Below are 72089 nucleotides of genomic sequence, written 5' to 3'. Positions count from 1 at the left end.
CGTTGGACTCGGGCCACTACATGCTTCAGTGCTCGGTGAATATTATTTGACATTTGTAAAACCGGCAATGCGACTCCGATTGGGGCGGTACCCCGAAAGTAAATTTCATAGATCCGTTGGACTCGGGCTACTGCATGCTTCAGTGCTCGGTGAATATTATTTGACATTTGTAAAACCTGCAATGCGATTCCGATTGGGGCGGTATCCCGAAAGTAAATTTCATAGATCCGTTGGACTCGGGCCACTACATGCTTCAGTCCTCGGTGGTTATTTGACATTTGTAAAACCTGCAATGCGATTCCGATTGGGGCGATCGCTTCGAGCTGCTCGAAGCGATAGGACGTGTTTTTCGGAGCTCCGCCAGCTCGAGCGCTTGTACACGACCCGCATTGCCGCATTGGTTCGATCTGCCCCGCAGCCTCGCTCCGAGCTGCGAGGCCTATCTTTTTTACAGGCGCTCCTGCCTTTTACCTGCCTGCGTAGCTGCCTCGGCCTTCGGCTGTGGTCGCGGACGGCGCCGCGACTCCCGCTTGCGGGCCTGCGGACCCGCGGGCGGTATTTTCAGCCGCATTTTGCGGCTCCGAACATCTGCGACTTTGTTCCGGGGGCGGCCCTGCTTCGGCCGCCAACATCCTGCGACCGCCTGCCAGCGCTTCGGCCACAGGGTAGGACCGCTACTTCTATCGCGCTACGCGGGTTCTCGGACCTCGTCCGCGACCTGCGCGGATCGGCACGGTCCCTCCCGCCCGCTTTTTGCGGGCTAGGGACATAGCCTCGCTTGCCCTAGCGAGGCTTAGGGCTCGGTCCAGTCCTGCCCTTGTGGTGGCCGGGTAGGCGGTCCCCCGCGACCGCTCCCATGCCAACCACGAGGTCCTCGAGGTCGGCGTCGCCCACCGGGCCGCCTCAGCAACCGGCGGCGCCAACATCGAGCTCGCCGGATGCCCGCCGGGTGATTGCCTCTGGCTCCGGCGCTGCCGAGGCACACCCGCTGTCCCCCGACTCCGGCTCTGGCCGCTCTGCGCCCGCTCCCGGTGGCGGCCAAACGCCGCGGTCTCCATTCTCGGATGGGGGCGACGCGACCGTGGCGGCTGTGCCGGACTCGGATCTGGCCCGTTCGAGGTCCCCATCAACTGAGGGGACCGCTTCTGCGGTTTCTGCCGCCCCTACGGGGCGACATCCCGATCAACCAGTCGCAGGGCCGGCGACTGATCTTGCGACGACCCCTCCGGCGACGGGGTCCGTTCCTGCGATGCCTGAGCCCATGCGCGCGCCCGATGCGGATGTCCCGCTGTGTGCTGACCCGGGGCGAGACCGGGCTCGGGTCAACCTTAACTTTGCGGCAATGCCGCCATTTGCGGATGTAACCAAACAACAAGAAAAGATCACAGCGTTCCTGGCGGCGCCCGAGAACAAGATCGGCGTCAACGCTCGCCAGGCCCTCGCCCAGATGATAAATGTAATCATACTCCGATGCGCGGAGTACCACTCCCTGGCATCGGACGCGAGGGCTCGCGCGGAAGTGCTCCGCGAAATGTGGAGCACCGAAAGAAAAGACGCGGTGGATGCACGAGCCAGGGCTACATCTGCGGAGGTCCGGCTACAGACGAGCCTCACGTCTCCGCCGGCTCATCACCATCCAGCAACGTTCGCACAGGTCGTCGCCTCCTCCTCCGGGCTCCCAGCGGGACCCAATCAGCCACCTCCGCCTGCGGTTCGGCAAGTACAGGGCCACTTGGCATTTCTTACACCAACCAACCCCGACGCAGTCACACCCGCGCAAGTTGTCCAAACTCTAAAAGCTAACATAAACCCAGAAGACGCGGGCATCGGCCCTGTACAAATTCGGACTAATTCAAACGGGGTAACCATTGTGGCACCAGACAGAACAAGTATTGAAAACCTTCAGGCAGCGGTTAGGGCAAACGCCGTAACCTCAAACGCGTTTAGCGTACGGATAGCGGAGAGGCGACGACCTCATATTCGCGTATGGGGCGTAGACCCAGACGTAGCAGACGACTCGCTCATAGCAAATATAGCCAGCAAAAACCCCGACTTAGAACTAGACCAGTCCGCTGCAGCTCGGCGGTACACATTTAAGGCGCGAGATGGAACAAAAACTCACGTCATCTCGGTGTCGCCCAGCGATTTCAAAAAAATCATGGCAAGGGGGCGTTTGAACATCGGCTGGTCCTCGGCGCAGGTGGCCGAGGACCTGCACGTCCCTATGTGCACATACTGCGCACAGTATGGCTATTCAAGACGGAACTGCCGGGCGGCATCGGACGCTACTCGCGCCGTATGCACGCGCTGTGCGGGTGACCACACTGCGGCTTCCTGCACGCAGACGGCGGCAGACGCGCCGGTCGCGTGCGCGGTTTGCAGGCGTGCAGGACGGCAGGGTCCGCCGCACAGGGCCGGGGACAAGACCTGCCCTGTACTATTAGAAAGAGTGGTTCGGATGCGCCACCGAACCGATTATGGCCCGCCGTAGCTGCAGTGGTCTGGGACTGGGCGGGAGGGAGACCGAGCATACAGGCTTCTTAACTGACGTACACTGTACGTCATCACGACAGAATGCTTCTGCTCTACATCTTTCATTAGCCCGCTTAAAGAGCTTAGATACCCTAATTCACAGTAACTCATTCTTTCTGTTAAAATTGTTATGCTTTATTAATTTCCAACTTCCTATATTGCAACACTTAGCTCTCCCGCTTTTTTCTCACATTGCTCGGTCGTCCCTCTCGCCCACACCCCTGATCAACCACGCACGCGGACGGCGCTTTGAAAATACTGTCAAATCAGAAACATTAACAAATAACAAGACAGTTAAGACGTGGAGCGTAGGTTTTTTTTTTTTTTTTTTTTTTCCTACGCATCGCCACTATCGATGTTTCGTTCCCTCTCGTATTACATTGGCATTCTTGCAGATCTATTCTCCATTTTATTCCAAATTTCCAATAGGCTTCTAACTTCTTAAAATGACATCTTAATTAGCTTTCTCAATCATTCAGGCCAACTTGGACCACTGCAAAAATGCCACTACAGCATTGGTAGATAGAATTAAAGAAGCAAATTTTGATTTCGCTTTAATTTCAGATCCCTATACGAGAGCGAACGAAATACCGAACATTCCACACAACTGGACAGTTTTCAAGGCGCCGTCCAATCCTCGCACGGCGATAATCATCTGCACCACTCGATTTGACATATTTCCATTGTTCACCTCATCACGCGTCACATCCATTTCTTGCTCATTAGCAACGGCATCGTTCACACTTATATCAGCATACGCACCACCACACTACCCCATGACACCTACACTCGACGATATACGTCAAACACTCATACACACGGAGGACACACCAGCAGTCGTCGTTGGTGATTTCAATGCCAAACACACTGCTTGGGGACCGGAACTCTGCGATGCGCGGGGAGCGGAGTTCCTCGGCTTCGCTATGGGTTCCGGTATTATAATCCTAAACGATCCGTCATCTCCTCCAACCTACACAACAAGTTACACAAACAGTTGGATAGATATCTCATTAGCTACACCATCACTCGCTAGGGCAGGTTACACATGGACAGTGACAGATAACATAACATTTTCGGAACACAAACACATAGAAATACGGTTTGGGTCACCTACGCAAACAAACGTCCGCAGACTTACATACAGGGGCACTACACGTTTACTAAATTCACTCTCTTCATCAGGTTACATGGATGCCGTTGCTAAAGCTCATTTGACTTCACCGGCAGCATTAGATTTAATTCTTCAAAAATTTCAATACCTATTCGACTACTTTAGGAAACGAAATCAAACAAGAACCCGTCCGACTTCTCGACTTCAATTCAATAATTCGAACCAATGGTGGACGACCGAGCTGACTATCGAGCGCTCCAGGGTGCGCGCCATGCGTAGGCGCTATCAAAGAGCTACTGAAATTTTAATTAGAAAATACTACGGTGACATTTACCACACCGCATTGGCTGCATATCGTTCAAAAGTTTCGGAAGCCCGAGACTCATATTTAAGAGAATTGGCAAGACAGTCAATCAGATCAGGTGTCTTCGGGCGTCCGTACAAAATTGCGTTCCAAAAGCTTTCTGCACCCGTTTTGTTAACATCAGTGGAGCGGCCGGATGGAACAATGACGTCCTCTGTGCTGGAAACAGCACAGACGCTTTTAGATAGTCAGGTCGCGTCCGACACAAACGAAATCGATACGGATGCCCACAGGGCGATGCGTCAATTTGCGGCGTCCCCGTCTCTAGGAGGGCCCGACGATGTGCCGTTCACCGCTGACGAGGTGGACATGGCGGTGTCCCGCGTCAAGTTGGGGACGGCGTCGGGTCTTGACGGAATGACGCCTCGCATAGTACGCGAACTCTGGGGGCGTCATCCTAATTTTTACCTCTTTATTTTCAATGCGTCCTTGAAACTGGGTCACTTCCCAGTGGCCTGGCGGAAGGGGCGCATCATATTTTTGCCCAAGCCAGGTCGGCCTCCGGAGATGCCCACTTCATACAGGCCAATAGTCATGAATTCGACATTCGGCAAAGTGTTAGAGCGTTTATTATACGCCAGACTATACCACTTTCTATCGCGACGCAAATTACTCCAATCGAACCAATTCGGCTTTACAAGACAACGCGGAGCCGTCCAGGCTTTACACGCGTTAGTTTCCAAATTACGAGAAATGCGGAACAACGGCCTCCACGCACTGCTCATATCCATTGATTTCCGGGGAGCGTTTGACAGCGTCTGGCATCCTCTGGTTCTGAGTTCGCTCGGTAACTGGGGTTGCCCGAGAAGTCTCTGTGCACTGCTCCGGTCATTTCTATCTGACCGAGAGGTGGTTTTCCGCTCCCAAGCGGGAGACGCGGTAGCGCGTCCCACCTTAGGCAGCCCACAGGGTTCTCCGCTGTCACCTCTCCTGTGGAATATAGTGGTGAGTGGATTGCTCGAGCTCACGATGCCAGAGGGTGTGTCGGTGCAGGCTTATGCGGATGACGTTGTCATCCTGGTGCCTGCATCCGGCAGAAAGGAGCTGACGGATCTGGCGGAGAATGCTCTCGGTAGAGTGGCGACATGGGCGGAGAAAGCTAGAGTTACCATCTCAAGGGAGAAAACGGTGTGCGTCCTTATTTCGCCCCCAAGGAGTGAAATGGGACGCACACTACCCACCGTGCGGCTCGGCGGAGTTCGCCTTCAGTTCAGGCCCTCCGTCAGAATCCTCGGTGTAGTTTTCGACCGCACTCTATCTTTCATACCCCATGGCGACCTGCTCAAGGAGAAAGCCGAGATGCTTGCCGCGCGCCTCAGCACCTTCATGCGGCTCAGCGGCACACCGGCACCGTCGCAGCGTAGAGCCTTATACAATCAGGTCGTCCTTCCGTCTCTCGCATATGCCTCACCCGTTTGGTGGACGGAGACAGCCCATTCGGGACTGCGTGCTCGGCTGCTTTCAGTGCAGCGCGCCCCGTTGCTGGCGTTGACGGGAGCGTATTCTACCACGAGCACAAGGGCATTACAAATTTTGCTGCATGCGCCGCCACTCGCGCTGGACCTCGAACGGTTCAAGGCAGAGTTCGCGCTCTTCACGCAGCGATTGGATGTCACTTTTGGTCATAAAACATACCGCGCATCGGAAGTGGCGAAACCGTTTGACGATACGCTCATACACCCGGCGGAGGTAGTTTCATTTGCGCACGTTCGTCTGGACAGGGATGGCGCGGAGGCAATGGCGCTGTCACCCGTCTACCATGTTTACACGGACGGTGCATATACCTCCGTCTCTGCCGGGGCGGCCTACATCGTCATGTCACCAGCAGGCCGCGTAACATCAGTCGGCCGCTTCAGACTAGAAGGAGCAACTGGTGCATACGCCGTAGAGCAGATAGCGTTTGAGGAATGTCTCCGCTATATACAGGGATTGCAAGGGTCGACGCCTGTGTACATCTGCACAGACTCTTTGTCGACTCTTTCTGCCCTAGCCGCAACTAAAACAGTTAATTTCAAAATCTTTGATATCAAGCAATTGCTTAAATCCATAATCATACGAAGGCCGATTAAATTATTTCACGTACCTGCACATGCAGGAGTCTTGGGCAACGAGCTCGCAGACATAGTCGCGTCTCGAGCGCATATGTCGAGCCGGACCAGATTGGCATTAGCATCTAAATTTGTGGTGCGTGCTGATTTCCGTCGGGTTGTTGTCGCGAGATGTGCCACATGGTGGCGAAATAACAACGAAGGCGCGGGAATCTTTGATTTTGTTCCCGATGCAACAAAAATACCCATCTCGTTCCCTCCTGTGAAGTCAATCATCCATCTTGTCACCGGTCATGGCCGATTCCCTCATTATTTGCATCGTTTCGGCCTTTCACCATCATCAAACTGCCCCTGCGGTGCATCAGAAGGCACTGTTACACATTACCTCACCTCATGCTCACTCACATCATTACATCGTCACAATTTAAACCCGCCAGCTCCGCAATCTTACGACGCCTTTATTTGGCGTAATTGGCTAGACAATAAAAAGAACTGTGCGTGGTTGATTAGGCTAGTTAATTTTATAAGCAATTCTTTACCAAATTACAAACGACCAAATTTAAGTGGAGATTAGACCTCAAAATTAGTTGTCGCAAAATTTGAGACGTCGGTTGGGGCCACTCAGGCCCAACGAGGTGGGCACAATCCTGTGCTCGCCCTAAACCAACGCATCGAATTTGCGACCATTTTGTGTATATACTGTAGATAATTTTTGTAAATAGTGTGTATATACTGTACATAACTTCTGTATATACTCTGTCATCACTCTTTTTACCAGCACTTTCACACACCATTCAATTCTTAATTTAATCTTCCAAAATCCTTTCGAACACCACTATTCCTTCTTGTTTCCTATTGCTGTTTGCTGTTTGTTGCTGTCTTTTGCTTTTCCGCTTTTCCTCTTTCCAGACTCATCATGGCCGTCTTCTACTAATCTCCTGATCTGCCTGACCTGTCGTGCAAATCATTTCCTTGTCTTTTGCATATTTATTTTCCTAACCTTTTTGTATAAATAAATTGGTTGTGGTGTTTTTTTTTTGTGTGTGTGTGTGTCTGTGCTTTCTTGTTAATGTTATGTTAATATGTTAATATGTATATACACGTGTCCCTGGGCACATTTATTGTCTATTATTCAAAGAAAATTCAAATAAAACAGCTCTGCGAGGATAGCCCACCCTCTGTGCTCGTTGAGCCCTTAGGATGCAGATGTGTTACCGTGCCCACTTTTTATTTTTCCTATTGGCTTTTTCCACCAAATTAAACACTTTGGCCGACTGGGCCCTATTCATTTATTTTTGATTGGTTTAAGCCTGATATAGCTTAGCTGGTGCAGGCATTTTCTCATTCCGCTTTATTTTTGAATTTATTTTCCAACATTGTCAGGAATGAGACTTTGGATTGGGGCGGTACCCCGAAAGTAAATTTCATAGATCCGTTGGACTCGGGCCACTACATGTTTCAGTGCTCGGTGAATATTATTTTACATTTGTAAAACCTGCAATGCGATTCCGATTGGGGCGGTACCCCGAAAGTAAATTTCATAGATCCGTTGGACTCGGGCCACTCCATGCTTCAGTGCTCACTGAATATTATTTGACATTTGTAAAACCGGCAATGCGACTCCGATTGGGGCGGTACCCCGAAAGTAAATTTCATAGATCCGTTGGACTCGGGCCACTGCATACTTCAGTCCTCGGTGGTTATGATTTGACATTTGTGAAACCTGCAATGCGACTCCGATTGGGGCGGTACCCCGAAAGTAAATTTCATAGATCCGTTGGACTCGGGCCACTGCATGCTTCAGTCCTCGGTGGTTATGATTTGACATTTGTAAAACCGGCAATGCGACTCCGATTGGGGCGGTACCCCGAAAGTAAATTTCATAGATCCGTTGGACTCGGGCCACTGCATGCTTCAGTCCTCGGTGGTTATGATTTGATATTTGTGAAACCTGCAATGCGACTCCGATTGGGGCGGTACCCCGAAAGTAAATTTCATAGATCCGTTGGACTCGGGCCACTGCATGCTTCAGTCCTCGGTGGTTATGATTTGACATTTGTAAAACCTGCAATGCGACTCCGATTGGGGCGGTACCCCGACAGTAAATTTCATAGATCCGTTGGACTCCGGCCACTGCATGCTTCAGTGCTCGGTGAATATTATTTGACATTTGTAAAACCGGCAATGCGACTCCGATTGGGGCGGTACCCCGAAATTAAATTTCATATATCCGTTGGACTCCGGCCACTGCATGCTTCAGTGCTCGGTGAATATTATTTGACATTTGTAAAACCGGCAATGCGACTCCGATTGGGGCAGTACCCCGAAAGTAAATTTCATAGATCCGTTGGACTCGGGCCACTGCATGCTTCAGTCCTCGGTGGTTATGATTTGACATTTGTAAAACCTGCAATGCGACTCCGATTGGGGCGGTACCCCGAAAGTAAATTTCATAGATCCGTTGGACTGGGGCCACTGCATGCTTCAGTGCTCGGTGAATATTATTTGACATTTGTAAAACCGGCAATGCGACTCCGATTGGGGCAGTACCCCGAAAGTAAATTTCATAGATCCGTTGGACTCGGGCCACTGCATGCTTCAGTCCTCGGTGGTTATGATTTGACATTTGTAAAACCTGCAATGCGACTCCGATTGGGGCAGTACCCCGAAAGTAAATTTCATAGATCCGTTGGACTCGGGCCACTGCATGCTTCAGTCCTCGGTGGTTATTATTTGACATTTGTAAAACCTGCAATGCGACTCCGATTGGGGCAGTACCCCGAAATTAAATTTCATATATCCGTTGGACTCCGGCCACTGCATGCTTCAGTGCTCGGTGAATATTATTTGACATTTGTAAAACCGGCAATGCGACTCCGATTGGGGCAGTACCCCGAAAGTAAATTTCATAGATCCGTTGGACTCGGGCCACTGCATGCTTCAGTGCTCGGTGAATATTATTTGACATTTGTAAAACCTGCAATGCGACTCCGATTGGGGCGGTACCCCGAAAGTAAATTTCATAGATCCGTTGGACTCGGGCCACTGCATGCTTCAGTCCTCGGTGGTTATGATTTGACATTTGTAAAACCTGCAATGCGACTCCGATTGGGGCAGTACCCCGAAAGTAAATTTCATAGATCCGTTGGACTCGGGCCACTGCATGCTTCAGTCCTCGGTGGTTATGATTTGACATTTGTAAAACCTGCAATGCGACTCCGATTGGGGCAGTACCCCGAAATTAAATTTCATATATCCGTTGGACTCCGGCCACTGCATGCTTCAGTGCTCGGTGAATATTATTTGACATTTGTAAAACCGGCAATGCGACTCCGATTGGGGCAGTACCCCGAAAGTAAATTTCATAGATCCGTTGGACTCGGGCCACTGCATGCTTCAGTCCTCGGTGGTTATGATTTGACATTTGTAAAACCTGCAATGCGACTCCGATTGGGGCAGTACCCCGAAAGTAAATTTCATAGATCCGTTGGACTCGGGCCACTGCATGCTTCAGTCCTCGGTGGTTATGATTTGACATTTGTAAAACCTGCAATGCGACTCCGATTGGGGCGGTGCCCCGAAAGTAAATTTCATAGATCCGTTGGACTCGGGCCACTGCATGCTTCAGTCCTCGGTGGTTATGATTTGACATTTGTAAAACCTGCAATGCGACTCCGATTGGGGCAGTACCCCGAAAGTAAATTTCATAGATCCGTTGGACTCGGGCCACTGCATGCTTCAGTCCTCGGTGGTTATGATTTGACATTTGTAAAACCTGCAATGCGACTCCGATTGGGGCAGTACCCCGAAAGTAAATTTCATAGATCCGTTGGACTCGGGCCACTGCATGCTTCAGTCCTCGGTGGTTATGATTTGACATTTGTAAAACCTGCAATGCGACCCCGATTGGGGCAGTACCCCGAAAGTAAATTTCATAGATCCGTTGGACTCGGGCCACTGCATGCTTCAGTCCTCGGTGGTTATGATTTGACATTTGTAAAACCTGCAATGAGACTCCGATTGGGGCAGTACCCCGAAAGTAAATTTCATAGATCCGTTGGACTCGGGCCACTGCATGCTTCAGTCCTCGGTGGTTATGATTTGACATTTGTAAAACCTGCAATGCGACTCCGATTGGGGCAGTACCCCGAAAGTAAATTTCATAGATCCGTTGGACTCGGGCCACTGCATGCTTCAGTCCTCGGTGGTTATGATTTGACATTTGTAAAACCTGCAATGCGACTCCGATTGGGGCAGTACCCCGAAAGTAAATTTCATAGATCCGTTGGACTCGGGCCACTGCATGCTTCAGTCCTCGGTGGTTATGATTTGACATTTGTAAAACCTGCAATGCGACTCCGATTGGGGCAGTACCCCGAAAGTAAATTTCATAGATCCGTTGGACTCCGGCCACTGCATGCTTCAGTGCTCGGTGAATATTATTTGACATTTGTAAAACCGGCAATGCGACTCCGATTGGGGCAGTACCCCGAAAGTAAATTTCATAGATCCGTTGGACTGGGGCCACTGCATGCTTCAGTCCTCGGTGGTTATTATTTGACATTTGTAAAACCGGCAATGAGACTCCGATTGGGGCGGTACCCCGAAAGTAAATTTCATAGATCCGTTGGACTGGGGCCACTGCATGCTTCAGTCCTCGGTGGTTATTATTTGACATTTGTAAAACCGGCAATGAGACTCCGATTGGGGCGGTACCCCGAAAGTAAATTTCATAGATCCGTTGGACTGGGGCCACTGCATGCTTCAGTCCTCGGTGGTTATTATTTGACATTTGTAAAACCGGCAATGAGACTCCGATTGGGGCGGTACCCCGAAAGTAAATTTCATAGATCCGTTGGACTGGGGCCACTGCATGCTTCAGTCCTCGGTGGTTATTATTTGACATTTGTAAAACCGGCAATGAGACTCCGATTGGGGCGGTACCCCGAAAGTAAATTTCATAGATCCGTTGGACTGGGGCCACTGCATGCTTCAGTCCTCGGTGGTTATTATTTGACATTTGTAAAACCGGCAATGAGACTCCGATTGGGGCGGTACCCCGAAAGTAAATTTCATAGATCCGTTGGACTGGGGCCACTGCATGCTTCAGTCCTCGGTGGTTATTATTTGACATTTGTAAAACCGGCAATGAGACTCCGATTGGGGCGGTACCCCGAAAGTAAATTTCATAGATCCGTTGGACTGGGGCCACTGCATGCTTCAGTCCTCGGTGGTTATTATTTGACATTTGTAAAACCGGCAATGAGACTCCGATTGGGGCGGTACCCCGAAAGTAAATTTCATAGATCCGTTGGACTCCGGCCACTGCATGCTTCAGTCCTCGGTGGTTATTATTTGACATTTGTAAAACCGGCAATGCGACTCCGATTGGGGCGGTGCCCCGAAAGTAAATTTCATAGATCCGTTGGACTCGGGCTACTGCACACTTCATTACTCGGTGGATATTATTAGACATTTGTAAAACCTGTAATGCGACTCGGATTGGGGCAGTACCCCGAAAGTAAATTTTATAGATCCGCTGGACACGGGCCACTACCTGCTTCAATACTCGGTGGATATTATTAGGCATTTGTAAAGCCTGCATTGCGACTTCGATTGGGGCTTTCCTCCCGTATTAGCACCTTTTTGCGGCTAAGCGGTACTCCGGCACCTAAGCAGGTCAGGGCACTTTACAACCAGGTAGTGCTGCCCGCAATTACTTATGCCTCTCCCGTTTGGTGGACTGAGCGTCCTCATTCGGGACTCCGTGCTAGGCTAACAACTGTGCAGAGGGCCCCGTTATTGGCGTTGACGGGAGCCTACTGCACAACTAGCACGAAGGCACTCCAAATTTTACTCCGCGCGCCGCCTATCCAGTTCGAACTGGATAGGCTAAACGCCGAGTTTGCATTATTTGCATTAAAATTGGATATATCATTCGGCACACACTCGTTCAGGGCATCAGAGGTGGAGCGGCCGTATGACGACAGTCTTCAGCATCCCGCAGAGGTTTATTCTTTCGAACACGTCCGTCTAGACGTGGCGACCGCGGCGGCTGTGGCATCGTCGCCTGCGTCGCACGTCTACACCGACGGTTCGTATACTTCTGCATTTGCCGGCGCAGCGTACGTCATCTTTTCGCCCCGCGGCCGCATATCATCGGTCGGCCGCTTTCGTGTTGAGGGCGCATCAGGTGCGTACGGCACTGAATTAATTGCATTCGAGGAGGCGGTCAGGAGTGTGGAGAGCGCACGGGAGTCGCATCCGGTGTATTTTTACACGGATTCGCTTTCTCTCCTCACTGCGCTCTCTGTTTATACCACGACTGACCCCAGAATAGCCTTGATAAAGCAAATTTTAGCGGCGGTCTCCTCCCGAAGGCAAGTTCGCTTGTTCCATGTTCCCGCTCACCAGGGAATACTGGGCAACGAATTGGCTGACATAGTTGCATCTAGAGCCAGCCGATCGCCGCGTGTGAGAGTCTCGGTGCAGTCAAAGATTGCGATCCGAGCTCTCATGCGCAGGGTGGTTCTTGCCAACTGGGCTGTTTGGTGGCAAAATAATAATGAGGGAACAGAACTTTATTCTTGGATTCCAGATGTATTACACATTCCAAATCATTTCCCTCCGCCGAAACCACTGGTCACGTTGCTGACCGGTCACGGCAGATTCCCTGCATATTTTAAACGATTCGGCATACATAGCACAAGTTCTTGTCCTTGTGGACACCCAGAAGGCAGTGTCACTCATTATTTGACTGAATGTCCAATTACAAAATCAATTGTAGATAAATTGCCTAAATTCGGAAATAATCAAAATTTAAATTATATACATTGGCTTGGAAATAAAAAATCATGCGCTTTGCTTTTGCAAATCGTCTCTGTTATAAGTAATAATTTACCAAATTATGGAAGACATTAGACATTAGTTCACATAAGACAAAACACACACCCCCGTCGCTCATCCGGATTATGAGAGGGCCTATCAGGCCAAAGAGGTGGACCAAAACTGGTCCGCCCTCTCTGATCTGAGGTAGTGGAGGGGAGTTAGGTAAATTAATTGTACATATGTACATATTTACAATTTATTATATAATGTACATATTATAAATAACTTTTCAACACTCTTAAAAATCAAATGCCACTTGTAAATATTTGTAAACTATTTGTAAATATGTACATATTTATAGTTTATTATTTAGTCCACATATTATACATAAAAACATATCACACTTTTCATCACTCTTTAAGATTATTCGGCACCAGCGCCTCAGTACTTAAAACTACACACACAGTTACTTAACAATAAATATTATACAATTTCATTTTTCACATCCCTCTTCCACTACACATCAATTCCCCAAATCCTCATTCTCTCTACTCATTTACTCAACCTAAACAAACATTCCTCTTCCTACCTAATTTTTAATTTCACATCCTATTTTCATTTTACTCCATTATTTACACTCATCTTTAAATTCCTTCTATCTTCTTTCCTTTACATCATTTCTATATTCCCTCTTTCATTATCCTTTCTATTCTTTTAAACAATTTTACTCATCATTTAAACACACAAAAAAAAAAAAATTCCATACATCCTGTTTCATTGTCCTTTTTATTCATTTAAATAAGTTTACTCATCACTTCAAAACTAATAAAATGTTATTTTGGTGTTGTTTTTTTTTTTGAGTGTGTGTGTGTGTGTGTATTTCTAATATTTGCTTGTACCATTCTGGGCACTTCTATTGAAAAAAAAAAAAAAAAAGAGATTACAGTCCAATAAACCAGCTCTGTGAGGTACGCCCACCTCTGTGCTCGCTGAGCCCTTAGGATACAGATGTGCTACCGTGCCCACCTTTTATTTTTTCAATTGGCTTTTTAACTAAAATAAGCACTTTGGCCGACTGGGCCCTTTTTATTTAATTTTGATTGGTTTAAGCCTGTTATAGCTTAGCTGGTGCAGGCTATTTCTCATTCCGCTTTATTTTTGAATTTATTTTCCAACATTGTCAGGAATGAGACTTTGGATTGGGGCGGTACCCCGAAAGTAAATTTCATAGATCCGTTGGACTCGGGCCACTACATGCTTCAGTTCTCGGTGGTTATTATTTGACATTTGTTAAACCTGCAATGCGACTCCGATTGGGGCGGTACCCCGAACGTAAATTTCATAGATCCGCTGGACACGGGCAACTGCAGGCTTCAATGCTCAGTGGATATGTGGCATTTAAAAAACCTGCAATGCGACACCGATTGGGGCGGTGCCCCGAACATAAACTTCATAGATTCGTTGGACTCGGGCCACTGCACGCTTCAATGCTCCGCGGATATTATTTGGCATTTGTAAAACCTGCAATGCGACTCCGATTGGGGCGGTCGCTTCGAGCTGCTCGAAGCGAATGGACGTGCTGGCGCAGCGCTCCCGGGCCACGCGCTAACGTTCGAATTTTTTTTCAAACAGCCGCTGCTGCCTGGACCTTTCGGGGCCTCTTCCCGGGCGCTCCTGTCCTCTTGCTGACGTCGCGGACGGTGCCGCGACTTCCGCCTGCGGTCTTCGAGGTCCACGGGCGGTTTTTAGCCGCTTTTTTGGGGCCCCCAACTCCTGCCTGCTGCCGGCGGCTGCCTGCCGCCTCTGGAACCAACTGCAGCCTGTGGGCTGCTTCGGGCAGCCTTCCCGCTTACCTTCCGCGGTTCCGCGGAAGGTTGCGACATTCGTTCGCGGCCATTACGGCTGCGCTGGCGGCTTTTTGCCGCCTTTTTGGACACTTTGGACCAGCCTGGCCTCGCTACCCCTAGCGAGGCTTAGGCCTTGCGGACGCACTGACGTCCAAGTGGTGGCCGGGTAAGCGGTCCCCGGCGGCCGCTACCATGCCTGCGACGCGTCCTACCGCGTCGGACACCGGCTCGGACCAAATATCTCAACCAACGGCGGTCGCCACAACATCAACCGACCTACAACCTGCGACAGGGACCCCGCCATCAGGTGAGCCGTTCCACTCGCCACACTCTTCTTTCTCGGAGAGCGGCGAGGCTCCCGTGGCAGGGGTCCCCCAAAAAGAATCAACGGACACGAGGACGTCGACACCGACGTCCCGAAAATCTAAAATTTCGAACCCGGCGATGCAAACACCACCCGCCAACATCCCCGAACGCTCGCCGATGGGTGGCAGTGTCTCAGCGCCGCATGACGTAGCAGATTTATCTACCGCGTCTGCGGAATCCGAACAACCGTCCCAGTTCAGATTAAATTTAAGATTTACTGACATGCCAGATTTTGTCGACATTACAAAATTACAAGATCAACTAAACAATGTCCTCAATGCTCCAGAGAGCAAGGTCTCCATCGCGGTGCGCGCCACTATCACTAGTATCTGCGGCGCAATAGTGGCTCGTTGCTCCCAGTACCAGGCACTGGCGACGGACGCCCGCGGCCGTGCCGAAGTATTAAGAGACATGTGGACAACAGAAAAGAATGAATCACTGCACCTGCGGAAAAAATTAACCATAACAGAAGAAAAGATTAAAGTCATCACCGCGCAACAAACTAATGTCCCTACGTTTGCGCAAATACTACGAACTAACGCAAACGACCAACCTACGACTACTTCTGCTCAGCCATCCCATCGGACTACCGAACACGTCGCGACCACCCAACCTAATCACGTCGCGTTTCTAACCGCGTCTTCACCAAATAATACAACACCGTCACAGCTCATTCAGGCATTAAAATCAAACATAGTGCCTGAAGACGCCGGAATCGGACCCGTTATCTTAAAACAAACAAATAACGGAGTCACTGTTCTTGCGAAGGAACGGGACACTATCGAAAACCTTAAAACAGCTATTGAACGAAACGAAGTCACACGAAATTCTATGGCCGTCAGAGTGATAGAAAAACGCCGCCCCCACATCCGCGTGTGGGGTGTAGATCCCGATGTCCCTGATGATTCGCTGATCACAAACATTGCAGCTAAACATCCGGACCTTAAAATTAACCCATCAACAATAACGCGGAAATATACATTCAAAGCGCGCGACGGCTCTAAAACGCATGTTTTCAGCCTAGAACCCGAAGTTTTTAAAAGAATAATGGAAAAAGGTAGATTAATAATTGGGTGGTCGTCGGCGGCGGTGGCTGAGGACGTGCACATACCCATGTGCACGCACTGCGCCACATACGGACATTCGAAACGAAATTGTAGGTTCGCGGCCGACACCGCGCATGCAACATGCACGAAGTGTGCCGGTGCACACGCTGCCGCCGACTGCCCAGTGTCGCGGACGGCGTCTGCCTTTGCATGCGCGGTGTGCAGGCGTGCGGGGAGAGAGGGAGCGCCTCACCCCGCGGGGTCTCCGGAGTGCCCCATATTGGCAGCCAGATTGGCTAGACTCCGCTCGCGCACAGATTATGGCGCTTCTTAACCCAGTAGCTGCATTCTCGGACGGGCGAGGAACCGTTCTTTTAAAATTTCTTAGAGTGGGGCGCTGCCACGCTACACCACCCCGCTCGTTAAATAACTTCAATTCTATGGTCCTTTTCTTTTCCCCTTTATTTCTTTCTCGGAGTGCGGGTAATTTATTTCAAGTAACTCCTTCCGTATCAACCAACTTCACATCGAAAATTTTAACTTTACATCCCACGTTTCTTCATTCACCCTCACGGCTTCTAACCCGCACCAATTTTGAAATGACTGCAGAACGGTTCCCTCGTCTGTCCGATACTACCGCAGCGAAGAGAACTGTACAGCATTTTTTTTCTGTGAACACATACAAGCTACATGGCACAGCGAGGCTCTATCACAAGTTACTATACGCCTTCAATACAAGTTCAACAAGAAAAAACGTAATTTATGCATTTAAATGTAGAACACGGGGATCGTCACAAGGTTCCTCATTAATTTCCATTAAACGCACGTCGATTAAAATAATTAAAAATGGCTAACAAATTACAACTATCACTCATTCAAGTAAACTTAGATCACTGTAGGAACGCGACCCCCGTATTAGTAGACACAATAATAAACGACAGGCACGATTTTGCATTAATTTCAGACCCCTACATCAAATCCGAAAAAATTACAGGATTTCCTAACGATTGGATAATTTTTTCATCTACCTCAAATCCTCGCTGTGCCATAGTAGCAACACAAACAACATTTGACATGTTCCCTATTATAACCACACCGAGAGCAGTTGCAGTAATATGTGCATCAACCACAGCTAAATTCGTACTAATATCTGCCTATGCCCACCTCACTTCCCCATGTCACCTACACTACACGACATTAAACAAGCACTTACACTCACGGAGGGAACGCAGGTCATACTCGCCGGCGACTTTAATGCCAAACATGTAGTATGGGGCCCGGAACAGAGCGATGCGCGCGGCGGAGAACTCCTCCAATTCGCCATGGCTTCCGGGCTCATCGTACTTAACGATCCTGCATCCCCTCCCACATATACAACACCATACACAGACAGTTGGATTGACATAACACTAGTATCACCTGCAATTGCATCAATGGACACGACATGGCACGTCACAGACACACACACATTCTCTGAACACAAACACATTATTGTTAGAATTGGAAGTGAGCACACAGCTAAACAAAAAATACTGACAAAGTTAGGTACTAAACGAATTCTTGCAACAATATCAAAATTACATTTCTTTAAAGCGATGGTTGGTGCACATTTGGGTTCGCCGGAGTCACTTGAATTAATAATAACCAAATTCTACGATATATTTGACCGATTAAGGTGGAAGAATTTATCCTCCCGGACAGTTATCCAAAATTCAAAAACCAACTCCCCGCGCAATTGGTGGACAGAAGAATTGGCAATAGAGAAATCAAAAATCAGAGCTATGAGACGAAGATACCAAAGGACGAAGGATTACACCTTACGTCAAACATTCGGTAAAGATTACTATGAAGCATTACGAATTTACCGAAATAACGTTGCACGAGCTCGAAATTCCGAAATGAAAATTATAGCTAAAGATTCTTTAAAGTCCAACATTTTTGGACATGTGTTTAAGGTAGCATTTTCCAAATTACAGGCTCCAGTAGTCCTCCCTCCCATTAGGACGGAGGACGGATCAATGACAAAGTCTACTCTAGAAACAGCTCAATTATTATTAGACACACAAGTCGCATCGGACGACCCCAACATAGACACGCAATTGCACAAAGAACAACGAGCTCTTGCAACGGATCCGAATTTAGGAGGTCCCGATGACGTTCCTTTCACGTATGGAGAGATTGACTTGGCCGTTTCAAGGCTCAAGGAAGGAACAGCATCGGGACTCGACGGAATTACTCCGAAAATTGTCCGGGAGTTATGGAAAATAATACCCAATTTCCTCATATTTATATTTTCTTCCGCCTTACGCTTGGGATATTTCCCCCTATACTGGAGAAAAGGTAGAATCATTTTTCTCCCAAAACCAGGTAGACCACCAGAGGCGACATCTTCATATAGACCCATAGTTATGAACTCGACACTGGGCAAAGTGTTGGAGCGTCTCCTTTATGGTCGGTTGTACCATTTCATGGCGAGCAAAGGTCTATTGCATATAAACCAATTCGGTTTTACAAAACAGCGCGGAGCAGTTCACGCTCTCCACGCATTAATTACTAAAATTAGAGAGTTAAGGGCAGAAGGACTGCACGCACTACTAATATCCATCGACTTCCGTGGAGCGTTCGACAGCGTTTGGCATCCCCTAGTCCTTGCTTCGCTCGGACAATGGGGATGCCCGAGAAATCTCTGCGCGCTGCTGAGGTCGTTTCTATCAGACCGAGAGGTGGTGTTCCGCTCTCGAGCGGGAGACGCGGTAGCGCGTCCCACCTTAGGCAGCCCGCAGGGTTCTCCGCTGTCGCCTCTCCTTTGGAACGTAGTGGTGCGCGGATTGCTCGAGCAACCCATGCCAGAGGGCGTGTCGCTACAGGCCTACGCGGACGACGTCGTCGTCCTTGTGCCTGGCAGTGGCAGGAAAGCTCTGCAGACATTGGCGGAAGAGGCACTTCAGCGTGTAGCGACATGGGCGAGATCGGCAAGGGTTACCATCAGCGCGGAGAAGACTGTGTGCGTCCTTGTCTCCCCTCCTAGGGCGGGCATGGGGCGCACACCCCCAACCGTTCGCCTGGATGGTGTCGGTCTTAAATTCAGGCCGGCCATCCGGGTGCTCGGAGTCTTCATAGACCGCACCTTGTCTTTCATAGCCCATGGCGACTACCTAAAGGAGCGCGCTGAGGTGCTTGCTGCGCGTCTCGGAGCACTTGTCCACATGGGCGGCACGCCGGCTCCGGACCAGCTCAGGGCACTTTACCATCAGGTCGTTCTGCCCACTCTCACGTACGCGTCCCCTGTGTGGTGGACTGAGTGTCCCCACTCAGGACTTCGTGCCAGATTATTATCCGTGCAGCGGGCCCCGCTAATGGCGTTGGCGGGTGCCTACTCCACCACGAGCACGAGGGCGCTTCAAATTTTAATGCATGCCCCTCCGCTTCAGTTTGACCTCGACAGGCTGAACGCGGAGTTCAAACTATTCGTATTACGATTAGACACAACATTCGGATCAAATTCTCTTCTCGCTAAGGAAATGGTGCAGCCTTTTGACGAGATGCTGTGGCATCCGGCGGAAGTCTATTCCTTCGAACATGTTCGTTTGGACATGCAATCGGCGGCGATGGCGGCGTCCTTGCCGGCGTTGCATGTCTACACGGACGGTTCGTATACTTCCACGGCTGCAGGTGCCGCATTTGTAGCTCTGAATCAAACCGGCCGAATTTTGTCAGTAGGCCGGTTTAGGGTTGAATTGGCAAACAGCGCATATTGCGCCGAAAAAGTTGCGTTCGAGGAAGCATTACTATATATTAAAAACAACAGAGGACACATCCCGGTACACATATACACTGATTCCCTGTCAATACTGAATTCTCTCTCGAATTACTTTACATCAGACTCCAAAATTCACGAAATCAAACGATTATTACGGGATATCGCCTCTGAGAGATTATTTAAATTATTTCACGTACCGGCACATTCCGGCATATTAGGCAACGAAATTGCGGACACCGTTGCATGTGGTGCCTATAATTCCTCACGAATTCGGTATTCTGCAAAATCTAAATTTTTTGTGCGCACCAAATTTAAAGCAACGGTTAAAGCAATGTGGCAAACCTGGTGGCGGGAGCACAATGAGGGTACCACAATTTATAATTGGATACCTAATATTTACAATATTCCCCAAAATTTTCCTCCGGCGAAACCATTAACAACACTGATAACAGGACATGGCCGTTTCCCGGCTTATTTCCACAGATTCGGACTGTCACCTTCATCGGAATGTCCTTGTGGACATCCGGATGGAGACGTATTCCATTATTTAACTGATTGCCCATTAACATTACAAATCATTTCTAAATTACCATCTAACAGAGTTACTGACCAGCCAACTGCACACTGGCGCGGTTGGCTAGATAACAAAAGACATTGTGCGCTGCTCTTGCGTGTGGTCTCCATAATAAGTACACAACTCCCTGACTACAGATGTACACATAACACTTCAAATACATAATCCTGCATACTTTCTTTTCCTTGGGAGGGCCATTCCGACCAAGGGAGGTAGGCATTCCATATGTCAGCCCTCTCAAGCACTGAAATATGCAGCGATTTTTTTTTTCCACAACTTTCTTTGTAAATATCTGTACAGTTCCTTCCTTGTACATATGTACAGCTACATGAATCTTTCCTAGCCTTCTGTAAATATCCGCTTCATTACTTTAGTTAATTAATATCTTTCTTTGTAAATATCTGTACACTTCAAATTTTGTACATATGTACAGTATTATATTTCTTCTTAAGCTCCCTTGCAAATATTTGTATAATTACTATAGTTAAATACTCAATTACAGTAAATTCCTTCTTTCCTCTGCTTTTGCACTGCTTCCCTGCTTCCTTGTCTTTCTCTTTCCTTTTCTGTTCTTTATCTTCGCAGGAACACAGATTCCGGCCTGGCCCAAGGATGATCTTCATTTATTAATTTCAAAATTAATTTTCTTACTTGTCATTTTGTCCAAAATAAATTCTTTACTATCTCCCTCATTTTATTATTTCATTTATTGATTAATTTACCTCCCCCCTTGTGTGTGTGTGATTCCTTGCCTATAGGGCACTTTTATTGGATATAAGATATATAAATTTGAAATATAACAGCTCTGCGAGGGTTGCCCACCCTCTGTGCTCGCTGAGCCCTTAGGATACAGATACGTTACCGTGCCCAATTTTATTTTTTCAATTGGCTTTTTCCACTAAATTAAAATTTTGGCCGACTGGGCCCTATTCATTTTGTTTTAATTGGCTTAAGCCTGTTAATGCTTCGCAGGTGCAGGCATTTTCTCATTCCGCTTTATTTTTGCATTTATTTTCCAACATTGTCAGGAATGAGACTTTGGATTGGGGCGGTACCCCGAACGTAAATTTCATAGATCCGCTGCACTCTGACCACTGCACGCTTCAAAGCTCGGCGGATATTATTTGACATTTGTAAAACTTGTACTGCGACTGCAATCGGAGCGGTACGCCGAATGTGAATTTCAAACATCCGTTGGACTCGGGCCACTGCACGCTTCAATGCTCGGTGGACATTAATTGACATTTGTAAAACCTGCAATTCGACTCCAAATGGGGCGGTACCCCGAAAGTAAATTTCAAAGATCCGTTGGGGGCCACTGCACGCTTCAATGCTCGGTGGACATTATTTGACATTTGTAAAACCTGCAATTCGACTCCGGTGGGGTGGTAACCCGAACGTAAATTTCATAGATCCGTTGGACTCGGACCATTGCACGCTTCAGTGCTCGGTGGATGTTATATTTGTAAAACCTGCAATGCGTCTCTGATTGGGGCGGTGCCCCGAAAGTAAATGTGATAGATCCCTTGGACTCGGGCCACTGCATGCTTCAGTGCTCGGTGGATCTTAGTTGACATTTGTAAAACCGGCAATGCGACTCCGATTGGAGCGGTACCCCAACAGTAACTTTCATAGATCCGTCGGGCTCCGGCCTTACTGCACGCTTCAATGCTCGGCGGATATTATTTGACATTTGTAAAACCTGCAATGCGACTTCGATTGGGGCGGTACCCCGAAAGTAAATTTCATAGATCCGTTGGACTCGGGCTACTGCATGCTTCAGTGCTCGGTGAATATTATTTGACATTTGTAAAACCTGCAATGCGATTCCGATTGGGGCGGTACCCCGAAAGTAAATTTCATAGATCCGTTGGACTCGGGCCACTACATGCTTCAGTCCTCGGTGGTTATTTGACATTTGTAAAACCTGCAATGCGATTCCGATTGGGGCGATCGCTTCGAGCTGCTCGAAGCGATAGCACGTGTTTTTCGGAGCTCCGCCAGCTCGAGCGCTTGTACACGACCCGCATTGCCGCATTGGTTCGATCTGCCCCGCAGCCTCGCTCCGAGCTGCGAGGCCTATCTTTTTTACAGGCGCTCCTGCCTTTTACCTGCCTGCGTAGCTGCCTCGGCCTTCGGCTGTGGTCGCGGACGGCGCCGCGACTCTGCTTGCGGGCCTGCGGACCCGCGGCCGGTATTTTCAGCCGCATTTTGCGGCTCCGAACATCTGCGACTTTGTTCCGGGGGCGGCCCTGCTTCGGCCGCCAACATCCTGCGACCGCCTGCCAGCGCTTCGGCCACAGGGTAGGACCGCTACTTCTATCGCGCTACGCGGGTTCTCGGACCTCGTCCGCGACCTGCGCGGATCGGCACGGTCCCTCCCGCCCGCTTTTTGCGGGCTAGGGACATAGCCTCGCTTGCCCTAGCGAGGCTTAGGGCTCGGTCCAGTCCTGCCCTTGTGGTGGCCGGGTAGGCGGTCCCCCGCGACCGCTCCCATGCCAACCACGAGGTCCTCGAGGTCGGCGTCGCCCACCGGGCCGCCTCAGCAACCGGCGGCGCCAACATCGAGCTCGCCGGATGCCCGCCGGGTGATTGCCTCTGGCTCCGGCGCTGCCGAGGCACACCCGCTGTCCCCCGACTCCGGCTCTGGCCGCTCTGCGCCCGCTCCCGGTGGCGGCCAAACGCCGCGGTCTCCATTCTCGGATGGGGGCGACGCGACCGTGGCGGCTGTGCCGGACTCGGATCTGGCCCGTTCGAGGTCCCCATCAACTGAGGGGACCACTTCTGCGGTTTCTGCCGCCCCTACGGGGCGACATCCCGATCAACCAGTCGCAGGGCCGGCGACTAATCTTGCGACGACCCCTCCGGCGACGGGGTCCGTTCCTGCGATGCCTGAGCCCGTGCGCGCGCCCGATGCGGATGTCCCGCTGTGTGCTGACCCGGGGCGAGACCGGGCTCGGGTCAACCTTAACTTTGCGGCAATGCCGCCATTTGCGGATGTAACCAAACAACAAGAAAAGATCACAGCGTTCCTGGCGGCGCCCGAGAACAAGATCGGCGTCAACGCTCGCCAGGCCCTCGCCCAGATGATAAATGTAATCATACTCCGATGCGCGGAGTGCCACTCCCTGGCATCGGACGCGAGGGCTCGCGCGGAAGTGCTCCGCGAAATGTGGAGCACCGAAAGAAAAGACGCGGTGGATACACGAGCCAGGGCTACATCTGCGGAGGTCCGGCTACAGACGAGCCTCACGTCTCCGCCGGCTCATCACCATCCAGCAACGTTCGCACAGGTCGTCGCCTCCTCCTCCGGGCTCCCAGCGGAACCCAATCAGCCACCTCCGCCTGCGGTTCGGCAAGTACAGGGCCACTTGGCATTTCTTACACCAACCAACCCCGACGCAGTCACACCCGCGCAAGTTGTCCAAACTCTAAAAGCTAACATAAACCCAGAAGACGCGGGCATCGGCCCTGTACAAATTCGGACTAATTCAAACGGGGTAACCATTGTGGCACCAGACAGAACAAGTATTGAAAACCTTCAGGCGGCGGTTAGGGCAAACGCCGTAACCTCAAACGCGTTTAGCGTACGGATAGCGGAGAGGCGACGACCTCATATTCGCGTATGGGGCGTAGACCCAGACTTAGCAGACGACTCGCTCATAGCAGATATAGCCAGCAAAAACCCCGACTTAGAACTAGACCAGTCCGCTGCAGCTCGGCGGTACACATTTAAGGCGCGAGATGGAACAAAAACTCAAGTCATCTCGGTGTCGCCCGGCGATTTCAAAAAAATCATGGCAAGGGGGCGTTTGAACATCGGCTGGTCCTCGGCGCAGGTGGCCGAGGACCTGCACGTCCCTATGTGCACATACTGCGCACAGTATGGCCATTTTAGACGGAACTGCCGGGCGGCATCGGACGCTACTCGCGCCGTATGCACGCGCTGTGCGGGTGACCACACTGCGGCTTCCTGCACGCAGACGGCGGCAGACGCGCCGGTCGCGTGCGCGGTTTGCAGGCGTGCAGGACGGCAGGGTCCGCCGCACAGGGCCGGGGACAAGACCTGCCCTGTACTATTAGAAAGAGTGGTTCGGATGCGCCACCGAACCGATTATGGCCCGCCGTAGCTGCAGTGGTCTGGGACTGGGCGGGAGGGAGACCGAGCATACAGGCTTCTTAACTGACGTACACTGTACGTCATCACGACAGAATGCTTCTGCTCTACATCTTTCATTAACCCGCTTAAAGAGCTTAGATACCCTAATTCACAGTAACTCATTCTTTCTGTTAAAATTGTTATGCTTTATTAATTTCCAACTTCCTATATTGCAACACTTAGCTCTCCCGCTTTTTTCTCACATTGCTCGGTCGTCCCTCTCGCCCACACCCCTGATCAACCACGCACGCGGACGGCGCTTTGAAAATACTGTCAAATCAGAAACATTAACAAATAACAAGACAGTTAAGACGTGGAGCGTAGGTTTTTTTCTTTTCTTTTCCTACGCGTCGCCACTATCGATGTTTCGTTCCCTCTCGTATTACATTGGCATTCTTGCAGATCTATTCTCCATTTTATTCCAAATTTCCAATCGGCTTCTAACTTCTTAAAATGACATCTTAATTAGCTTTCTCAATCATTCAGGCCAACTTGGACCACTGCAAAAATGCCACTACAGCATTGGTAGATAGAATTAAAGAAGCAAATTTTGATTTCGCTTTAATTTCAGATCCCTATACGAGAGCGAACGAAATACCGAACATTCCACACAACTGGACAGTTTTCAAGGCGCCGTCCAATCCTCGCACGGCGATAATCATCTGCACCACTCGATTTGACATATTTCCATTGTTCACCTCATCACGTGTCACATCCACTTCTTGCTCATTAGCAACGGCATCGTTCACACTTATATCAGCATACGCACCACCACACTACCCCATGACACCTACACTCGACGATATACGTCAAACACTCATACACACGGAGGACACACCAGCAGTCGTCGTTGGTGATTTCAATGCCAAACACACTGCTTGGGGACCGGAACTCTGCGATGCGCGGGGAGCGGAGTTCCTCGGCTTCGCTATGGGTTCCGGTCTTATAATCCTAAACGATCCGTCATCTCCTCCAACCTACACAACAAGTTACACAAACAGTTGGATAGATATCTCATTAGCTACACCATCACTCGCTAGGGCAGGTTACACATGGACAGTGACAGATAACATAACATTTTCGGAACACAAACACATAGAAATACGGTTTGGGTCACCTACGCAAACAAACGTCCGCAGACTTACATACAGGGGCACTACACGTTTACTAAATTCACTCTCTTCATCAGGTTACATGGATGCCGTTGCTAAAGCTCATTTGACTTCACCGGCAGCATTAGATTTAATTCTTCAAAAATTTCAATACCTATTCGACTACTTTAGGAAACGAAATCAAACAAGAACCCGTCCGACTTCTCGACTTCAATTCAATAATTCGAACCAATGGTGGAAGACCGAGCTGACTATCGAGCGCTCCAGGGTGCGCGCCGCGTAGGCGCTGTCAAAGAGCTACTGAAATTTTAATTAGAAAATACTACGGTGACATTTACTACACCGCATTGGCTGCATATCGTTCAAAAGTTTCGGAAGCCCGAGACTCATATTTAAGAGAATTGGCAAGACAGTCAATCAGATCAGGTGTCTTCGGGCGTCCGTACAAAATTGCGTTCCAAAAGCTTTCTGCACCCGTTTTGTTAACATCAGTGGAGCGGCCGGATGGAACAATGACGTCCTCTGTGCTGGAAACAGCACAGACGCTTTTAGATAGTCAGGTCGCGTCCGACACAAACGAAATCGATACGGATGCCCACAGGGCGATGCGTCAATTTGCGGCGTCCCCGTCTCTAGGAGGGCCCGACGATGTGCCGTTCACCGCTGACGAGGTGGACATGGCGGTGTCCCGCGTCAAGTTGGGGACGGCGTCGGGTCTTGACGGAATGACGCCTCGCATAGTACGCGAACTCTGAGGGCGTCATCCTAATTTTTACCTCTTTATTTTCAATGCGTCCTTGAAACTGGGTCACTTCCCAGTGGCCTGGCGGAAGGGGCGCATCATATTTTTGCCCAAGCCAGGTCGACCTCCGGAGATGCCCACTTCATACAGGCCAATAGTCATGAATTCGACATTCGGCAAAGTGTTAGAGCGTTTATTATACGCCAGACTATACCACTTTCTATCGCGACGCAAATTACTCCAATCGAACCAATTCGGCTTTACAAGACAACGCGGAGCCGTCCAGGCTTTACACGCGTTAGTTTCCAAATTACGAGAAATGCGGAACAACGGCCTCCACGCACTGCTCATATCCATTGATTTCCGGGGAGCGTTTGACAGCGTCTGGCATCCTCTGGTTCTGAGTTCGCTCGGTAACTGGGGTTGCCCGAGAAATCTCTGTGCACTGCTCCGGTCATTTCTATCTGACCGAGAGGTGGTTTTCCGCTCCCAAGCGGGAGACGCGGTAGCGCGTCCCACCTTAGGCAGCCCACAGGGTTCTCCGCTGTCACCTCTCCTGTGGAATATAGTGGTGAGTGGATTGCTCGAGCTCACGATGCCAGAGGGTGTGTCGGTGCAGGCTTATGCGGATGACGTTGTCATCCTGGTGCCTGCATCCGGCAGAAAGGAGCTGACGGATCTGGCGGAGAATGCTCTCGGTAGAGTGGCGACATGGGCGGAGAAAGCTAGAGTTACCATCTCAAGGGAGAAAACGGTGTGCGTCCTTATTTCGCCCCCAAGGAGTGGAATGGGACGCACACTACCCACCGTGCGGCTCGGCGGAGTTCGCCTTCAGTTCAGGCCCTCCGTCAGAATCCTCGGTGTAGTTTTCGACCGCACTCTATCTTTCATACCCCATGGCGACCTGCTCAAGGAGAAAGCCGAGATGCTTGCCGCGCGCCTCAGCACCTTCATGCGGCTCAGCGGCACACCGGCACCGTCGCAGCGCAGAGCCTTATACAATCAGGTCGTCCTTCCGTCTCTCGCATATGCCTCACCCGTTTGGTGGACGGAGACAGCCCATTCGGGACTGCGTGCTCGGCTGCTTTCAGTGCAGCGCGCCCCGTTGCTGGCGTTGACGGGAGCGTATTCTACCACGAGCACAAGGGCATTACAAATTTTGCTGCATGCGCCGCCACTCGCGCTGGACCTCGAACGGTTCAACGCAGAGTTCGCGCTCTTCACGCAGCGATTGGATGTCACTTTTGGTCATAAAACATACCGCGCATCGGAAGTGGCGAAACCGTTTGACGATACGCTCATACACCCGGCGGAGGTAGTTTCATTTGCGCACGTTCGTGTGGACAGGGATGGCGCGGAGGCAATGGCGCTGTCACCCGTCTACCATGTTTACACGGACGGTGCATATACCTCCGTCTCTGCCGGGGCGGCCTACGTCGTCATGTCACCAGCAGGCCGCGTAACATCAGTCGGCCGCTTCAGAGTAGAAGGAGCAACTGGTGCATATGCCGTAGAGCAGATAGCGTTTGAGGAATGTCTCCGCTATATACAGGGATTGCAAGGGTCGACGCCTGTGTACATCTACACAGACTCTTTGTCGACTCTTTCTGCCCTAGCCGCAACTAAAACAGTTAATTTCAAAATCTTTGATATCAAGCAATTGCTTAAATCCATAATCATACGAAGGCCGATTAAATTATTTCACGTACCTGCACATGCAGGAGTCTTGGGCAACGAGCTCGCAGACATAGTCGCGTCTCGAGCCCATATGTCGAGCCGGACCAGATTGGCATTAGCATCTAAATTTGTGGTCCGTGCTGATTTCCGTCGGGTTGTTGTCGCGAGATGGGCCACATGGTGGCGAAATAACAACGAAGGCGCGGGAATCTTTGATTTTGTTCCCGATGCAACAAAAATACCCATCTCGTTCCCTCCTGTGAAGTCAATCATCCATCTTGTCACCGCCCATGGCCGATTCCCTCATTATTTGCATCGTTTCGGCCTTTCACCATCATCAAACTGCCCCTGCGGTGCATCAGAAGGCACTGTTACACATTACCTCACCTCATGCTCACTCACATCATTACATCGTCACCATTTAAACCCGCCAGCTCCGCAATCTTACGACGCCTTTATTTGGCGTAATTGGCTAGACAATAAAAAGAGCTGTGCGTGGTTGATTAGGCTAGTTAATTTTATAAGCAATTCTTTACCAAATTACAAACGACCAAATTTAAGTGCAGATTAGACCTCAAAATTAGTTGTCGCAAAATTTGAGACGTCGGTTGGGGCCACTCAGGCCCAACGAGGTGGGCACAATCCTGTGCTCGCCCTAAACCAACGCATCGAATTTGCGACCATTTTGTGTATATACTGTAGATAATTTTTGTAAATAGTGTGTATATACTGTACATAACTTCTGTATATACTCTGTCATCACTCTTTTTACCAGCACTTTCATTCAATTCATTCAATTCAACCATTCAATTCTTAATTTAATCTTCCAAAATCCTTTCGAACACCACTATTCCTTCTTGTTTCCTATTGCTGTTTGCTGTTTGTTGCTGTCTTTTGCTTTTCCGCTTTTCCTCTTTCCAGACTCATCATGGCCGTCTTCTACTAATCTCCTGATCTGCCTGACCTGTCGTGCAAATCATTTCCTTGTCTTTTGCATATTTATTTTCCTAACCTTTTTGTATAAATAAATTGGTTGCGGTGTTTTTTTTTTGTTTTTTTTGTGTGTGTGTGTGTGTCTGTGCTTTCTTGTTAATGTTATGTTAATATGTTAATATGTATATACATGTGTCCCTGGGCACATTTATTGTCTATTATTCAAAGAAAATTCAAATAAAACAGCTCTGCGAGGATAGCCCACCCTCTGTGCTCGTTGAGCCCTTAGGATGCAGATGTGTTACCGTGCCCACTTTTTATTTTTCCTATTGGCTTTTTCCACCAAATTAAACACTTTGGCCGACTGGGCCCTATTCATTTATTTTTGATTGGTTTAAGCCTGATATAGCTTAGCTGGTGCAGGCATTTTTTCATTCCGCTTTATTTTTGAATTTATTTTCCAACATTGTCAGGAATGAGACTTTGGATTGGGGCGGTACCCCGAAAGTAAATTTCATAGATCCGTTGGACTCGGGCCACTGCATGCTTCAGTCCTCGGTGGTTATTATTTGACATTTGTAAAACCTGCAATGCGATTCCGATTGGGGCGGTACCCCGAAAGTAAATTTCATAGATCCGTTGGACTCGGGCTACTGCATGCTTCAGTGCTCGGTGAATATTATTTGACATTTGTAAAACCTGCAATGCGATTCCGATTGGGGCGGTACCCCGAAAGTAAATTTCATAGATCCGTTGGACTCGGGCCACTACAGGCTTCAGTCCTCGGTGGTTATTTGGCATTTGTAAAACCTGCAATGCGATTCCGATTGGGGCGATCGCTTCGAGCTGCTCGAAGCGATAGGACGTGTTTTTCGGAGCTCCGCCAGCTCGAGCGCTTGTACACGACACGCATTGCCCGGCGCTGGGCTCCCGCGCCTAAGATTTTTTTTTACCCTGCCTTTACCTGGACATTTTTCAGCTGCTGCTGATTCCCGGCTCCGGTGGCGGTTCCCGCTGGCGGCCTCCTGGGCCTGCTAGCGGTTTTCGAGCCGCTTTTTCGGCCGCTGGTCTTTAACATGCAGACATCATCCCGCTGGGCCTCGGTAAGCCTACCGGGGCTTGCAAGGCCTGGCCTTATCCCGCTGGTGGCAGGGCGCGCGGTCCCCCGCGGCCGCACCCATGCCTCCAAAACGACCGCCGCCGTCCGGCTCTCCCGCGGGTTCGTGCTCGGACTTGGCGGCTACGACGCACCCAGTATCGCCCGCGTCTTCGACCTCTTCGGAGACGCAATTTCGGATTGCGCCGCAGACCGCGGGCGAATCCCCGTTCTCGGACACGGGGGACAACATCATCGCCGCGGTCCAGAATCAACCTTCTGCCTCTGCGATGCCGCCGCGGGTCGACACTGCCACCGCCGACCCGCAGTCCGGTGAGCGACCTCACCGCGAGCCGTCTCCGCGGGGCGAGTCGCGGAGCGAGCCGCGCGCTGAGGAACCGGCTCAACCGGAACTACCGACGTTCCACTGTGCGAGGGCGGACGGGGCGCCGCTCGCGGAGCGCCTCGACATGGGCTTTTCGGCAATGTCCGACTTCGCGGAGGTGATGAGGGTACAGGATGACCTCGTCACGCTCATTAATGCTCCTGAGAGCAAAATGCGCCTCCAGCTCCGCACCTCAGTTGCGGGCCTCTTCGGCGTACTCGTCGCACGCTGTGCGGAGTACAAGTCCTTGGCGTCCTATGCCCGGGGGCGCGCCGCCGTCCTCCGCGAGATGTGGGCGTCCGAGAGGAAGGAGTCCTCGGAGGCTCGCGCGCGGGCGGCGTCGGCAGAGGAAAAGCTGCGGGCACTATCGGCGAGTTCTGCGCAACCATCATTCGCCGAGGTCCTGCGCGCCTCACCAACCGGACCGGAACCATCAGCACAACCAACAGCCGTTCACGTACCACCGGTTGCACGGCAAGTCAATCATCACGTTGCGTTTCTAACTGCGACATCCCCAAACACGACAACCGTCGCGCAGGTCATTCAGACGCTCAAAGCAAACATCGTTCCCGATGACGAGGGCATAGGCCCCGTAACAATTAGGAAAACTGTAAATGGTGTCACCATCCTAGCACGCGACCGCACTACGGTCGAGAACCTTAAAACTGCGGTTCGAAGAAATGCAGTGACAAACAACGTTATGACAGTAAGAGTGGCGGAACAGCGCCGGCCGCACATCCGGATCTGGGGAGCTGATCCCGATGTGACCGACGATGCCGTAGTCAACAACATAATTTCCAAAAACCCTGATTTAAACTTAAATCCCGAAACCACCGAGCGGCGATATACGTTTAGATCGCGCGACGGCTCCAAAACACGTTTTGGCCGTTGCACCAGACGCTTTTAAAAGAATCATAGAGAAAGGCCACATTAACATCGGATGGTCTTCGTCGCAGGTCTGCGAAGACCTACATGTGCCAATGTGCACATTCTGTGCGGCGTATGGGCATTCGCGCAGAAATTGCCGAGCTGCTGCGGACGCAAGCAGAGCTACCTGCACTCGCTGTGCGGGGGCTCACATTGTTGCCGACTGCACAGTCTCGGACGGCGACGCCTCCGTCACGTGCGCGATATGTCGCCGCGCCGGACGAGAGGGTCCGCCGCATAGAGCTGGATCTCGCGAATGCCACATACTAGCTGCGAGAATGGCTAGAATGCGAGAAAGAACCGACTATGGCCCACCTCCTTAGGAGCAGTGCACATGGGACGAGGGGGCGAGGGACCGTGCAAATTCTTTTCACAATTAGCACCACCTGGCGCGGCGCAAGGCGGTGCGCGCGCCAGCTCCAAATTTCGTCAAGGCCTCTTCCTCTTCTTCACAACGAATTTTTTAAAGCGTGCCGTATTTCTATTTCGTCTCTTCTTTCACCTCTACCGTTAAAAACACAAAACGGCGCTCACCTTAATTTTTCTTTCTCAATGTCTCACACACTCCTATTCTATTTCATTCTTCTTCAGCCTTAATTTTCCGTACTAATCAGGTCGTGAGCGTTCGATTTCAAACTTTACTGATTTTGTTTATTCTACGGCATTCCGCACGCTCCACACCAAGTTTTTTCTTCGCACGGTTCCCTCGCTCCTCAGTCAAGAGATACGCGGCGCTCGGTGCGTTTGCTACCATATTTTTCAACCACGCACAATGATGGCGCCTTGCAAAAATAACAAAAATATTTTTAACCCGTTCCAAAATTACATTCCTGGCCACACTCTACATTCTTTTAATTATTTTTCCTCGCTACACTTATCTTAAAAACTGTCATTTTTCCCCAAATTTCTCAATCGCAAAGATGTTAATTGTAAATAAACCTCAGAGTATGTGTGGCCAGGTATCATCTCTGAGACGTGTATCTGTGTTTTCCAATTTATTTCATTCCCCCTTCATTCCTTTTCCTTTTTTCCTCATTATTATTAATTCCCACCCTTATTTTCTCTCCAGAACACAGATGCGCGTCTTAGGTATCGCAATGAGTCGTTTCCCCTCGTGTTCTTACCCATTAGCACCTGATCGGAACGTTTCCAAATTGCAAAATCGTAATATGTTTTCCAAATTCCTATTCGGCCTCTCACTTCTAACATGACTTCCCAAATTACCTTTTCAATTATACAGGCAAATTTAGATCACTGCAAAAACGCAACTCCAACATTATTAGACCGAATCCGAGAGGCTAATTTCGATTTCGCACTCCTCTCGGATCCCTACACGAGGGGAAACGACATTCCGGGCATCCCTGAAAATTATTTGATTTTCAAGGCGCCGTCAGCACCTAGGACAGCCATCGTCGTTGCCACAAATCGTTTCGACATCTTTCCATCGTTCATCTCTTCTCGTGTAACATCGATCACTTGCTCGTCAACAACGGCACCATTTACACTCATATCAGCATACGCTCCACCGCACACTCCAATGACACCTACCCTGAACGACATACGACAATCACTCATCACAACGGAGGGGACACCTGCGGTGGTCGCTGGCGATTTCAACGCTAAGCACACCGCATGGGGTCCGGAACTCTGCGATGCGAGGGGCGGAGAGTTCCTAAGCTTCGCAATGAATTCCGGGCTAATAATATTGAACGATCCGTCTTCCCCTCCAACTTATACAACACCATACACAGACAGCTGGATAGATATTTCACTATCTACACCCGCATTGGTTAGGGCAGGTTACACATGGACAGTAACAGATACCAGAACATTTTCGGAACATAAACACATTGAAATCCGATTCGGCCATTCACCGCACGTAAAAGAGCGTCGCTTAACATACAGAGACACAACAAGATTAATACATTCACTCTCTGCCACACGATACATGGATGCCGTTGTAGGGGCAAATTTGGCTTCATCGGCAGCATTAAATTTAATTCTTCAAAAATTTCAATCTTTATTCGATGACTTTAGAAAACGAAATTTATCAACTACCCGTCAGGATTCTCGACATTCAATGGACAATTCGAAACAGTGGTGGACCAGCGATCTGACCGTCGAGCGCTCCAGGGTGCGCGCCATGAGAAGGCGCTACCAAAGAACACGAGATCTGGAAATGCGAAAATTTTACGGTGACATTTATTACACCGCATAGGCAAACTTTCGTTCAAAAGTATCGGACGCCCGAAATTCGTTCCTCCGCGAATTGGCCAGACGATCCTTACAATCGGGCATATTCGGGCGCCCGTATAAATTAGCTTTCAAAAAATACAGAGCACCCATTATTCTTCCTTCGGTGGAGCGGCCTGACGGCACCATGACATCGTCTGTGCTGGAAACAGCACAGACGTTGTTGGACGGTCAGGTTGCATCGGATTCAAGCGAAAACGATAGCGACGCTCACAGACGGATACGTATCGCTGCGGCATCCCCGTCCCTCGGAGGACCGGACGACGCCCCATTCACGCGCGACGAAGTGGTCATGGCGATGTCCCGCGTCGTGCTGGGAACGGCGTCGGGTCTGGACGGGATAACGCCGCGTGTGGTACGCGAACTCTGTGAGCGTCACCCGAATTTCTAACTATTTATATTTAACGCTTCCCTCAAGCTTGGCCATTTCCCAGTGGCCTGGCGAAAGGGACGCATAATTTTCTTGCCTAAGCCAGGTCGTCCTACGGAGATGACCACATCTTATCGGCCAATAGTAATGAATTCAACTTTCGGCAAGGTGTTAGAGCGTCTGTTGTACGGGCGCTTGTACCACTTTCTATCGCGATGCAAATTACTACATTCGAACCAATTCGGTTTTACCAGACAGCGCGGAGCCGTACAGGCTCTACACGCGCTCGTCTCCAAATTACGAGATAAAAGGAATAGCGGCCAATACGCACTTCTTATATCCATAGATTTCCGTGGCGCATTTGACAGTGTGTGGCACCCCTTGGTCCTGGCTTCGCTCGGTGACTGGGGATGTCCGAGGAACCTCTGTGCACTGCTGCGGTCCTTTCTATCGGACCGAGAGGTGGTATTCCGCTCAAAGGCGGGAGACGCGGTCGCGCGTCCCACCTTGGGCAGCCCACAGGGTTCCCCACTGTCGCCACTTCTGTGGAATATAGTCGTGCGCGGTTTGCTCGAGTTGCCCATGCCAGAGGGTGTATCGGTGCAGGCGTATGCGGATGACGTTGTCATCCTTGTGCCTGCATCCGAAGGAAAGCTGTTGACGCGTCAATTGGCGGAGAATGGTCTCGCCAGAGTTGCGACATGGGCGGAGGAGGCGAGAGTCACCATCTCACGAGAGAAGACAGTGTGCGTCCTTATTGCTCCCCCCAGGGGTGGAATGGGGCGCACACTTCCCACCGTAAGGCTGGACGGCGTAAGATTACATTTCAAGCCGTCCGTAAGAATCCTCGGTGTGGTCTTCGATCGAACTCTCTCCTTCATACCTCATGGCGACATGCTCAAGGAGAAGGCCGAGATGCTTGCCGCGCGCCTCAACACTTTCATGCAGCTCAGCGGTACACCGGCACCGGATCAACGAAGAGCGCTTTACCGCCAGGTCGTTCTTCCTTCACTCGCATATGCGTCACCCGTTTGGTGGACGGAATCGCCCCATTCGGGACTGCGTGCTCGGCTGCTCTCAGTGCAGCGTGCTCCTTTATTGGCACTAACGGGAGCTTATTCTACAACGAGCACCAGGGCGCTCCAAATTCTGCTGCACGCGCCGCCACTCGCTTTGGATCTAGACAGATTCAACGCAGAGTTCGCGCTATTTACGCAGCGATTTGACGTCACTTTTGGACGAAATACATACCGCGCATCGGAAGTGGCGAGACCTTTCGACGACTCTCTCGAACACCCGGCAGAGGTAGTTTCGTTTGCGTACGTCCGGTTGGACGTGGAGGCGGCGCGGGCGTCGGCGTCGTCGCCCGTTTACCATGTCTATACGGACGGCGCATTTACCTCTGCCTCGGCCGGAGCGGCGTACGTCGTTATGTCACCAGCAGGCCGAATAACATCTGTAGGCCGCTTCAGGGTGGAAGGAGCAACTGGTGCATACAGCGTGGAACAAATAGCGTTTGAGGAATGCCTCTGCTATATACAGGGTCTGCAAGGATCGACACCTGTGTATATTTACACAGATTCTTTGTCGATTCTTGCAGCTCTAGCCGCACCAAAAACATTAAATATCAAAATTTACGAAATCAAGCGATTGCTTAAATCTATTATCACACGGAGGCCGATCAGACTCTATCACGTTCCTGCACATGCAGGCGTGCTAGGCAACGAGCTCGCGGACATTGTTGCATCGCGAGCTCACAGGTCGAGCCGGACCAGATTGGCATTAGCTTCAAAAACTGTGGTCCGTGCCGAATTCCGCCGGGTAGTTGCAGCGAGATGGGCAACATGGTGGAAGGAAAATAACGACGGAACCGGAATATTTAATTTCATTCCCGACACGTATAATTTGCCCACCTCGTTTCCTCCTGTAAAGCCAATTATTCATCTCACTACTGGTCATGGCCGATTCCCTCATTACCTTCATCGGTTCGGCCTTTCACCATCGTCGCGGTGCCCTTGCGGTGCCCCAGAGGGCGACGTCATTCATTATCTCACCTCATGTTCATTAACATCAACACACCGTCAAAATTTAAACCCGCCGGCTCCTCCTAACCATGACGCAAGAGTTTCGCGTAATTGGCTAGATTCCAAAAGAAACTGTGCGTGGTTGATTCGGCTTGTTAAATTTATTAGCTCCATATTACCAGATTTCAAACGTCAAAATTCAGCCAATTATTAGATTCGTATTTTTTATTTTATTTTATTCCTCCATTTCTTTTATCTTTTCTTGTTTCTTGTAACATCGCAAAATTCAGTCGTTCTTTCAGGGCCATTCAGGCCAAATGAGGTGAGCACTTCTGTGCTCGCGCTGACAAGAATCAGTGAACTTGCGATTTAAATTTTGTAAATATTGTATATAGTGTATATACTTGTATAAAATGTACATTTGTAAATACTGTATATATTGTATATATATATATGTATATATTGTAAATACACCCATTCTTCGTATATATTATATATATAGACCTGTACATACCGAATGTACAAATTATATTAATGTACATACTACATTTCTCTCTACATTTATACAATTACTTCTTTATGTTATCTTCTTTTCTCTTCCTTCTGTGTTCCTCTGCTGTTGTGTTCTCTCTCCAATTTCTATTTACAGATCGCTCCGGACCTCCTCTTCTGAAAATTCGCAGAAAATCATCCATCCTTCCAACAACGCAAAATTTATTTGGAAAATAAAATTAGCTGTTCTTTCTTGGGGTAGGGGGACGGGGTTGTCTTTGTATACCTTTATTAACTATGTTTCTAGTATATGTAACTAATATTTAAATTTGGCACATTCAATGATTATTATCCGCCAGAAAATAAAATAGCTCTGCGAGGCTAGCCCACCCTCTGTGCTCGTTGAACGCTTCGGACACAAATGCGTTACCGTGCCCACTTTTATTTTTACAATTGGCTTTTTCCACCAAATTAACCCTTTGGCCGATTGGGCCCTATTCATTTATTTTTGATTGGTTTAAGCCTTATATAGCTTAGCTGGTGCAGGCTTTTTCTCATTCCGCTTTATTTTTGAATTTATTTTCCAACATTGTCAGGAATGAGACTTTGGATTGGGGCGGTACCCCGAAAGTAAATTTCATAGATCCGTTGGACTCCGGCCACTGCATGCTTCAGTGCTCGGTGAATATTATTTGACCTTTGTAAAACCGGCAATGCGACTCCGATTGGGGCGGTACCCCGAAAGTAAATTTCATAGATCCGTTGGACTCCGGCCACTGCATGCTTCAGTGCTCGGTGAATATTTGACATTTGTAAAACCGGCAATGCGACTCCGATTGGGGCGGTACCCCGAAAGTAAATTTCATAGATCCGTTGGACTCCGGCCACTGCATGCTTCAGTGCTCGGTGAATATTATTTGACCTTTGTAAAACCGGCAATGCGACTCCGATTGGGGCAGCTCGAGCAGCTCCAGCAGCTCGAAGCGAATGGACGTGCTGGTGCGCCGCTCCCGAGCCACGCGCTAACGTTCGAACTTTTTTCAAACAGCCGCTGCTGCCTGGACCTATCGGGGCCTCTTCCCGGGCGCTCCTGTCCTCTCGCTGACGTCGCGGACGGTGCCGCGACTTCCGCCTGCGGTCTTAAAGGTCCACGGGCGGTTTTTAGCCGCTTTTTTGCGGCCTGGAACTTAGTTCCAGGCCGGCTCCTGCCTGCTGCCGGCGGCTGCCTGCCGCCTCTGCAACTGACTGCAGCCTGTGGGCTGCCTCGGGCAGCCTTCCCACTTACCTTCCGCGGTTCCGCGGGAGGTTGCGACATTCGGTCGCGGCCGTTACGGCTGCGCTGGCGGCTTTTGCCGCCTTTTTCGACACTTTGGACCAGCCTGGCCTCGCTACCCCTAGCGAGGCTTAGGCCTTGCGGACGCACTGACGTCCAGGTGGTGGCTGGGTAAGCGGTCCCCGGCGGCCGCTACCATGCCTGCGACGCGTCCCACCGCGTCGGACACCGGCTCGGACCAAATATCTCAACCGACGGCGGTCGCCACAACATCGGCCGACCTACAGCCTGCGACAGGGACCCCGCCATCAGGTGAGCCGTTTCACTCGCCGCACTCTTCCTTCTCGGAGAACGGCGAGGCTCCCGTGGCAGGGGTCCCCCAAAAAGAATCAGCGGACACGAGGACGTCGACTCCGACGTCCCGTAAATCCAAAACTTCGAACCCGGCGATGCAAACACCACCCGCCAACATTCCCGAGCGCTCGCCGATGGGTGGTAGTGTCTCCGCGCCGCACGACATAACAAATTTATCTACCGCGTCTGCGGAATCCGAACAACAACCGTCGGAGTTCAGATTAAATTTAAGGTTTGCAGACATGCCAGATTTTGTCGACATCACAAAATTGCAAGATCAACTAAACAATGTCCTCAATGCTCCATCGAGCAAGGTCTCCATCGCGGTGCGCGCCACAATTACTAGCATCTGCGGCGCCATAGTGGCTCGTTGCTCGCAGTATCAGACACTGGCGACGGACGCCCGCGGCAGTGCCGAAGTATAAAGAGATATGTGGACAACAGAAAAGAATGAATCACTGCACCTGCGGAAAAGATTAACCATAGCAGAAGAAAAAATTAAAGTCATCACCGCGCAACAAACTACTGTCCCTACGTTTGCGCAAATACTACGAACTAACGCAAACGACCAACCTACGACTACTTCAGCTCAGGCATCCCATCGGCCTACCGAACAAATCGCGACCACCCAACCTAATCACGTTGCGTTTCTAACCGCGTCTTCACCAAATAATACAACACCGTCACAGCTCATTCAGGCATTAAAATCAAGCATAGTGCCTGAAGACGCCGGAATCGGACCCGTTATCTTAAAACAAACAAATAACGGAGTTACTGTTCTTGCGGAGGAACGGGACACTATCGAAAACCTTAAAACAGCTATCGAACGAAATGAAATCACACGAAACTCTATGGCCGTCCGTGTGATAGAAAAACTCCGCCCCCACATCCGCGTGTGGGGTGTAGATCCAGATGTCCCTGACGATTCGCTAATCACAAACATTGCAGCTAAAAATCCGGACCTTAAAATTAACCCATCAACAATAACGCGGAAATATACATTCAAAGCGCGCGACAGCTCCAAAACGCATGTTTTGAGCCTAGAACCCGAAGTTTTTAAAAGAATAATGGACAAAGGTAGATTAATAATTGGGTGGTCGTCGGCGTCGGTGGCTGAGGACGTGCACATACCCATGTGCACGCACTGCGCCACATACGGACACTCGAAACGAAATTGTAGGTTCGCGGCCGACACCGCGCATGCAACATGCACGAAGTGTGCCGGTGCACACGCTGCCGCCGACTGTCCAGTGTCGCGGACGGCGTCTGCCTTTGCAGGCGCGGTGTGCAGGCGGGCGGGGAGAGAGGGAGCGCCTCACCCCGCGGGGTCTCCGGAGTGCCCCATATTAGCAGCAAGATTGGCTAGACTCCGCTCGCGCACAGACTATGGCGCTTCTTAAACCAGTGGCTGCATTATCCGACGGGCGAGGGACCGTTCTTTTAATATTTCTTAGAGTGGGGCGCTGCCACGCTACACCGCCCCGCTCGCCAAACAACTTCAATTCTACGTTCCTTTTCTTTTCCCCTTTATTTCTTTCTCGGAGTGCGGGTAATTTATTTCAAGTAACTCCTTCCGCATCAACCAACGTGACAGCGAAAATTTTAACTTTAAATCCCACACTTCTTCATTCACCCTCACGGCTTCTAACCCGCACCACTTTTGAAATGACTGCAGAACGGTTCCCTCGTCCGTCTGATACTACCGCAGCGAAGAGAACTGTACAGCAATTTTTTTCTGTGAAAACATGCAAGCTACATGGCACAGTGAGGCTCTATCACAAGTTATCATACGCCGTCAATACAAGTCCCAGTCGAAAAATACAACACAAATCTAGCCTGTTGTAAAATGGGACCCTGTTGTCTGTTGTACAATTGTATGTTGTAAGTTACGACCCTGTCGTCTGTAGTACTGTTGTCTGTTGTGTGTAGTGCTGTTGTCTGTTGTACTGCTGTTTGTCGTAAAATGGGACCGCTGTTTGTAGTACTGTTGTGTGTTGTATGTCGTAACATTGTGTCGTATTGTTATCTGTCGTACATTGAGTATTGTGTCGCGGCATTGTTTTTCCATCGTGCCTCCAGTATTTTCCGTGACAGTGTAAGTCCTAAATCTGTGGCATCTCTTCAATAAAAAAATTGAGATTTTGCTTTTATTCACTTATGATTCTAGAGCAGTGCACACGTGCCTCTACATGGCATCATGTTTAATTGTGAAATAAAAGCATGCCTTTATGAACTGGGACATATATGCAAGGCTACTTATGCACTTTATTATTGTCAGCTGGACCTGCCGCAGACCACGACCACCTTTGAACCTGCATGGAAGCAAGGAACACAAAACATAAGAATCAATTTGAAGCCCATAAAGTATAACCTGCTTCCTGATTCTCAAAGCTAGTTAGCACTCATTTAGTCAGCATGCCAACAAAGCATATAATTTTTAATTGACGTATGTTCCAAGGTCAAAGCTGCTAAATGCCTACATTGCTGAAAGAAAAGCAACAAGAAAAACAGGCAAGAGGGGAAAACATTGGAGTATTATTCCACTCAGTAGGTTGAGAATTAAGCCTCATACCGCAAGTGTACTGCTCATAAAAGGCCCCTTCGTCTACCATAGACAGCAAGGTACTCTGCAATGTTACAATTATGACACAACCAATTACTGGATAAAATTCAAAAAAATTTTTGATTCCACCATGTTTGTTTCAAAAAGGGCATTTAATTTCTCCCAATTCTCATGCAGTGTCAGCTACAGAATAACTAAATTTTTATTTTCACGAGGTGAAATAACTGGAGAGAAATTCTAAGTGCATCCTTACAATAGACATTCCTAGTAATATCCGCCACGCCATCGAGTGGCCACGAAAAGCACCCTGGGAAAGCGAAGTGTTGTCACGCTCACGTCTCTCTGACTGTCATTTCTCGGCGTAAGTTTTTTCTGCTATCTTGGCATTCTTGCTGCGCTGCTGCTTCCCGCTGTTTTCTTTTTTATTGTGTCCACCATTCCTTTGCATCGTGTTGCCCAGTTGGATGTTGCATTCTAAATCCATGGATCATCAGTCAACACGAAGTCTGACGTTCGCCCACTGAGGCTCTCCATAGTGGCACACGAATGCGCAGTACGGAAACCCTTCCCCCCTCTGTGCCGTGCATATCTGGAGCCCAGCAGTGGAACACCTTGGAAGGGCGTAGATGGATGCCATGGTCACGACGCGTTCGATGTGGCGGCGGGAACCCCACACGGCAACCTTGGCTTTACATGACATAGTGAAGCTTTTGCTTCAAAAGTCACGGAAAATTGCAAAGACTAGTAGCTAACTATCAAAGCAATCCGATGCTTGCTGAATTTTTCAAGGAAGCACCACCAATGCACACAAGAAGACACATGACAGCGGAAAGCAGCGGCACAACATGCTAACATTTGCCAGCAGCCGAAGCGAGAGGCGATTGCTTCTTCTTCCATTGTGCTTTGCGCAGATCTGCCAGAGCATGGCACGGCACTTAAATTTGTGGAACTGTGTTATGACGGGCCATTTCTGACTAGTGCGATTGGCTTAGCAAGATGGAGGAATTTGTAAAAACATTATCCAACTCTCCCCATTGGATGGATGCTACATTTAAAAGTCACTGACTGCTGATGAGGCATGTCTTGGCAAGTTTGAAAAAATCCATGGTTAAGCTTTACTATACAGTTTTTGTTCATGGCAGAGATAATAAACCTGGCGTTGTTTTCTGTTACAAGTTGCCCTACACTCATCTTAGTTTATAAAAAATATGAGGCTTGGTATCAACTAAAAAATAGAAATGAATGTGAACCATAAAACTGAAAAGGTTTATTTTTAAAACTTCGGGGTCAGCGAAAATACAAAAAGCTAGAGAATATGCATTTCAGTTTTTTTTTCTTCTACCGTGGTTTGACATTCTCAATCACGGGATCTTATCTTGCTCACAACACTCACAAAACTATGTTTTAATGTCTGCGAAACTGTAGCTGGGAGCGATGGCAGCTCCGAAAGAGCTCAATTCAAAGTCGTGACTACAATCAGCTCATGCTCAAAAAGCCCAGAAATGAGCACAGTACAAAAAGAATGTTGATTCAAAAGCAAATATGCAGGCAAGTTACAGTAAAACCTCGTTACAAGAGACACTCAAGGAACCCGAAAAACATGTCTCTTGTAACCAAAAATTCTAAAAGCAGCGTGTTTACTGCACATCAGCATATAAATGCATTCACACACATTAACAGGAAATTATTCAGGATAGCTTGAAGAAGTTATTCATACTAGTATGTATTTTTGTGAGTGCAGAGTGTATTCCTTCCCAAATTCTGGAGGTAAAGCACTTCACGTTGCAAGCCTTCTTTTTGCTTTAATACCTTTGAGGCACTCTTACATGCTCGTCACCCTCAGATGATTCACAAAAATGTCTCTTATAACAGTGTCTCTTGTAACGAGATTTAACTGTATTAGCAAAGAAAACTTGAGCGAGCACATCTTAAAGGGACACTAAAGAGAGAAAGGAAGTGGGTTTGCATCGATAGAATGCCAGTTCCTGATTACAAAAAGACCACTCTTACTGAAAACAGAGCAGTTATAAGGTAGTAAAGAAGAATAACAGAAATACAGGTATCGCCACCACAGCCAAACGGCCGAGGCTCGCAACTACAAATCACGTGACGCGCTAGGGATCCCGGAGGCTGACAAATGCGAATTACGTTGTATGTTTAAATGCGGTAGTACGTTTTTTCTCAAACATGACAACACGCTTTTATCATACGTAATCGACGGCGAAAATACAACGTAAACGTTGCAAGGCAAATACAAAAATATACTTGTAGGCGCCACAGGCGCCCACTTCAGTTTTGGTTATGTTTCGACTCAGGCATTTCGTGCGCACTCGGATAGTTTGTTTGAACCTGCAGCGCCTGAATTACGAGCTTCGAGCAGCAGATGCGCCTTGATGGTTCCCATTTGAGCATTCGAAGCACGAACGAGCGAAATCCGCTACCGCCGACACACTCCTTCGTTCACACTTCTGCGCCAACATATCGCCGCCGTTGCCGCTTCGACTGCGACCTGACCGCTTGACTGCAGCTACGTACGCCACGAAAAGCATACATATGCTAAGTACCGAAGGAAAAACGCATTATCATTGAATTGTTCACTAAATCATGGCACATCTGACCAACATATACTGCGTCAACAAGACCTTCAACGTGCTATTTGCAGGCGTCGTAAACAAAAGGGGCATACGTGCCGCTCATACCAAGGAGAGCGTCGATATATTGCGCTCGGGTAAAAAGTAAAAACTAAAAATAACGGAGCACCAGAAATACATTACAAAAAGATAAAAAAAATCGATTTGTAAAAAAAAAAATCCTTTAAGCGGTAAGACTCGAACTCGCTACTGCTTGCTCCGTAACGTACGGCGCTAACCGCTCGGCTACGCCGCGGAACAAGGACGTTGGAAATATTTTTAGTTTTCATGTCATGGCCCCATTTACAATAAAGTGTTTCTGCTGCCGGTATAAAAATTACAACTTCTTGATCATCGGCGCATGCTGCCTGCTCTCACGTCTTGCAACTAATGTTCTGGATGCCTATGCGCACTATATTGTGCACTGGATCCATTTTAACATGTGGAATTTCACAGCGCTGGCAAATGTAGTGGCGCCGGCACTTCGGTCATGTTCTGCTACCGTGGACGTAATTTTCGCTGAACACGGAGCTGTAGCACAAACCTTGAAGGAAAAAAGTACGACGAAGCTTCAAAACTGACAAGCGCAGCAGCGAGGACACTATTTTGCTGGTAACTAAATCTTATTTGTATGTAAACATGTCAAGAAGCGTTGCGATGACCGAGGGCTCGGTTTGTTGCAAGAAGGAGCGCAAAAGCTTGAGAAACATGTAAAGTATTGTGCATTACAAGCGCTCTATGTTTTTTTTTTTCTTCCTTTATGGGCCCATCGCTCGGTAAATTACTGTCTTCATCGTTTTATTTATTTCGGCTGAGGCCGTCATTGCGAGTACGCTGTTGCCAAGTTGGCCCTTGAGGGATGCGACGCCGCGGGCCGCGCCGGCTCGCTAGCTATCACGGAGTCTCCGCTTACGTCATAGTGTGCGTCACTCAACTCCAACTACGTAGTTGGAGGCCACAGTTTGAATTCGACCGGCGGGAACAAGAAAAAACCTCAACTTCTTATCGCAATATCTCAGCAATTATTCGATTTTTTGCTGCCGGATATGCGGCGACAGTGTCACCAAATGTAGTTTATTAGATTTTCATACCATCTTTGGCTGTCTTTAGTGTCCCTTTAAGCCTGTGATTATGCTTTCTAGGGACTGGCAATGACAGCATATTAGATTATACATTTCATGCGCAGTGCAGACATTATAGCATTTCAATGTTCTAGCATCTGTAAATGTTAATTTTGGCAGTCTTGGGCTCCAATGCGATGTTATGGAATTCAAAATCTAAGGTTACTGCATGTTTCCTGACCTGCCGCGCCCCCCCAAAAAAACAAAATTACCTCCTCCACCTCAAAATATATTCTCACAAACACAGAAGCCATATTTGATGGCACCTCTGTCTGACGATGGGAAAGTGAGTCTATCGACGAGACAGCACAAAAACAACCCTGCTAACATGAATGGCGCTACTACAAAAAAACCTCCAAGAGCCGCAAAAAAAAAAAAACAACTAGATATATCTATTAGAAGCATGCAGCACTTAAAACTCAGCGTAGAAGCATTGCTCCAAAATCACAAGCCGGCCCTTTTCGCAGTGCGACGCAATAGAAGTGCTGCCTCGTTACAAATGGCCACATTGCTTTAGAGGGATGCTTCACTGCACGGATTGTTGCCTGTACAGTGAAGCATCCTCAAACCGCAACGGTTCAGCATACTCGAAGCGCGGAAAAGCACGTCAATGCAAGAGAAAAATAACGGGTAGGCGTTACGATGGCATGACGTCATCTCAAAATAAAATAAAAGGCCAGTGATGCATGCTGCAGTATATGAAACGTCGCAACTGGTCATATCACAACAGAAAGCTTTCCCTGCATATGGCCAACTTTTGCGTCTAGTCGGGGCATTTTGGCGCAATGTGGCGCACATTTAACGAATTTCGCACTTATGGTGCAGCAACATGCAGCTGTACCAATAAGGCGCAGTTGGCGCAGCTGTTGCACCCCTGCTGTTGTGCCTCCACTGACTAAAAGTTATGAGTGCCCTTCGGGCACCACTAGATCAGAAATTGGCACAGAAGCCCAAGAAAATTGGTCGAGTATATTACGATGCTGGCAATATGCATACAACAGCACAGGCGAATGCAGATTCCAGAGAGAAAACAAGTGTGGCTACCGTATTACTAGGAGGTTTAGTAGATACGAAGGAGCCGGCCCCAGAGGAGAAAGACGAGCATGTGAGTCCACAAGATGGCTCAGAAAACGGCGAGGCCAGTAGCGATAAGATACCAATGTCAAGACCCACTATGTGTTTAGCAGAGGCAGAGCCTGCGGTGCTGTTCCCAACCATAGCTACCACCGCAAAGTTACTTGTAGCTTTAGCAGAGGCAGGCATTGTCAATGTCAGAAACACAAAGGTGTCATTGCTATCCATCGCAGGGGATTAGAAAGATGAGAGAAATATGCCAGATGATGGCCAGGCCGGCCAGTGGACACAAAAAAATCCTGCCAGTTGAATGTTGCAGTACCAGAGCAGATGAGCCCTGAAGGCCCCAAGATCATTCGGAATGAGCGCCTGCAGCAATGAAAGTGAGATCTGCATTTTGACCACAGCAGGTGCCACGTTAACGAAAGGAGACGTTGAGCAGCCAATGCAAGCGCCAGGAAGAACAAACAGAGTGCAAGAAGCTTGCGGAAATGTTAGTGGTACGTCAGCTATTTCCTTGCTGCTGGAGTTACCACCGATAAGTGGTGACACACTTATCGCCTGGCAGCCATAAAACTTGTGAGCGGGGTTGGGTTTTTGTGGCGCTACTTAACAGAAAGTTAAAGTACTGTGTTTTCCTTTTAGATATGGAAAAGGATGCGCTCATAAAGCGAAATCCGGAGTGTGGGCGCAGCGCCCGAGAGTCGCTGGCTGGAGCTAATCTGTGTGATATTGTACTCTCGCTAGCTTGCCCTGCGTGGTGGCTTCCACAGACGATGGCGAACTTGTGGGGGAACAGGGTGTTGCATGCAGTAAGCTGTGGGGTACCAGAGGGGTGGTGAAGCTGTGTGTGCATCTGTGCTGCACCCCACACACCAATTGCTTGCCTGTCGCTCATGGGTTACTAACATCTTCAGACGAGCGGCACTGTCGAGGGAGCACATTGGTTTGCTTGCCCTACGAAGGGATATTCGCAGTTGGTGAAGGGTATGCCTTCTGAGGCACATTTTAAATTATGGTTCTTAACTTGTTGGGAAACTGCAGGCAGCATTTGCTTCTGCAGAGCCGAATTCAGTGTGCATGCGCTGCAACGCGCTGTGAAGAAACACGAATGTTTTCAATTCTCCCCCGAGTGCTCTGATGGCCAGAAGCCTGCTCGTAGGAGTTGGCAGCTCTTAATTTTGTTCTGCAATGTATTCAGTTGTCTGTCAAAGCCTGGCAATAAAAATAAAAGAAAGCGACAAAGGGTGAACATAGACCTCACACCAAACCAGCAAACCGAGGTATTCATACCATTTCTCTAAGCCTGTCTCATGTTCTACGTAAACTCGTCACCAGCAGTGACTGTTGCCAGATGCAGAAGTGTTTTCTGCCATTTTTCACAGCCACCTTTTTTATCCCGCCCGCAAAACAAGTTCCAATATACTGTTAACATTGAGGTTGCTGGCAAAAGTTTAGAAGACTCGACATGAAAAACTGAGCATTACACACTTCAGCACGCAGTTTTCGGGCAAAAAGTTCACCTTAATCTCGCTCCCATATGTACTTGCACTGCTTCGAGTGGAGGACATATTCTCAAAGAGACCTTGTCGAAGGAAACGCCGAGGGGCGTTCACGAATCTGGATTGGCCCTGGGAAGGAGCAGCTGTTTTCTCCACTCAGTGGAGTGGAAGTGGAGTGTTGAATCGAGGCGCGTTTTTGAATGCAGGTATTAGTAATGTCAACTAATGCAATGTTACTTCATAAGGATCACTGCATTTTGCCTTTGTTTACTGTAGCAGTGCCATGCAAATGACAGCAAAGGGCAACACGTCGTGTGGGCAGAAGCCATAAATACATTCAGTACTTCCCTATCACACTGAACTGCTGAGTAAGCGTTCTGATAACCTGTTCCCACTGCCTCTCCTTATCAAGACATCCACCAAGCCACGTCTGATGTTTTTACCGGAGCTGAGATACAGGCATGTGAAAGTACTGCTGTGATCGTTTTGGTGTGACTGGCCTAGTGTTCCTTAGCTGATGTCTGGACACAATTGGCCTCGTTAACACGTCATTTTGCTGAAAATGCTCAGCAGACTCGGCAATAAAAAATGCAGCACTTTAAATACAAGGGCAGCAGACTGGAAAGTGTGAACAGTCACATTTTTGAGAATGTTGGTTTAAAAATGATTGTTACAGTTCGAAATGTTAGGAAGCAACAAAACACTCACCTCTTCCTTTGGCTTTGAGCAATGCCTGCTGCTTTCAACCACTCCGGAGCCCTGAGCAAGTGCTTCTCTAGATGTTCGAAGCTGAATTCCTCTTGCATCCTTGGCCACCTCTGCTACACGAAATCCCCAGGGGATGGCCGAGAATTGCTGAAAAATAGTAATACCAATGACTATAAAGTAGTATGAAGACCTGAATAAGAGTAAATGGGGTGCACCTCAGTTCGCAGATGAGCCAACGTTTTGACAAGTGGACTTGTCTTCATCTGGGCAAAGTGATCATCGCTGGCAGGGGTTTAAATATCCTTTTGCTTCCAAAGAAGAAAAGCTGGGGAGGGGAAAGTGGGTGCGAAGAAAGTAGGTGTGAAGGAGTGGGGAGGAGAGGATGGGTGAGAAGAAAGTGGGTCATGAAGTGAAAGCAAAAAAGAAAAAAAATCTTAAGTATGTATCTCAACCTGGAACCAGATTCTGTGGCCTGCAAAAGTAAAAGCGGCAGTACCAGGAAAAACCACTGTACAGGGTAGATGATCAGTCACCACAAATATTCCTGCTGGTTCCAATGTTCTAAATTTATGAATTAGAAATGCATTGGAACCAGCAGGAATAAATATATCTAAGGGAACGTTAGAATCCCTTAGGTATATTCCCTCGGCATCATAACTATTTGGGAAAACAATCCCACATAGTGTGAATTGTACAGTTTATTCACACCACATGTACACTCTAATCCCTTCCACAATAGCATAACCTTACATGTTGCTCTAAACACATTTCCTCCTTGTCACTTGTTGCTTGAATTTGTCCTCAAACTTTTTTTGATTAATATATATTTTTTTTCATGTCAGTTGTGGTTCTCCCCCCCCCCCCAACCTTTGTAGAAAAATTTAAGAATTGTCCCCCTTAGATATATGCCTTATCAGGGCCCTTCGCAAAGCCTGTCCCTTTGTAAGGTATATCTGCACCAAACCCGCCTAAGTGGTGACTAATCATCTGCCCGATACTGTGATTTTTCCTGGTACTGCCGCTTTCACAGGCCACAGGATCTCTGGTTCCAGGTTGAGATACATACTTAAAATAATTTTTTTTTCTTTCACTTCATAACCCACTTTCTTCTCACTCATCCTCTCCTCCCCACTTTTTCACATCTACTTTCATCAGACCCACTTTCCCCTCCCCAACTTTTCTTCTTCGGAAGCAAAAGCGTATTTAAACCCCTGCCAGTGATGATCACCTTGCCCAGACGAAGACAAGTCCACTTGTCGAAACGTTGGCTCATCTGTGAACTGAGGCGTACCCCATTTACCCTTGTTCAGTTCTTCTTCAACCATGCAAACCCTCTTCTTCCTCTCATTCTACCTATAAAATAGTAAAGCTGTCAAATTCATGCACTCAAAATAAAGCTCTGCTTTGCTCTTTTTAAGGCTCAGTCATCATCAGCGAATTGCTTTTAGCATTTCTGTAAAAGAATACGACATCCAAGTCGTTTCCTGCTTTGCATCCCATAATGCAATGACATCACAGAAACACTGCACATAGCTTTACTGCTTTAGATGTTCGCTCTGAAGAGCAACATGCAAACACAACTTCCTCTAATTTGAAACATTCAGCAGTACTTAAGAAATAGCTTCATGCAAACTATGACAACTTGTGAAAAACTGCTAGTTATTCGTCTGAAGCATTCAAGGGCGCCAAAAAGCACAGCACATATGAAAGAAATTGTAAAAGAGTGTGAATAACAAATTACTCTTTTTGCAAAAAAGTATGCATTATATGCTTTTTGCCACCACAGTGCCACCACATGTGCAAAGAACGCATCAATGCATCAACTGTGGCATAACAGTGAACTTTTAAAATGTTGTGCTGAGCCTTTCACCATGGCAAATAAGTACTGCGGACACACAGGTTACCTTTCTTGCTAATATAGAAGGCTTCAATAAGTTTCTGCGATTCTGTATTTCTGCTCATAACAGTAGTACACATCACCACAGCATGCCTCATGGGACCTCACAGGACAAGATCCAATGTGCTGTGGTAAATTAGAGACCATTTTCTTTTGCTCAATATTTCACTGAAGTTCCCAGACTCCCTCATTTGCACAGTGCGTAGTTTGTCCTGCACAGGAATGGCTGCTTGAGAGTGAAACTCGTACACTACCATTTCTGCATGTTTCTTGAATGACCGTCTATTGTTGGTACCAAAACCTCTTTCGCCTTTTCCGATGTGACAGGAAAGACCACAGCTTCATTGGAGATAAAAAGGGAAACGGACTGTCATGCATACTCACAGCAATGTTCAAATTGTGGGACAGCTTAGGTAGATATTGCATAACTGCCAGTCTCGCCTTTTCTCAAGGATCCTGCGACGCAAAGCTGGTGAGGGAAGCTGACGCAAGTATGCTGATAGCAATATTTGAAAAGCAAGTATAAGCAAAGCACTGAGTGCTTAATGAATCAGGTATGCTGGTGTTTTCTTCCACATTAAAAAAGGTGCTCCTTCTAATTGATTTTCAAATAGATAAAATTTAGTGAAAGGAATGAGTGACTGATTTATTTTTTTTGTGAATCTGTGATCAGGAAGTCATGTGTCCCCAAGCTCCATTCTAGTTTTCAAATTCAATTGGCTAGGCTGACCTCAGCTGGGGCCCATTGTTTGCTTTTGAAAGGGGTTACAAGACACCCAGAAGTGATGGGCTGTAGAAGTTGGTGCAGATGAGCCTAGAGAAAAGGTGAGACCAGTAGTGACATACCCGCACATGCTATCCCACAATGTAAACAAGGTAATGAGCAGGCATGACATTCTGCTAGTCTTTTTAGCCCCTCCAAAGCCTGGTTGTCTTTCCTCTGGCTTCATAAAAGGACAACTAAAAGAAAGAGGCTCTGGTAAAAAGCTTCGATGTCCATTCAAGAGATGCGCTGACTGGTCAGTATATGAGTTGCCCTCTCGTTTGCTCATTCTTATATAGTAAAAACTGGGTGTCATGTCACTGACAATATCAAGGGACATGAACAGATTGTTGAGCAACATAAAGTGTAGTGCAAACTGCAAAACCATTTCTGATCTTGACTTTATGCTCTTTAATAGCATCAAGATAAATAGTCTGTCAGCAAAAGGTATCAAGCTACCTAAAGACGAGCTGGAAACAGTATTGTGTGACTGGGTTGCAATGAAGAGCTGAAATGATTTTCTTTTCGAGGACATGTTCTATTCCATACAATATTGTGCATATGCCAAGCACAATTTAAAAGCAGACAACATGTAAAAGCCCAGTCACAGCTTGCGAGTTGTAAAGGTATTGCGACAATGTGGGCTTAAAAGGAACAGCTGCTGGCCAATTGCATGCTGCTCGATTCCTTGGAGCTGCTAAGAAAATACGCAGCACCTCGGATGTAATGAATGCTTGTTTCACATCTAGCTTCTCATTACCTAACAGCAAGACCAACTGCCCTTTTAGAAGATAAAGCGTAACAAAAGGAAGCACATAAAAGGAATGATGGGATATACATTTGATATACAAACATGCTGCCCTATCACGTTTTACTGTAATACTGGCAACTCTTGGACATGACGATGCCTTGTGGGATGGTGACCAGTTGGTTACACTTATAATAGCCCATAGGTACATTTGCCAGTACGGCTATTTACAGCGCTCGACCGAGGCGCATCTGGCTACACCGATGGCATCTAGTGGAAACAACTGGTTTCGAATAGCCTGCATCTGAGCATGTGCTGACATACTGATGGGAGTGCCTTCACGTCTGTGCCTAGTCTGTATACAGCTTTTACCACTTGTGACTGTTCACAGAGGTGCCGCAGAAACACAAAACAATGTGTAGCTAGAGCATTCAGGCATGCATGTACTGTATTAAATATTTGTGTGCAGCAACATTAATACACCGCATTCACTTTTGCTAACACTCGTCAAATGTATTATTATTCGTAGTGCAGAGATCGTTTCCTTTTGGTACAGAACAACTCCCCAATATGGTTTAGCTTGATATTTAGATAACTGTCACCTACTGTGTCATAAATGTGATGATGACATTAATGGACAAGATAAAACAGCTCAAGGAAGCTCTATCAGTGTGGGGATGCATGATAAATGCACACTAACATTATAGAAGAATTATTGGCAGATGACATCCATGCAGCCCAAAGTACACTATCTGAGTACTCTAGATTGCCATGCTGATGACTGCACAATCAAGTTGCTCCCTGGTTGCAAATCATAGCCATTTGCATGCCTTTTTGCAGTGTGAGACCTAAATGCTCAGCAAATCCCCCCAGACGCTGGCCATTTTGTGCACTCAGACTAAAAGCAAATACTTTTTGAAAACCCGCATGTCATGACGTTATTCATGATTTGTATGTTTTAGAATACTTTCATCCGAACTGCTGTCCAGCAGACTGGCAGAACATATTAAAATACTCATTAAGCAGCACAAGAAGGGTTCTCTTTCAATCAGTTCATCCGTTCTGCAAAATTTTAAAACATTTCACATAGATTTTGTGATGTCAACTGTCACGTATTGCTACTGTGAATTACGCACGGCTGCTTCAATGTGCAAAAAAAAAAATCTCCGTACTTACGTCTTTTCGAAACTGCCATGAACTTGTAATTGTATGGAAAGCCGCCTCACAGCAGGGCTGCGAGACCTGCCGGTGCTGCTGCTGGCGAGGGCTCCTGCTTTGCCTGCATAATGTGACTTCACGACAAAAAAAAAAAGAATTAGAACTGAAGCTCTTTGTATGACGGTTCGGAAACTTCCTTTCAGCCTTTCTGCATATGGCTGACAAATAATGAAGGGCTTTTCACATTGATTTTGTAATGTCAACAATGCAAACACGGGGGCCAGTTGGTTGATCATACTGTGGAATAATGTGCTACTTGATAGACCGAGGACACGTTCATTCGTGTGTTGTCCTTCACCTGTCCCCCATCTAGCAAGTAGCGCTGTATTCTCCAGTTTGTGATGTCAACGGTCCCTTATTGCTACTGTGAAATAAGCACGGCTGCTTCATTGTGTAAAAAAAAAAGATCTGAGTACATATGTCTTTTCAAACCCGCTATGAACTGGTAATCGCATGGAAAGTGGCCTCGCAGTAGGGCCATGAGACTCCTGCTTGGCCTGCATAATGTGACTTCGCAACAAAAAAAAAGAATTAGAAGTGAAGCTCTTTGTATGACGGTTCGGAAACTTCCTTTCAGCCTTTCTTCATATGGCTGACAAACAATGAAGGGCTTTTCACATTGATTTTGTAATGCCAACAATGCAAACCCGGGGGCCAGTTGGTTGATCATACTGGAGAATACTGCGATACTTGATAGACCGGGGACACGTTCATTCGTGTGTTGTCCTTCACCTGTCCCCCATCTAGCAAGTAGCGCTGTATTCTCCAGTTTCTGATGTCAACGGTCCCTTATTGCTACTGTGAAATAAGCACGGCTGCTTCATTGTGTAAAAAAAAAAAGATCTGAGTACATATGTCTTTTCAAACCCGCTATGAACTGGTAATCGCATGGAAAGTGGCCTCGCAGTAGGGCCATGAGACTCCTGCTTGGCCTGCATAATGTGACTTCGCAACAAAAAAAAAGAATTAGAAGTGAAGCTCTTTGTATGACGGTTCGGAAACTTCCTTTCAGCCTTTCTTCATATGGCTGGCAAACAATGAAGGGCTTTTCACATTGATTTTGTAATGCCAACAATGCAAACCCGGGGGCCAGTTGGTTGATCATACTGGAGAATACTGCGATACTTGATAGACCGGGGACACGTTCATTCGTGTGTTGTCCTTCACCTGTCCCCCATCTAGCAAGTAGCGCTGTATTCTCCAGTTTGTGATGTCAACGGTCCCTTATTGCTACTGTGAAATAAGCACGGCTGCTTCATTGTGTAAAAAAAAAAAAGATCTGAGTACATATGTCTTTTCAAACCCGCTATGAACTGGTAATCGCATGGAAAGTGGCCTCGCAGTAGGGCCATGAGACTCCTGCTTGGCCTGCATAATGTGACTTCGCAACAAAAAAAAAGAATTAGAAGTGAAGCTCTTTGTATGACGGTTCGGAAACTTCCTTTCAGCCTTTCTTCATATGGCTGACAAACAATGAAGGGCTTTTCACATTGATTTTGTAATGCCAACAATGCAAACCCGGGGGCCAGTTGGTTGATCATACTGGAGAATACTGCGATACTTGATAGACCGGGGACACGTTCATTCGTGTGTTGTCCTTCACCTGTCCCCCATCTAGCAAGTAGCGCTGTATTCTCCAGTTTGTGATGTCAACGGTCCCTTATTGCTACTGTGAAATAAGCACAGCTGCTTCATTGTGTAAAAAAAAAGATCTGAGTACATATGTCTTTTCAAACCCGCTATGAACTGGTAATCGCATGGAAAGTGGCCTCGCAGTAGGGCCATGAGACTCCTGCTTGGCCTGCATAATGTGACTTCGCAACAAAAAAAAAAGAATTAGAAGTGAAGCTCTTTGTATGACGGTTCGGAAACTTCCTTTCAGCCTTTCTTCATATGGCTGACAAACAATGAAGGGCTTTTCACATTGATTTTGTAATGCCAACAATGCAAACCCGGGGGCCAGTTGGTTGATCATACTGGAGAATACTGCGATACTTGATAGACCGGGGACACGTTCATTCGTGTGTTGTCCTTCACCTGTCCCCCATCTAGCAAGTAGCGCGTATTCCCCAGTTTGTGATGTCAACGGTCCCTTATTGCTACTGTGAAATAAGCACGGCTGCTTCATTGTGTAAAAAAAAAAAAATCCGAGTACATATGTCTTTTCAAACCCGCTATGAACTGGTAATCGCATGGAAAGCGGGCTCGCAGTAGGGCCATGAGACTCCTGCTTGGCCTGCATAATGTCGCGAAAAAAAAATAGAAGTAAAGCTCTTTGTATGACTATGTTTGGAAACTTCCCTTGAGCCTTTCTGCATGTCGCTGACAAACTTTGAAGGGCTTCCAAATCACAAGAAAACGCAAGAAAACGCGACAAATTTTGAAATGCAAACAGTAGTTCCTCACGCTTTACGAGTCCTACACTACAATCGATGTTTCCGGCATTACCTTGAAACGCACATATTACTTGCGCAAGAGAAAACTAAGCTCCGTTTCCTTTCATTCAGATGTTCATTATTTTACGCTGAACACTGACTTCGGCATTTATATCGAACTGCTAGTAGAAGCACTTTATTAAAAGGAACTGAAAACAGCGATAGAAAGGTTCTACTGGTTCTACCAACACTGGATTGTGCAAGGTGCACCGAAGAATATAACAAGGACCATCGCTGCGCTACGCAGTTAAATCTAAATGAGGTATCCAGCCCCAGATGCTCGCGTACACAACAGTGCATCGCAAGCGTTGCCGCACAGGCAGAACAACTACTATAATGAATGCTTTACCTGCAAATGAAGAGTCGATGACTTGCCTCAAGTGGTTCTTTTCCGGTGCGGTTCGAACCCGGCAGACGCTTGCAGCGTTGAACGTGAACGCATTGCCAGGTGCGCGGGGGCTTCCGCGCTTCTCAAGCGTTTGACGTTTCCGCTATATCAACCAACAACTCCAACCGTATAGAACACTGCACGCTGGGCTCACAAAGCAAAGCGCAGCAATCATCGACGAACGCAAACACCGGCTTTAGCGAAGTATTTCAACTTCAAAAACGAACAACTGACATACGACGCCGCCATGCCGCTGTTACTGCTGTTACTACGCGTCACGCATGGATGGCATTAGCAAAGTAAGTGCAGCAGACTACGTTTCAGCCTCCGCCACTGACGAACAACACGGGGGCGCTAAAGTCACCTAGCAGAATTCGTCAGCAAATGCAGTTTGTATCTGCCAATTTTCAGCGTGCGAGACTATGAAAGTACAAAAAAACTATTTCCGATTTTGTATCCAGCGCGTGACAAGCATTTTAGGTACAGAATATTTACAAAGTAGACTTTACACAAAAGTAAGCTGCGCGCATCTAGTGGCGCTTCAGTCGAAAGTAGATGATTGCGGCAGTTTCACTAGTCGTATTAGGCCACTGCAACATTGTGTCTTGACGAAGTTAATGAAATGATGCGATATCCTTGCAAAGGGTTGTATTTTTTTCCATTAAACAAAAATTAAAATATTGTTAGCTATGGCATAAAGCGCAGTGTTCTGGGTCAAATTGTTTGACTAAATTACATAAGAGCTATTTAGCTGCAATAACAAAACTGAAACCTTGGCTCCAACTGCCAAACATCTAAGGTGGTGCGAAGGTTTCAGTGCAGTTATCTAGCTGTATTCTGTAGTTTCTACTGCTAAGAACGTTAAAAGGACCTCGTTGTTTCCTTTCTTTCGGCCTTGTTCAGCATTGCGAGCGTCATTGCTCGAGATTTGTGCTTTTTGATACTTGCGCGTGCCGCTACAACGATGTGCAGCCTTCGTTATGTAGAAAATTATGTCGCAGAGGGGTCATTGCCGCTCGAAATCTTCCGTGCATGTGCTATCTGAGTCGAAACAACCCATAAATCAGCGCCACGAGAGCGCCGCTGAGGCCCAGTGCCCCTAGGCGTGGCACACTAATACTGCATGGTACGCTGCCTTGGGCTCCGCTAGTTATTGGGGAAAATAGGCCCTGGCAAAAATGAGAAAAAGATAAATCATAAAGTATCAAAAATAGGCAGAGAAAAGGGCATGCATAGTCAGAATTCCAGTCCACTCTCTATCTTGCAAGCCTGGGAGACAAAAGCAAATGGACGAAGAGCTAAATTTTTTTTATGGCCAGCAGCACACTTCACGTTAGTGGGTTCATGTCTCGAAGTAGATAGTCTGAGGCAGCCGCTATGATAATTAAGATTACCACTGCTCGAACACTGAAGCTGGTTGCCGGCATTCTAGATTGGACACTGATGTGGATCTGATGTGGATCTCTAGGCGCCATGGAGAAAAGAATACTTCCTCCGTGCTAGGCGCTCAGAAGCACAGAGTTCCACTTAGTTTAGTCACGCTGTTCTGGAGCTCCGGCGCGAAACCTAATTAAGATGGAATTCGTGACTATCAAAGCTTTAACCCTGTGCAGGGTCCAGAGACTACTTCGGTCTAAAAATTGATGTGTTATGTGATCGAGAAGTCAGATGCATGGTTTATATATGTTGCCTTTGGAAGAGGGAAAGAGCTAAAAAACAGGCAGGATGTGCTGTAGTACAAGTGCTGTGTGCTTTCTTTTCTTGCACACTAGTTTATATTACCAGGTAGTCTATGCTTTCCTTTGTTTTATTCTTTTTGCATTGCTTTCCTAGAATGCACAGTTATATTCACTGCTTTGTCTACCTTGTTTAAAGTCTAAGATTATACAAGCAGTGCATATGACGGTGGTAATTACATCATGAAGACTTTGCCAATTTTTTTTAATAGCCTTTCTGATTCATTTCACCTTCCCTGTCTTATCCATTTTACTTGTTCGTAGATGTGCTTTCTTAATATATTACTGTTTGGTTAATTTACATGTCCACAATGTAAATTTTTGTACTGTATAATTAATAATTCATGATTTCGGTTTTTTCTTGTGCATTATTTTTATTATTTAACATGCATTGTTCAATACTTTCTGTAAGTTCATGCTGGCAAAATTAAGTGCCCAGGATGTGTGACTATATAAGAAGTTCGCAGTTTTGCTGTTAGCCATGCAGTGGTCTCAGACCGCTGTTGTCGAGCTGGAAGCTAAACTATTAACCTGTTGTGGTAATTTACAAAACGAGGTGATTATGTGTACAAACAAGAACAGCCTAGATTGAATTCCACGTATAATATGAGTTTTGTCCTCCATAACAGATGTTAGCCTTTGCTATATGTGCTGTTTTTTGCTGCTGCTTTTACTTTATTTTTCCGCTGTCTGATTTCTTTAGACTGTTTACCTCAGTTTACTTTAATTTATAAATTTGCCTTTTCTCATTCCTACCTAAGCGGTGGTAATTATGAGTGCCACACCTGGTGTTTAAGAAATTGAATGATAGTGGCAAGAGCCGCATCCACCTGCCAAATCTTTTAGCCTTTTGCTGCTTGGCGTTTGGTGCCATGCAAACTGTTCATTTAATGGCAATATGTGCTTTGCGCACAACAGTGTATGACATTCACCAATAGAACTGTTTCGTGTTGCTGTATAATTTTGTTTTGGCAAGTTCTGTCCTATGTCATCTCATTCAGCTATGCAATAACCTTTGACTAATGTTCCATGAATTGAGCCTATAAAAAAAGGTACTTAACAATGAAGCGATTTGGGCACCACATCTTCAAAATAGACTCTCTGCTGATTAGTATAGTTTCTCTACACATCTGCTTGTTTCTCTGAAGGCATCTGCTTTGTTTGTAACAAATATTTTATTTACACATTACGAGGAATTTTGTTTAATAGTGCTGAAAGATGGGCATCTATGCAAAGAGCCACAACACCAATCGCTGGCTTGTGATGAAAGAAACCATGACTTCGTACAAAAATATGTACAGTGAGTGTGGCGAGTATACCCTAGCTATTATGTACGTTATTGGTGTGCACCAATTATTATGGTTATCTAATATATTATAGTGCAAAGGTGCACACTTGGCAGCACTTTGCATCTCTGTAATATGTGAGTGGTGTTGAAGAGCAAGTTGGTTTGATAACGTCAACTGCTAGTCGCCTGAAATGCTGCATAGATTCTCCGCACATTTTACACAGTCCTTGGTAAATTCTGCATAATTTAATTCTCAACAAGTTATTGTATTTTAGCTTTTCTGTTCAAAATACACAGCCTTTGTTCTTTCATGAAGTAATTGTTTGCTTTCTTTCTCACGAGCATCGCAGTTATAAAAGCTGCAGTCCTCACTGACACATTGCCAGGAATAAAAAAATAAAAATGAATTCCGCTTTTTTACCATCTATGTCCTCCTTATAGATTTAGAAATTTCAACTCCTGGCAAACCACTGCTGTTGATAATTTTCTCAATTCGCTTGTTTTAGAGCATAACTAAATAAATGAAACTTGTGCCATTAATGCATGGCAGGTATGTGTTGCATGGATACCATTGCGCTTACTGACATGCAAAATGAGCAAGTGACAACTTCCAATTTGAATGCATGATACCTTAATATCAGTATAAAAAGCTATTTTGTTTTTAGTTAAAAATGAGGCTCTGAATAATTTCTGGAGGTGGCATGATGCATCGCTCAGTCAAAGTCATTGATTACAAAAGTAGAAGATTGGTAGTAATGTCGACAAAAAATGTGTATACCAAAATTATTTGCAGTGGTTGCCCAGCTTATGTGGAGTACAATTTATCTCAAATAGTTTATGTTAAGTGTAATTGTAAGTGTCTAATTGTAGGTCTCACTTACTGCTAGTTGGTTAAATGTGACTAAATTGAGTTTATTGCATTACTAAGTCAAATATCCCTGAATAGCTTATGTCAAGTATATTTGAATGAAACCAACCCTACACTGTGATTATAATTGTTATTGTGTGTATATTGTGATTAGGTATGAACTAAACACATGAAATGATAAATTGTTCGATAGCTTACATTATTCAGCTATGTGTTTCATTATATATGGCTTACATTGGGTACCATTGTGCTGAACTATTGCAGGTCAAAATTAATTTTCATAGCTAGATAGTAGTGTTTATTATTCGACATTACAGTGCATCAAGTCATATATCTGGAGAGCTTATGTTGAGTATATTTGCACTAGACTAATTGCAAGCCTTAATGAAGTGTCATTGGGTAAATGTGAATAAAAATGGAAGCTCAGGCCATGAAATCATCACGTATGAATGAGTAGCTTATCTCAATATTCACCGGAATTATTGCAGGTTCTATTTAAAAATAAATTTCATCCTGTGAAATAGGAAGTCATATATCATATCATTTAATAGCTTATGTTGAGAGGGCTAATTGTAGGTCTTAATTATGATTTGTTAGCTATTTGGGAAATACATTGTGCTTGCACATCATCAAGTTATGTATCATTAGATAACAATTATGCCATATATATTGGTACTGAAATATATGCTAAGTCTATTAACATGCAGTACAGGTAATTGGTTTATTGATAAGAATAAAAATTGAAAATCCTGCTGTATATATCAAATCATACATCTTTGGATAGCTTATATCGAATTCAAATGCACTACATTAATTCCCAGTCTTAAATAGGAATCAATTAGCAAAGTGATGCAATTAACAATTCAACTTTAGCCTCTCAAGTCACATACCATATAAAATTTCTCGAGAAGTACATAATCCAAAATCAAACAATAAACTGGGCAAAAACATGTACGAGTAAAATTTAGCATGTTCAACTTGATCAGGTAAAGAAGCAACAAAGGTCACAAAGTACTACTTAAAGCTATGGATTCACCACAATAAGCTTGGAGACCTAATTACAGCCCCCTAGTAGTGTTTTTCCCATATTCATTGCAATATACATATTTTAACCTTGCGAGATGGAATACATGTGCATGGCAAGAGCTCTCAAGTACCACACACACACACACCTATAAAGATTGACCCACACATTTTAACATTTGAACTGATAGTTCTCAACTGCATGCATATAATGAAATGTGCTGTTTTCGGGCAACCTTCCATGTGTGCAAGGCAAATGAAATTACGGTTATTTAAAGCTGCTTAATTCAGTAATTATGACAAAGAGATTTTTTAGGTCGATCATTAGGACATACAACAATCATCATTAATTATTCAATGACCAAATAGACATATGTATATCCTTTTTCTGCTTTAAGTTGCACCCCTCCAGAAAGAGTGCATTGAAGTACTGATGGACCCTTTTAAGGGATGTAAGCAAGCAGCATTGCACCCATAAAATGCTGCATCTATATGTCAAAACACACATATAGATGACGCGAGTTAGACACAGAAATGTACTTTATAGATATGCAATTCATAAGCAGTGCAGAACAGACCAGTTTGTTGTACAACAGAGTTGCGCTCTGTTGTACTGTGGTTTGTTGTACAACAGACCAGTCTGTAGTACAACACAGCAGTCATTAGTACAACAGAGCAGTCTTGTGTTGTACAACAAAGAGCTCTGTTCTACAACGTACTTTCCTGTAGTACAACTGGACCGTGTTGTGTTGTACAACAGAAGTTTGTGTCGCACAACACAAAATTATGTCGTACAACAGAAATTTCTGTTGTACAACAGAAATTTCCTGTAGTATTTTTCGACTGGGGTTCAACAAGAAAAAACGCAATTTACGCATTTAAATATAGACTACGGGTATCTTCACAAGGTTCCTTATTAATTTCCATTAAACACACGGCGATTAAAATAATTAAAAATGGCTAACAACTTACAATTATCACTCATTCAAGTAAACTTAGATCACTGTAAGAACGCGACCCCCGTATTAGTAGACACAATTATAAACGTCAAGCATGAATTTGCATTAATCTCGGACCCCTACGTCAAATCCGAAAAAATTACAGGATTTCCTCCTGATTGGATAATTTTCTCCGCTACCTCAAATCCTCGCTGTGCCATAGTAGCAACACAATCAACATATGACATGTTCCCAATTTTAACCACACCGAGAGCAGTTGCAGTAATATGTGCATCAACCACAGCTAAATTCGTACTAATATCTGCCTATGCCCCACCTCACTTCCCCATGTCACCTACACTACACGACATTAAACAAGCACTTACACTCACGGAGGGAATGCAGGTCATACTCGCCGGCGACTTTAATGCCAAACATGTAGTATGGGGCCCGGAACAGAGCGATGCGCGCGGCGGAGAACTCCTCCAATTCGCCATGGCTTCCGGGCTCATCGTACTTAACGATCCTGCATCCCCTCCCACATATACAACACCATACAAAGACAGTTGGATTGACATAACACTAGTATCACCTGCAATCGCATCAATGGACACGACATGGCACGTCACAGACACACACACATTCTCCGAACACAAACACATTATTGTCAAAATTGGAAGTGAGCACACCGCTAAACAAAAAATACTGACAAAATTAGGTACTAAACGAATTCTTGCAACAATATCAAAATAACATTTCTTTAAAGCGGTGGTTGGTGCACATTTGGGTTCGCCGGAGTCACTTGAATTAATAATAACCAAATTCTACGATATATTTGACCGATTAAGGCGGAAGACTTTATCCTCCCGGACAGTTATCCAAAATTCAAAAACTAAGTCCCCGTGCAATTGGTGGACAGAAGAATTGGCAATAGAGAAATCAAAAATCAGAGCTATGAGACGAAGATACCAAAGGACGAAGGATTACACCTTACGTCAAAAATTCGGTAAAGATTATTATGAAGCATTACGAGTTTACCGAAATAACGTTGCATGAGCTCGAAATTCCGAAATGAAAATTATAGCTAAAGATTCTTTAAAGTCCAACATTTTCGGACATGCGTTTAAGGTAGCATTTTCCAAATTACAGGCTCCAGTAGTCCTCCCTCCCATTAGGACGGAGGACGGATCAATGACAAAGTCTACTCTAGAAACAGCTCAATTATTATTGGACACACAAGTCGCATCGGACGACCATAACATAGACACGCAATTGCACAAAGAACAACGAGCTCTTGCAACGGATCCGAATTTAGGAGGTCCCGATGACGTTCCTTTCACGTATGGAGAGATTGACTTGGCCGTTTCAAGGCTCAAGGAAGGAACAGCATCGGGACTCGACGGAATTACTCCGAAAATTATCCGGGAGTTATGGAAAATAATACCAAATTTCCTCATATTTATATTTTCTTCCGCCTTACGCTTGGGATATTTCCCCCTATTTTGAAGAAAAGGTAGAATCATTTTTCTCCCAAAGCCAGGTAGACCACCAGAGGCGACATCTTCATGTAGACCCATAGTTTTGAACTCGACACTGGGCAAAGTGTTGGAGCATCTCCTTTATGGTTGGTTGTACCATTTCATGGCGAGTAAAGGTCTATTGCATATAAACCAATTCGGTTTTACAAAACAGCGCGGAGCAGTTCACGCTCTCCACGCATTAATTACTAAAATTAGGGAGTTAAGGGCAGAGGGACTGCACGCACTACTAATATCCATCGACTTCCGTGGAGCGTTCGACAGCGTTTGGGGGTGCCCGAGAAATCTCTGCGCGCTGCTGAGGTCATTTCAATCAGACCGAGAGGTGGTGTTCCGCTCTCGAGCGTGAGTAGCGCGTCCCACTTTAGGCAGCACGCAGGGTTCTCCGCTATCGCCTCTCCTCTGTAACGTAGTGGTGCGTGGATTGCTCGAGCAACCCATGCCAGAGGGCGTGTCGCTACAGGCCTACGCGGACGACGTCGTCGTCCTTGTGCCTGGCACAGGCAGGAAAGCTCTGCAGACTTTGGCAGAAGAGGCACTTCAGCGAGTAGCGACATGGGCGAGATCGGCAAGGGTTACCATCAGCGCGGAGAAGACTGTGTGCGTCCTTGTCTCCCCTCCTAGGGCGGGCATGGGGCGCACACCTCCAACCGTTCGCCTGGATGGTGTCGGTCTTAAATTCAGGCCAGCCATCCGGGTGCTCGGAGTCTTCATAGACCGCACCTTGTCTTTCATAGCCCATGGCGACTACCTAAAGGAGCGCGCTGAGGTGCTTGCTGCGCGTCTCGGAGCGCTTGTCCACATGGGCGGCACGCCGGCTCCGGATCAGCTCAGGGCACTTTACCATCAGGTCGTTCTGCCCACTCTCACGCACGCGTCCCCTGTGTGGTGGACTGGGTGTCCCCACTCAGGACTTCGTGCCAGATTATTGTCCGAGCAGCGGGCCCCGCTAATGGCGTTTGCGGGTGCTTACTCCACCACGAGCACGAGGGCGCTTCAAATTTTAATGCATGCCCCTCCGCTTCAGTTTGACCTCGACAGGCTGAATGCGGAGTTCAAACTATTCGTCTTGAGATTAGACACAACATTCGGAACAAATTCTCTTCTTGCTACGGAAATGGTGCAGCCTTTTGACGAGACGCTCTGGCATCCGGCAGAAGTCTATTCCTTCAAACATGTTCGTTTAGACATGCAGTCGGCGGCGATGGCGGCGTCCTTGCCGGCGCTGCATGTCTACACGGACGGTTCGTATATATCCACGGCTGCAGGTGCCGCTTTTGTAGCTCTGAATCAAACCGGCCGAATTTTGTCAGTAGGCCGGTTTAGGGTTGAATTGGCAAACAGCGCATATTGCGCCGAAAAAGTTGCGTTCGAGGAAGCATTACTATATATTAAAAACAACAGAGGACACATCCCGGTACACATATACACTGATTCCCTATCAATACTGAATGCTCTCTCGAATTACTTTACATCAGACTCCAAAATTCACGACATCAAACGATTATTACGGGATATCGCCTCTGAGAGATTATGTAAATTATTTCACGTACCGGCACATTCCGGCATATTAGGCAACGAAATTGCGGACACCGTTGCATGTGGTGCCTATAATTCCTCACGAATTCGGTATTCTGCAAAATCTAAATTTTTTGTGCGCACCAAATTTAAAGCAACGGTTAAAGCAATGTGGCAAACCTGGTGGCGGGAGCACAATGAGGGTACCACAATTTATAATTGGATACCTAATATTTATAATATTCCCCAAAATTTTCCTCCGGCGAAACCATTAACAACACTGATAACAGGACATGGCCGTTTCCCGGCTTATTTCCACAGATTCGGACTGACACATTCATCGGAATGTCCTTGCGGACATCCGGATGGAGACGTATTCCATTACTTAACTGATTGCCCGTTAACATCACAAATCATTTCAAAATTGCCATCTAACAGAGTTACTGACCAGCCAACTGCACACTGGCGCGGTTGGCTAGATAATAAAAGACATTGTGCGCTGCTCTTGCGTGTGGTCTCCATAATAAGTACACAACTCCCTGACTACAGACGTACACATAACACTACAAATACATAATCCTGCATACTTTCTTTTCCTTGGGAGGGCCATTCCGACCAAGGGAGGTAGACATTCCATATGTCAGCCCTCTCAAGCACTGAAATATGCAGTGATTTTTTTTTTTTCCACAACTTTCTTTGTAAATATCTGTACAGTTCCTTCCTTGTACATATGTACAGCTACATGAATCTTTACCAGCCTTTTGTAAATATCCGCTTCATTACTTTAGTAAATTAATATCTTTTTTTTTTTTTTGTAAATATCTGTACACTTCAAATTTTGTACATATGTACAGTATTATATTTCTTCTTAAGCTCCCTTGTAAATATTTATATAATTACTATAGTTAAATACTCAATTACAGTAAATTCCTTCTTTCCTCTGCTTTTGCACTGCTTCCCTGCTTCCTTGTCTTTCTCTTTCCTTTTCTGTTCTTCATCTTCGCAGGAACGCAGATTCCGGCCTGGCCCAAGGATGATCTTCATTTATTAATTTCAAAATTATTTTTTTTTTACTTGTCAATTTGTCCAAAATAAATTCTTTACTATCTCCCTCATTTTATTATTTCATTTATTGATTAATTTACCTCCCCCCTTGTGTGTGTGTGATTCCTTGCCTACAGGGCACTTTTATTGGATATCAGATAAAAAAATTTTGAAATAAAACAGCTCTGCGAGGAATGCCCACCCTCTGTGCTCGCTGATCCCTTAGGATACAGATACGTTACCGTGCCCATTTTTTTTTTCAATTGGCTTTTTCCACTAAATTAAAATTTTGGCCGACTGGGCCCTATTCATTTTGTTTTAATTGGCTTAAGTATGTTAATGCTTCGCAGGTGCAGGCATTTTCTCATTCCGCTTTATTTTTGCATTTATTTTCCAACATTGTCAGGAATGAGACTTTGGATTGGGGCGGTACCCCGAAAGTAAATTTCATAGATCCGTTGGACTCGGGCCACTGCATGCTTCAGTGCTCGGTGAATATTATTTGACCTTTGTAAAACCGGCAATGCGACTCCGATTGGGGCGGTACCCCGACAGTAAATTTCATAGATCCGTTGGACTCGGGCCACTGCATGCTTCAGTGCTCGGTGAATATTATTTGACCTTTGTAAAACCGGCAATGCGACTCCGATTGGGGCGGTACCCCGAAAGTAAATTTCATAGATCCGTTGGACTCGGGCCACTGCATGCTTCAGTGCTCGGTGAATATTATTTGACCTTTGTAAAACCGGCAATGCGACTCCGATTGGGGCGGTACCCCGACAGTAAATTTCATAGATCCGTTGGACTCGGGCCACTGCATGCTTCAGTGCTCGGTGAATATTATTTGACCTTTGTAAAACCGGCAATGCGACTCCGATTGGGGCGGTACCCCGAAAGTAAATTTCATAGATCCGTTGGACTCGGGCCACTGCATGCTTCAGTGCTCGGTGAATATTATTTGACCTTTGTAAAACCGGCAATGCGACTCCGATTGGGGCGGTACCCCGAAAGTAAATTTCATAGATCCGTTGGACTCGGGCCACTGCATGCTTCAGTGCTCGGTGAATATTATTTGACCTTTGTAAAACCGGCAATGCGACTCCGATTGGGGCGGTACCCCGAAAGTAAATTTCATAGATCCGTTGGACTCGGGCCACTGCATGCTTCAGTGCTCGGTGAATATTATTTGACCTTTGTAAAACCGGCAATGCGACTCCGATTGGGGCGGTACCCCGAAAGTAAATTTCATAGATCCGTTGGACTCGGGCCACTGCATGCATCAGTGCTCGGTGAATATTATTTGACCTTTGTAAAACCGGCAATGCGACTCCGATTGGGGCGGTACCCCGAAAGTAAATTTCATAGATCCGTTGGACTCGGGCCACTGCATGCTTCAGTGCTCGGTGAATATTATTTGACCTTTGTAAAACCGGCAATGCGACTCCGATTGGGGCGGTACCCCGAAAGTAAATTTCATAGATCCGTTGGACTCGGGCCACTGCATGCTTCAGTGCTCGGTGAATATTATTTGACCTTTGTAAAACCGGCAATGCGACTCCGATTGGGGCGGTACCCCGAAAGTAAATTTCATAGATCCGTTGGACTCGGGCCACTGCATGCATCAGTGCTCGGTGAATATTATTTGACCTTTGTAAAACCGGCAATGCGACTCCGATTGGGGCGGTACCCCGACAGTAAATTTCATAGATCCGTTGGACTCGGGCCACTGCATGCATCAGTGCTCGGTGAATATTATTTGACCTTTGTAAAACCGGCAATGCGACTCCGATTGGGGCGGTACCCCGAAAGTAAATTTCATAGATCCGTTGGACTCGGGCCACTGCATGCTTCAGTGCTCGGTGAATATTATTTGACCTTTGTAAAACCGGCAATGCGACTCCGATTGGGGCGGTACCCCGAAAGTAAATTTCATAGATCCGTTGGACTCGGGCCACTGCATGCTTCAGTGCTCGGTGAATATTATTTGACCTTTGTAAAACCGGCAATGCGACTCCGATTGGGGCGGTACCCCGAAAGTAAATTTCATAGATCCGTTGGACTCGGGCCACTGCATGCATCAGTGCTCGGTGAATATTATTTGACCTTTGTAAAACCGGCAATGCGACTCCGATTGGGGCGGTACCCCGAAAGTAAATTTCATAGATCCGTTGGACTCGGGCCACTGCATGCATCAGTGCTCGGTGAATATTATTTGACCTTTGTAAAACCGGCAATGCGACTCCGATTGGGGCGGTACCCCGAAAGTAAATTTCATAGATCCGTTGGACTCGGGCCCCTGCATGCTTCAGTGCTCGGTGAATATTATTTGACCTTTGTAAAACCGGCAATGCGACTCCGATTGGGGCGGTACCCCGAAAGTAAATTTCATAGATCCGTTGGACTCGGGCCACTGCATGCTTCAGTGCTCGGTGAATATTATTTGACCTTTGTAAAACCGGCAATGCGACTCCGATTGGGGCGGTACCCCGAAAGTAAATTTCATAGATCCGTTGGACTCGGGCCACTGCATGCTTCAGTGCTCGGTGAATATTATTTGACCTTTGTAAAACCGGCAATGCGACTCCGATTGGGGCGGTACCCCGAAAGTAAATTTCATAGATCCGTTGGACTCGGGCCACTGCATGCATCAGTGCTCGGTGAATATTATTTGACCTTTGTAAAACCGGCAATGCGACTCCGATTGGGGCGGTACCCCGAAAGTAAATTTCATAGATCCGTTGGACTCGGGCCACTGCATGCATCAGTGCTCGGTGAATATTATTTGACCTTTGTAAAACCGGCAATGCGACTCCGATTGGGGCGGTACCCCGAAAGTAAATTTCATAGATCCGTTGGACTCGGGCCACTGCATGCTTCAGTGCTCGGTGAATATTATTTGACCTTTGTAAAACCGGCAATGCGACTCCGATTGGGGCGGTACCCCGACAGTAAATTTCATAGATCCGTTGGACTCCGACCACTGCATGCTTCAGTGCTCGGTGAATATTATTTGACCTTTGTAAAACCGGCAATGCGACTCCGATTGGGGCGGTACCCCGAAAGTAAATTTCATAGATCCGTTGGACTCGGGCCACTGCATGCTTCAGTGCTCGGTGAATATTATTTGACCTTTGTAAAACCGGCAATGCGACTCCGATTGGGGCAGTACCCCGAAAGTAAATTTCATAGATCCGTTGGACTCGGGCCACTGCATGCTTCAGTGCTCGGTGAATATTATTTGACCTTTGTAAAACCGGCAATGCGACTCCGATTGGGGCGGCACCCCGAAAGTAAATTTCATAGATCCGTTGGACTCGGGCCACTGCATGCATCAGTGCTCGGTGAATATTATTTGACCTTTGTAAAACCGGCAATGCGACTCCGATTGGGGCGGTACCCCGAAAGTAAATTTCATAGATCCGTTGGACTCGGGCCACTGCATGCATCAGTGCTCGGTGAATATTATTTGACCTTTGTAAAACCGGCAATGCGACTCCGATTGGGGCGGTACCCCGAAAGTAAATTTCATAGATCCGTTGGACTCGGGCCACTGCATGCATCAGTGCTCGGTGAATATTATTTGACCTTTGTAAAACCGGCAATGCGACTCCGATTGGGGCGGTACCCCGAAAGTAAATTTCATAGATCCGTTGGACTCGGGCCACTGCATGCATCAGTGCTCGGTGAATATTATTTGACCTTTGTAAAACCGGCAATGCGACTCCGATTCGGGCGGTACCCCGAAAGTAAATTTCATAGATCCGTTGGACTCCGGCCACTGCATGCTTCAGTGCTCGGTGAATATTATTTGACCTTTGTAAAACCGGCAATGCGACTCCGATTGGGGCGGTACCCCGAAAGTAAATTTCATAGATCCGTTGGACTCCGGCCACTGCATGCTTCAGTGCTCGGTGAATATTATTTGACCTTTGTAAAACCGGCAATGCGACTCCGATTGGGGCGGTACCCCGAAAGTAAATTTCTTAGATCCGTTGGACTCGGGCCATTGCATGCTTCAGTGCTCGGTGAATATTATTTGACCTTTGTAAAACCGGCAATGCGACTCCGATTGGGGCGGTACCCCGAAAGTAAATATCATAGATCCGTTGGACTCCGGCCACTGCATGCTTCAGTGCTCGGTGAATATTATTTGACCTTTGTAAAACCGGCAATGCGACTCCGATTGGGGCGGTACCCCGAAAGTAAATTTCATAGATCCGTTGGACTCTTTCGGCAGCTCGAAAGAGTAGGACGTGTTTTTCCGAGCTCCCGGGACTCGCGCAGCGCTCCCCGTGCCTGGCTCTGCTTCTTCTTCCTTTGCAGGAAATCTGTTCGCCTGCTAAGCCTACCGGTCGCCCTTTTACGACTCCTGGGCCGCCCCAGGGCCGGTGGATTCTACCTCAACGTGTGCCGGCGGCCTCCGCGGGCGGACCGCTAGGTCCGCTAGCGGTTTTTTGGCCGCTTTTTGCGATTTGGGACTCTGACATCACGCCCCGACACTGCGACCAGCATCTGCGCCGGCACCTGGAGTGGCTTCCGGGCGAACTGACCAGCCTCAACACCTGAGCCGCGTGAGTTCTGCGCCTTGAGATCCGCGGACGCACCCGGTTCTCGGGCGTGACCTCCGCCGGTCACTCCCGATTTTACGGCCGCATTTTTCCGGCCTTCGGACTTAGCCTCAGGCTGGCCCCTCTGACCTGCGGCGAGGCCTAACTCCGGCCGCACCCTGCAACGGTGGTGGCCGGGTAAGCGGTCCCCCGCGACCGCGGACATGGACAACGTCAACCCGTCCCCCACGAGATCGCCTGCGGGAGCTACATCGGGTGCTGCATCGCCTCGCGGAATTTCGCCCGAAGAAACATCGCAGCCGGGCACTTCGGTGGCTCAAACGCCGCCGTCCCGGTCACCGTTTTCCGACTACGGCGACGCGGTCATGGCCCAGGTGCCGCAAGGGGCCTTGGATTCGAGTCCCAGTGTGGCGCCTGACAATGACAACGCGGTTTCACCAACGACCTTGCGACAACCGACTTCGTCGCCACGGGACCGCGGTCTCGACGACCGCGTCTCTGACGAGAGGCGCCTCGGCGATCCGGAGTCGGTGCCACCTTCTGCGGCGGGCTCGCTCCCGCAAACCACCCTCAACCTGGGATTCGAAGCGATGCCGCCATTTACAACAGTAACGAATCTTCACGAAACCCTGGTCGGATACTTAAATGCGCCAGAGCACAAAATCGGAGTACAGGCAAGAGTATTTATAACAAACCTTTTTTCTAAAATGCTCGATTCTTGTTCTACATACCAGGCGCTGGCATCCGACGCCCGAGGCCGTGCGGAGATCCTCAGAGCAATGTGGTACTCTGAGAAAAAGGACTCCGCCGAAGCCAGATCTCGTGCGGAGGCTGCGGAGGCCCGACTCAGGGCCATGTCGACAACCGCGGCTCAGCCCACTTTTGCGGACGCCCTGCGCACCGGCACACCCACAACAGACACCACCCGGCTTCCGACGCAACAACCCATGACGACGCAAGCTCCATCTGTGCGGCAAGTTAACCACGTAGCGTACCTAACATCCGCGGCGCCGGACTCTGCGACACCAGCTCAATTAATTCAAACTTTAAAATCCAACATTAATCCAGAGGATGCTGGCATTGGGCCGGTAACACTAAGACAAACAGCCGCAGGCGTAACAGTTTTGGCGCGCGACCGTCAGACGGTCGACAATCTTCGAGTGGCTGTAGAGTCGAACGAGGTTACGAGAAATGCTTTATCCATCCGCGTAATTGACCGGCGCAGACCTCATGTCAGAGTCTGGGGTGTAGACCCTGATGTCGCCGATGACAACATCATTTCGAACATAAACGCGAAAAATCCCGGCATAAATCTCGATCCACAGACAACCACTCGAAGGTACACGTTCCGGTCCCGCGATGGTACGAAGACACACGTTTTATCCATGGCGCCAGACGCCTTTAACAGAGTTATCGCCAAAGGTAGACTTACGATCGGTTGGTCGTCAGCGCTAGTAGCAGAAGACCTGCACATACCCATGTGCACCTTTTGCGCAACTTACGGCCACTCCAGACGCAATTGCCGAGTCAGTGCGGACGCGACGCACGCTGTCTGCACGCGGTGTGCAGGTCCGCACACAGTCAATGACTGTACCGCAACAGACAACTCGGCAACGGCCTGTGCGGTGTGTCGCAGGGCGGGGCGCGAGGGACAGCCGCATAGGGCGGGTTCTCATGACTGCCCTATCCTGGCTGCACGTCTCGCCCGTCTGCGGTCAAGAACCGATTATGGACACTCTTAACCGCTTACCTAAAGTAAGGGGGGACCAGGGAGCCGCTCATTTCTTAATTCCTAGCCTCAGAGACGGGTGCTTTGCAGGCGATTGCACGCACTCGTCGGGGAACGTCTTCAGTACTGTTTCATATAAAACATCTTACAATAACAGCACCATCTTTTCTTTGATTACTCTTTCCAGTATATCTTTTCTATACCCTATCGTAAACTTCTTCATAGCTTCTTATTTTCTAACAAACCACAGTGCTGTTATATCCTTCCTCTTGCGCTCATATCAAAATTTTTTCCAACGGCGGCTCCCAGGTTTTCCCCACTTAGGTTCTTTCCTCACATTCCTTCTTCGCAGTTTATTAAGAAATGAGTATGGGTACGGCAGTGATGGCGCATCGTGGCGCTCGTGGTTGCCTTTTAGATTAAGCTACTGGTGCGAGTCTCTGGGCGGTTCGGCTGGAAGGGTTTATTTCTTTCCTTTTAATATTTTCTCTACAGGTTTTGGCGCGTCCAATCTGACGG

At 47.6% G+C, this 72089-nt stretch overlaps 1 long non-coding RNA gene across 1 annotated transcript; it reads right to left on the bottom strand.

Annotated features, from left to right (window-relative positions):
• Positions 1-40519: 40519 nt before the first annotated feature.
• Positions 40520-55431, bottom strand: LOC146200542 (uncharacterized). Its single transcript, XR_014704834.1, has 4 exons — positions 55282-55431; positions 52456-52571; positions 47872-48018; positions 40520-40585 (listed from the first exon to the last, which is right to left on the bottom strand). It is a non-coding gene; the product is annotated as an uncharacterized LOC146200542 (long non-coding RNA).
• Positions 55432-72089: the final 16658 nt, after the last annotated feature.

The sequence above is a fragment of the Amblyomma maculatum genome, chromosome 2 (genome assembly GCF_055883805.1).
Source record: "Amblyomma maculatum isolate TAMU_Amacu chromosome 2, ASM5588380v1, whole genome shotgun sequence".
NCBI classification, from domain to species: domain Eukaryota; kingdom Metazoa; phylum Arthropoda; class Arachnida; order Ixodida; family Ixodidae; genus Amblyomma; species Amblyomma maculatum.
The sequence above is the reverse complement of the archived record's forward strand: the minus strand, read 5'-3'. Positions and strand labels throughout refer to the sequence as shown.